General features: G+C 32.5%; 2 protein-coding genes across 3 annotated transcripts; one reads left to right on the plus strand and one right to left on the minus strand.

The window, feature by feature from the left end:
* Positions 1 to 3704: 3704 nt before the first annotated feature.
* Positions 3705 to 31071, minus strand: LOC126735694 (ADP-ribosylation factor GTPase-activating protein 2). 2 transcript variants are annotated; one of them, XM_050439757.1, is made up of 10 exons: positions 30848 to 31070; positions 22178 to 22369; positions 21868 to 21996; positions 21556 to 21675; positions 21365 to 21478; positions 20835 to 21028; positions 20465 to 20600; positions 11567 to 11932; positions 4319 to 4501; positions 3705 to 3906 (listed from the first exon to the last, which is right to left on the minus strand). In XM_050439757.1, the coding sequence occupies exons 1-10, from the start codon at positions 30917 to 30919 to the stop codon at positions 3889 to 3891; spliced, it is 1524 nt and encodes a 507-aa protein (XP_050295714.1). In that variant the 5' UTR covers positions 30920 to 31070; the 3' UTR covers positions 3705 to 3888. The 2 variants fall into 2 exon arrangements, with proteins under 2 accessions (XP_050295714.1, XP_050295715.1); XM_050439758.1 differs by lacking the exon at positions 21556 to 21675 and having other exon boundaries at positions 30848 to 31071.
* An 8105-nt stretch (positions 31072 to 39176) lies between these two features.
* LOC126735695 (splicing factor 3A subunit 2) lies at positions 39177 to 58709 on the plus strand. Its single transcript, XM_050439759.1, has 5 exons — positions 39177 to 39329; positions 48102 to 48342; positions 51310 to 51490; positions 51752 to 51879; positions 58380 to 58709. The coding sequence occupies exons 2-5, from the start codon at positions 48106 to 48108 to the stop codon at positions 58647 to 58649; spliced, it is 816 nt and encodes a 271-aa protein (XP_050295716.1). The 5' UTR covers positions 39177 to 39329; positions 48102 to 48105; the 3' UTR covers positions 58650 to 58709.
* Positions 58710 to 66437: the final 7728 nt, after the last annotated feature.

The following is a 66437-nucleotide window of genomic DNA, read 5'->3' on the forward strand; positions in this document are numbered from 1 at the left end:
AACATTGCAGAGGTACTAATCAATAGCAGAAGAAAAGTTACCCTATAGGTGTGTTATTGTGATTTGTGCACCTTTCTATTATACTATTTTTGTTTGAATCACTATGTTGCATTAACTGTTTTCTTGTACTTCAGCAATCATTTTCATTAGGAAGTATATAGGAAAACATTAGGGTAGAATATTTATTTAATTTTCTAAAAGAAAGTAGAATTTTGTTAAAGTTTTGTAAGCAAACTGTTAGTGGATTTTGCTAAATGTATAATTAGTATTTTTGCTAAATGTTTGAACACCTGAGTCTAGGAATAAAAGTTATAACTAGATATAAGAATGTGTTATTATCCGCAAGAATTTTCTAAAGTCTGACCAACAAACAAAATAAATAAGACTTTAAACAACTACATAGTGAATAATTGTATAGTAATCTATGAAGAATGAAGCGCCGAAATATAATTTCGATCGAACTTCCTAAAGTTCGTTTGATCGATAAATAAATTGAATATGGGAGAATGTTCCACAATCAGACAAAGCATGTAATTTTGAAATTCCCGCCGCAAGTTTGACGTTTTTCGTTCGGATAGTGCGGTTATACACGCCGATGTGGTAAGCAAAGTTTGAACGCTGTTCTCTTGGTTTTGTGCATTTTTTAATAAAAAATCGTTTTTCAAGGTAAGTTTTTTCTATCGTTGATATGATATTATATGCTCTAATTTTTCTTCTGAAACTAGTATTACAAAAACAACCTTTACATCAGATTTTGGGCTATTTGGTCGACATTTTATAAGCAAGTTTACTTTTGTAGGCTATGTATGAAGGTCACAGTTAAATTTAATTTTGTATTGTAGGTTGTGTTCCACCTTCAGACAGCATGTTTGTTCCACATATAATACAATATAATATAATACAAATGTTTGTTCCAATTATAACACGACGCTTGTTTGGAGTGTTGTCAAAAAAGTAATTGTTTTTGTAAAAATTTAATTTATGTTTCAGGAAAAATGGCTCGAGGACGTCAGCGAAAAAGCGACAAAGGGCAATTTGATGAACAATCCGTGAGAGCTGCTGTTAGAGCAATCACCGAAGAGAAGATATCTTTAAGACAAGCAGCTGAAAGATACAATTTAAAATTTCAAACGGTTTATGAATATGTAAAAAGGCAAAAGCAGAATCCCACCAAACAGATTAAAATGGCTCCAAATTATGCTTGTAGAAAAGTTTTTTTCTGAAAATCAAGAAAAAGTCCTAGCCGATTACGTATTAACTTACTCAAAAATGTGTTACGAAGAAATGGTCATTAATATCAGAAAACTGGCTTATGAAATGGCAACTATTAATAATTGTAAAATTCCGGAAAATTGGCAAACAAACAAGGAAGCTGGACGCGAATGGTTCCTTGGATTTATGTCCAGACATGCAGAATTAAGTCTTCGCCAGCCGGAAGGATGTAGCCTCTCCAGAGCGACATCATTCAACAAACACAATGTTTTTTTTGGACTTTTTTTCAAAAATTTGGAAAAAGTGTTTCAGAACCATGGACATTTTTACAGCGGTACAAGAATTTATAATTTAGATGAAACTGCCACCACAACCGTCCAAAAACCGAAAAAGATTGTTGCTCAGAGAGGGATCAAGCAGGTCTCTTCCTGCACGAGCGCCGAACGAGGTTTACTGGTCACCACTTACTTGTTGTATTATATCAGCATCCGGGAATACAATACCACCAGTCATGATTTTTCCACGAAAACAGTTTAATCCTCGAATGACTTATGGAGCACCGCATGGTACTTTGGGATTAGTTTCCGATTCTGGATGGATGACTGGTGAATTGTTTCCAAGCGTTGTAAGGCACTTCATTAAACATACGTCCAGCACAAAAGAAAACCCTTCTCTCCTAATTTTTGACAATCACAAGAGTCAACGATAGAAGGAATAAATCTAGCACAGGAAAATGTAGTGATCATTTTGACCTTACCGCCACATACTTCCAAGCTGCAACCATTAGATGTCTCGGTGTTTTTTTCGTTTAAATTATTCTACAATACTGCCTTACAAACATAGCTTTTAGATGGGATATCTGTTTCTATTTTTGATATCGCTGGCTGTGTTGCGGATGCATTTGAAAAATCGATGACTCCCGCTAATATCAAATCCGGATTTCGAAAAACTGGGATTTATCCCTTCGATAAATTTATATTTACAGATGACGACTTTGCAATTAGCAGCGTAACTGATAGGAATGTGGATCAAAACAATGAAGAAGCTCAACGACTTATGGATCCAAATCAACCATCAACATCAAAATGCATTGAAGAAAATATATCAGATATATGTCAGACTCCTTAGTTTCAGTATCAGTTAGTTTAAACACAACACCTACACAAAATCACAAAGAAACTTTCGTCCACAACAATTTAAAGGATACCCAAAAGCTGAAGAACGAAAAAATCAGAGAAAGAAGAGAGAAAAAGCTAAAAGGATTATCGGCACGGACACTCCAGAAAAGATCGCCCTAGAAGCTAAACAAATGGAGCGAGAAAGAAAAAAAAGTGTTAAGAAGAATAAGATCGTGAAAAGAAAAGTAATCGATGAACACTCAACAGACGAAGAAAATGAAGATGCGGCGATGCTTGTAACCGAAAGTTCTGATGATGATATTGATTTTGTAGGAGAAATCGATCCACCACTACTTCTAGATAAGCTTAATAAAGAGCCAGAAGTTGGCGATTTTATTTTGATAGAATTTATGGACAAAAAGAAAAAATTTATTACATAGCTGAAGTGTTCTGTAAAAAGGATAAGGAATGCAAGGTCAAATTTTTAAGAAAGACCGTTAAGTATAATAACAGCTTCATTTACCACGAAATAGAAGACGTCTCATTGGTGGTATGTTTGGAAAACATTAAGAGGGTGTTACCAAAACCAGCACATGTAGGAACAACAAAGCGGCAACAATCTTATTTAAAATTTGAAGTAAATTTTCCAGCTTTAGAAGTTCGTTCAAACATTATAACCTTTTGTCTTATTGTGGAACATGCAGTGTCTGGATGTGGAACATGTGTGTTCCACTAACAGACAACTGTCCTTCCTTTGTTAAACAAACTTTTTTTAAATTAGTTTTTGGTTTATGATGTTTGTTCTACCATAAAAACTTATGTTTAGCCTTAATTTATTTTAGTGATAATCATATTTTGGTTGGTTCAATAAACAAGGTCAATACTTAGCAAAATCTATTTTGTGTCTGATTTTGGAACACTCTCCCCTACCGAAAAATTACTATTTGATGACAACTATGCATTATTATTATTTTTTGATGTTCAAACCCTTCTTGGGAGACCACATCAAACCTTCATAATTTTTTTGGACTAAATATAAGAATATTCAAATCATGGTTTTAAACATTTCTGTTATAAATCAATTGAGGCAAGCAACTGTCAACTACATGCTATTTATTCTCAAAATAATCTCTTTACACCCTAGTTATAATATAATTTGAAGACCTAATATTGTTTTGTTTTCCTGTCGGATGTTTCGTGAACTGCAATCTGTACAATGCCGTTTAGTAAATAATTTTTCTATTGTAATATTCGTTATAATTCATTAGCTTTCTAACACTTTTTAACAAATTCAGTTTACGATAATACAAAAGTTTAATATATACAAATAATACCAACTAAATACAAATAATTCGGTAAAAGTAAAGACATCTATATATTTAAATTTTGCTTTATTTTTTAACAGCGATAAAGAAGTTAGTTTAATAAGTAATACATAAGCATAATAATATAGTCCTGCCTTACATTCTATTTTTTTTTTGGGAAATAAACATTTTACCTCTCATAACTGCTTTAGATGTAATCAACTAACGGCCATGATAAGCCGAATGAGTTTCTGCTAATATCCATATTTATCCTAAAAAGAAAAAAAAAGATGATTCTGAGAATTTTCAAAGGCACTTCAGATTTAGAAATGAGTTAAACAGGGACATAAAAATAATATTAATTTCGTCTTTACCACCCATTGAATAGACGACTTTACATGAAGTTCTTATTTTATAAATAAATTTGCACCAATTCTTAAAAAAATTTCGTATTTAAAGAAAAACGTGAACGTCCGTCTATATTGATCCAGACCCCAACTCCAAATGTAATTATCATCACATGAACTACCACTATCCCATAACAAAAAAAAAACTAAATCGTAAAGCATTTAATTTACGTTCATATTTAAATACGAAAAAAACAGTATTGGTTCAACGCAGTTAAGGATAAAAAAATACTATCTCAAATATGATACAAATTCAATAATATTCACAAAAAACTACCTGTATCGAAGTCACAATCCCACTAGCTAAAGATCCAATTTTGCCAGCTACACGTGTAACCCCTTGACGAACGCTTTCTTTAACATCTTCTAAATCATAAGCAGGTAAATGGGCCGCTGCACCGCCTCCTCTAGGTTCTTCGTTTCTTCCGAAAAATTCCGCTGAAGAGATACTATTTGAGCCCTATAAAAGACGTGTAAAAGTAAATACTTTCGATATCAAATGTTTTAACATCAATATTTTATATTATAATTCAATCAATCAATTTTTTGGGTTTACGTGAAGGTTTTCTTGAAAGCTTAACCATCAATGAAAAATATGTCATCATTGGTGACTTTAATGTTAGATTTAATTTTGACTGCAGTCAGTCTCATAGGGTTGTTGCCCTCTTTTCTAGTTTTGGACTACATCCTGCAGTAAATGGTGCTACAAGGAAGGTTAATTGTCTGGACAATGTCTTCACAAATATTTCCAGAATGATAATATGAAAATATGTAACGTCTTTGCCAGATCATTTGGGAATTGCTTTTCAATTCGGGGTGGGTCGTCACAGAGTGAGTAATACTACTTGTATCTGTTCTTGACCCATCACGGATTGGGGCTTATTTAATTTTTACCGTATGGTTAAGGGTTTTACCTGGGAAAATATAGTCATTGACAACAATGTGAACGAAAATGGTTTGACGATTCTCTCGGAGATACGAGGGGCATGCTTTGTTTTTTGAGACAGGTTAACACACTTCGCCCAAACTAAGTTATTTCTGAAACTGTTCGCACTTACCGAAGTAGATACCGTAGGAAAAGCCGAGTTAAAAAGATTGATTCAAATGATAAATTTATTAATCAGGCAAGTAATCGTTCCCAAGCTATCTGGAAAGTGATAAAATCGCTTAACTCTAATGTTAAAGAAACCGAGCCTGGCCAAATCAATGCCTGCCTCTTTAATGAATCATTTGTAAATGTCCCTACTAAACTGAAAGAGTTGCTCCCCGGGGCTCATAACAATCCTTCGGATTATTTGACAGGCAGTTGTAGACCAGGCTTTTCTTTTACTGAGGTAAGCCATGATCAAGTTTCGTCAGATGATTGATGGTCTAAAAAATAGTAAAAGTACGGATCGTTTTGATGTAAGCACTAGTCTTATAAAAGCCATAAAAAAATTATTATAGTACCATTAACCAATTTAATCAATTTGACAAGTTCATCAGGAGTTTTTCCTAATGAACTAAAAAGAGGCCTATTTCGCTAATTCCTATATTTGAAAAGATCTTAGAATCTTTGCTTAAAAGACAGAAGGGTATTTTGAACTTAATCCATTGTTCTATAAAAACAGCACGGCTTTAGGAAATCGCATTCAACCAGCTTGGCAGTTATGAATTTTTGTGAGAAGGTGTTTGCTGATGCTGGTGAAGCAAATATTTCTCGCATATCTCAAGAGACATGTGCCAACTTGAAAGACTGGACTGTTTCAAACAGATTATGTTTAAACCAAACCAAAACCCAGCAGATTATTTTAATTTGTAATTTTTCTGGCGCTGTCTCAATTGGCACACTTAGGATTGCTTATTTCAGCTATTTTTATTCTATAATGACATATTGTCTTATTAGTTCGGGACACTCGGTACACATGTCTAAGATATTTGCATTGCAAAGAAGATGTGCTCGTTTGGGCTACAGAGAGTAAGTAAATCCCACTTCACGAAATTGAAAAGTCTCACTCTATAGGTAGAAAAGTTTATAAAGAACCGGCTGCTCAATATGCGCACAAACCCATTTTTCAACACAAAATCGATAGAAAATCTGGTGGCAGAGAAAAAAGACGACCGCAATATATTTTCTCTCGCTTCTTATTAAAGAAACCGAAAGAACAAAGCAGCCGCCGTACTTCGTTTCTTTGTACCTGCCCGGGATTTAAAGCCTATGACGTAGCGTGAAGGCCTACTCAGTGTCGTCTCGTACGGGAAGTGAGTTAATCGTGTTATAAGGCATTTAAAATCTGTTGTGTGTTTTTTTAAAATATAATAGTGAAATAGACTATAGTTTTTTTAATTAGACTATCCGATTTTTATTGTAAAAGGTAAGTAAAATTGGTTTAAATTATTCAAAAAAATTAAAATTAATTACTTTTAAAAATTATATTATTTAAAATATACTTTGATTTTAAGTGACAAAATAATAGGTATTTAACTTGTAGGTATATATGTACAGCCTGTGTATATAAAAGTGTGCATGTGTATATAAATTTTTTTACTTTCTAATTTTTTTTAGATGTCACCTAAGAAAGTAGGCAAACAAGGACAAATAATTCACAGCCAAGGGAGAGAGATTATTTCTAACGTGGCAGCTTTTATGAAAAAAGAAGCAGAGCAAGGAATTACTGTTCCTTTGAAAAATATTAGGTAAGTGAACAATATAAATTCATATTTTATTATAGGATGTTTTCAAATTTTAATTTTTATTGTATTGATAACTTACAATAATAGTATATAATTATTTTAGACAACGTACATTAGAGTTATATGAAATAGTGTCTGAAAATAAAGAAAAGTATCCTGTAAAAACCAAGTTGGACGACTTAATGGAAAAGCATGGACACATTGTGTTACGTTTGCCTCCATACCACCCAGAGCTTAATCCGATAGAAAAACTTTGGGCAACTGTTAAGAATTGGGTGGCAAGCAGAAATTCCACTTTTAAATTGGCGGATGTCGAAACTTTGACAAGGCAGAAATTTGCGGAAATTTCGAATGATGAGTGGATAAATATTTGCAACCATATAGACAACATAGAAAAACAATATTTCGAAAGTCATCACCTTTTTGATGAAGCATTGGATTCTTTAAAATTTACAGTAAATACAGGCTCATCTGATGAAGAGATCGAATGGTCTTCATCGGATGAATCTGATTTAGGCTGTAATACACTATCTGATAGTGAATAAAAATATATAATATGTAAAATAATGAAATAAAACTTTAAGCTTATACCAATTTGTTTCTTTACACAAGTCGTTTAAAATTCCTAATCCTTAAAAAAAATTCGAATAAAGAATAATTTTCAGCTACCTATTGGAAGTCCTGTTTTAAAAATAATTAGCGAACTGCATCCTGCTGTAAGTAAAACTATTTTTTATTACATTTTTTATGGGCACATCACAATGCTAAAAAATATAATTTTACTTTATCTACATTTTTTTAAACGAATCTCGGAGCAATTAAATTCAAATATATGCATTCTTAGTTGGTATTTCAACTAAATCAAACGCACTTATAATATCGCTAGCTATACCTACTAAAAATCTAGGGCTATTTAAACTCTAGTACAAATAAATATTAATAATTTCAACAAGTGTGCCGCTTCCACTGTCTTCAGACGTCGACATAGTCATCTGACCCGATCGATAGAATAACGAGATGCGCGGATTTTGCCGCCTGTTGATGTCACCGGTTCTTTATACACTTTTCTAACTATACCCTGTGCATTTATTTTAGTGTGCCTATTATACGTTAGGGAAAATACTGAGTATGCGACATATTATGCTGATACCTACTGGCACTTTACCAGAAATAATGACTCCTTAATTTCATCATCGACTCTCCACATCAAGAACTGGTGTTTCGCACTACAGAGTGGAATTTTTTAATGCCCTGCCAGCCTCTGTAAGGGTTCTGCCACTTTGTACAATCAAAAATAAAATTAAAGATTTCCTAAATAATAACCCTTTTCACTCATTTGAGGAATTTGTTTACTCCACTGTGGCTTTTTAGGAGTATTGTGTTTTTATGTATATGTTGTGTTTCTATTTAAGTTGCTTGTATTTGTTAATAATTGTGGATTTTCTTATCTTATACAGTGTGTCCAAGATAAGGATGTCTATCATGGGGATCTTGGAAAACAAAAGAAATACTAACATGGTTAAATTAGAGAAAAGTTGAGCATTTTTCTAATAATATGACGTTTAGAAAGTTTTAAAATTCCGGAAGTAAAAGTAGTTCCGGAGATATGCGTAAAAAACCGAAATTTGCCGATTTCGTTTTTTTCTGACGTTATTTAAAAAAATATGGAAAAACTTTAATATTTTGCTGTATAATAGGTGGTGAAATAATGGCACTGAGAAAATGTCAAAATAATTTTATTGAAATGTTATATCCTATGTTACAGCAACGCTTTATTGGCGTTGTATGTATCTAAATGACTATTTAAAGAGAAAACATCCCAGTTCAAAGGGGAGTACATTTTGGGACGATTGGCTTCGAATCTTAAGCAGTATGGTGCTTTCAGAAAATAATGTAGTATTAGTCGTAACTGAAAATCCAAAAATATCTGTTAAAAAAATTGACAATACCACTGGAATATCGAAATGGAATTGACAATACCACTGGATTATCTGTCAAGGCCTTAGACCAAGTAACCAGGAAAGGTAAAAAGCATTTTATGAATTGTACACCAGGAAGTGTCAGGAAGATGAAATATTTCCCCATAGGATTATCTAATCGCACGAGAGTATGGTTCCAAATAATGGAATTTTTAACTGTGGAAATATCCATTATTGGTCAAGGGACAATCCCTCAACAAACCGAATGACTAGATATCAGCACCGTTTTGGTTTTAATATGTGGGTTGGAATTTTTGGAATAGATTTAATAGGAAGTATTATCGCAACTTATTGGAACGCGATTTGAAAGAATCCGGGGACAACTTACCGCTTGTAAGAGTTAGAAACTGTCGATTTCAGCAGGATGGTGCGCGATTCTCTATCAAACGGATTTCCCGGAAAATTGATAGGTACACACAGATTCAACAGTTCCGTGGCCCCCTTGTTCGCTGGACATAACTCCGCTCGATTTTTTTTCTCTGTGGGTCTTGCAAAAACTGTGTTTACAACCGTGTTTTTGAATCTGAGGATCAGCTTAGGAGAATCATTTTTGAAGCGTTCAAGAGCATTACATCTGAATAAGTGTTTTAAATTCGACACTTAGATGGCGTTATCTGTGTTTCAAGAATAATGGTAATTTGTTTGAACATTATCTACAATCTAAATTATTTTTTTTGGATTTATAGTAAGTAGTTCTTAACTAATTTATTTAATTAACTAACACATGACGTACCTACGTATATGAATAAATAATATTTTGAAACAAGAGGCCTACTACTCCATACTCAGCGCCATCATTTCGCCGCCTACTACACCAAATCATTAGAAATTTAATAAAAATCCATTTTTTCCAATTTAAATATTGCAGAATCATATTGTCATATATCGTTGTATTCGTAATAAAATATGCTATTTAATACAGGATATACTTTTTTTACGCACCATAAAAAAATTAAGTCGATGATGATTCCTCCGAAACGAAATACGGAACGTACATACGGAAAAATCTTTCAACGCTATTTTGTAGAGCTTAAAAAGTGGCCATAAAAAAGTGTCTTTTGTTTTCCCATATCTGTTTAAGAAATGTAAGAAAAAAATAAAAATGGAATCGGCAAATTTCGGTTTTTTCGGTGATGTGTTCACCAAAGCTACTCGGAATTTTAAAATCCTTCTAAAGGTCATATTGTTACGCTTAAAAATGCGCAATTTTTCTCTAATTTAACCACCTTCGTATCTCTTTTATTTTCCAAGACTCCTATGATAGACATTATCTTATAGTTATAGTACTTATAGTTACTGGATGAGTTTTTATTATTGCAATTTTAATTGTACTACTTTTGTTTTCTGTATTTTGACTTGAGTAAGAGTTTATACTTTTTGGCATGAATAAATAAATAATAATTTAATTTTTTATATTAGTCGAGACGATATATCGTAAAATAATTGCTAATTGAAAGTTGTTTTCAACATCTATAGTTTCATTGGCAATTACAGCTATATAATTTGTTTTTTTTTTAATTTCTTTAGCCACTTCTTCGTGGTAAACATCAATCATACAACTTAATAGTTCATTTTGAATAGTGTTAAAAGTCCTCTTTATCTAATTGAGAACCAAAATTTATCCTCATCATCACGGCATCGCAAGGCTAATTCTGATGCACCATAAGATCTAATACAGTTTATAATAATGTTCAAATGTTTAAAAATGTTGTGCATATTAACATTTTCTCTATAAGTCGAACTCAGTCATTAAGAAAATTAAGAGAAAAATATTTTTAATTACTAAGAAATATTATTAAAACTAAAAATACGTAAAGTTTCACTTTTTACGCACTAGTGTCTAAAAAAGTCTTTTTAAAGTAAAAGTTGTTTAAGTGCCTAAAGTAATTCGTTTTTTTTTTGATTTTTATGTTTTCTTCGGTAGTAGAAAAAATTTTGTATGTTACACGTGTGTAAAATCTCCTTGTTATATAAATAACTATTATATGGAACTTGCTATTTTCCTGAGTTTTTGTTATTTTAAATGAATACTACCAAAGAAAATACCTAGGAAACAACAAAATACAATTTTTTTATCACATCCACAAATCCAGTTATTTTAAAAACATAAAATACGGTTAAATTTTCTTGTATGGTCTTTAAAGTTGTGTGTGAGGTGGCGAGCTGGATGTAGAAGCGTTTTTCCAATATCCAAATCTAAATGAGGCCGTCCAAGTTCTTTGATTTGAATTTTCTCCTTCAACAAGTGTGTAGAAAAAGGTTTTGCCAGTAAATTGTTTACTTTTACTATTCATTTTGTCTAAGTCTAAAACGTTTTATAAACATAAAAAAATGCGGTTTAAATTTGAATATTAACCATCCGACATTTTACTGCGAAGTAACGAACCTAAAATTCAACTAAAACGTTAAATAAGTGCTAAAAAAATTGATCTGAACCACCCTCCCTTATGCTCGGTTACAACGTATTTTATCGTATTAAAAACGCATCGACGGTGTAGCCTCGAGTAACCCTTTTCAATGCGTTGGCATATTAGCAACGAAGCCGTTTTGCAATGTGTTCGGTCGCGGCTTGAATCATTTAGTTTTTCGACACAATGAAAATTAAATAAATTATGTAGCTCGACATTGTTTTTTCAGTTGTTTGGTTAGGTATTGTAGTTATTATTGAATGTAAAACAAATTTTAAAACTAATAAGAATTTTAAAATATAACGATTATTATATTCCGTGCAATGCTCGTTGGCCCGTTAGGACGAGCCGCCACTGTTGTAGTCTATTGGTAACTAATTGGTCAGTAATTGAACGCGATACCCGACAATTTTTATTTACTTAATAGAACGTAAATCAATTGTAAACTGACTAGAATATGCATACCTGAAATCTATTTAGACTGGCCTTCGTTTCAGCGTCGGCATCATTATCACCAAAGAACTGGCTCGAAGAAATGGCCTTTGCATTACCGAATTTTCTCTGTGCTTCATCTGAACTTAGATCTGGTTGGCTTTTTGGCATACGACCGCGTGATTTTTCTATGACAGTCTCAACACCATTATCGTTTGAATGCACAGAGCGTCGCTCGGGTTGGTCATCGACCACAACCCAGCTGTCTTTACTGCTAACAGACGATGAGGCGTATACACCGGTGCCATTAATATAGTCGTCAAAATAGTCTGGACTGTCGTTTAACGTTAATCTTCCTAAGGCGTCAAGTGTTTTGGAGGAACTTGAAGCAGGCTTTTCCTAGAAACATAAAGGCTATGTAGTGTATTCGGTCACTATATGTCTGTAACTTGAACTTAATCATGTGTTAAATCAGGTATTAATCTAGAATTAAAAATAATAAGTATATGTAACTTATGTGTTCTAACAAAATCTATACAGGAAATATTTCATCTAAAAAAGGTTTTATGCAGTTATGTAGCAGCTATTTGTTCCACATATGTAATTAAATACCATATTTTGCTATCTAACAAACTTTATTAATAGAGAATCAAGATGTGTAGGTTAGTTTTTATTACAAAAAAAAGTACAGTTTTCTTTATTAGTCATTACACTTTGTATTTTCAATACCACTTTCACCATAGAAACGACTCTAACAATAAGTTGATGTTGCCTCCAGCTGATTTGTAGAAAAGCATTATGTATATCAACTATACAGACAGACAGACAGACATTATTTAACTATATTAAATATTGAAAAAATAAACTGTTAATAACCACACTTAAAAAAACAATTTTTTTTTTAATGTTGAAGTCCATTCGTATATTGTACGATGAGAAATATGAAATGCACGCAATTTCCCTCCACTCACTAATATATTTATAAATGTGTTGTTATGTAAATAAGTTGATAATTTATTTGTAGTAATTTTAGTAATTGTAAACTTGTTCTAGTATATCATAAAATCATCCATTTCTGATCTATCATGTAACTTCGTTTATTATATCCTTGTACTCATATATTCGTTTATTAGTGAGTGGAGGGAGACTGTGTGGATTACATTATCCTCTCTTTAACTGATTTAATTTGGCACTAACAATTATGCTGTTGCCTTTTTAATCATCCAATTCACTTGATACGGACAACCCGACATATTTCACCATTTAAAAATACAATTTCTGTGATGGCTTACTGAAGCTCATACCAAATAAACATACAAGTTTTTTTTTCAACATATAAGCATAAAATTTAAACTTGGTTTATATATAATTTAAAAAAGGTAAAGCACAAAGCGTAATTGGTTTCATTACATCTAATATTAACTTAATTATTCCAAAGTGACTTCCATCTATGTAAAGTCGAAATTATACCCATTTGTAATGACGTAATTTTTGTTTATCTTTGTTTAGCATATTCCAAACAGCGGCGACAACAAACTTTTGAAAAAAAATTGGTGTCTGATGATTATTCATCTTTTATATACTAGGTTATGTGCAATATCCGTCACTGTCAATCAAAAATATTGGTTTGTCAACTTGTTCTTGAAAGTTATTTCGAAAACTGTTAGATAATGCCTAAAAAAAGATATAATAGGTATAATGAACAATCGCAGCTAATGATTTTAAATATATTGGCTTTTTTCAACTGGAAAATGAAAAAGTCCGAAACGGAATTGCACTTCAAATTGAGAATGTGATACAGCGAGCCGCAGATGCAACAAAATTGAGCACAACAACGATCGCAAATATAAAGAAGAATGGGATAAAATCAGATCAGGATTACGCAGCCCATATATCTTCCAAGCAAAAGACAGCAAAAACCAAAATTACAACATATTTGAAACATAGAATTCGGGACACAATTTATTCTATGTACGCCAGAAAAGAATATGTAATATTGGCAACAATAAGAGAAAAGTTCAGGGAAGAAATTGAATATTTTGAGTTTTCCATTGACTCCTTAAGAAGATGGATCAATAGTATAGGCTTCAAGTGGAAAAAATCAAATAACAGAAAATATTTGATGGACTTGCCAAATATTGTTCATAAAAGAATAAATTTTTTAAGGGAGTATATCAAAAATAGAAATGTAGGTCCGGAAGGTTTTACTCCAGTTTTCATTGACGAGACGAGGATTTTTAGCAAGGGATCATTTCGTAGTAGCTGGCAAGATGACACCAAGCACACGGATTCAAGGAAAAACAGTGAAGGTAAAAATTATCTGGTTATCTTTTTATATATTTTTTTGAATAAAAACTATTGCCCTCTAACTTCATAATTTCATCTGTTTCATAGTTTCATATAATTTCTCTCTAAGACAATATGAGGGAATTTAACTCCATACACTACTCGTATGTGCATGGAACATTACTTATTATTTATATTAAATTTATGTTCTGGAAGAATGATTTCTAAAAGAAGAGAATTGAATTATCTTTTATTTTTAAGGTCATCGTTATATCGTGGTCCACGCCGGAACCAAAGATGGCTTCATCAGGGGTGCAAATTTGATATTCAAGAGTGGATTAAAGACGGGAGATTCTCATGACAATATCAACAGGAAAAACTTCGAAAACTGGTTTAAAACTCAGCTGGTTCCAAATCTTCCCCTAAAGTCATTTATAATCATGGACAATGCAAGTTACCATTCTAGTTTATTAGAAGAAATCCCGAGAAAATCTTGGACAAAGCAGAGACTGGCCCAATGGTTGAAGAAAAAGAATATTGGCTTTCCAGAAAAAGCCATGAAAGATAAAATATGGAGTATTGCACGCAGAAACTCCCCTAGTGAAAAAAGTACTTCCTTGATGAATATGTTAAACCTTTAGGACACAAAATTTTGCGACTGCCACCATATCATTGCCAGTTTAATGCAATTGAAATGGTATGGTCGGAATGTAAACGAAAATATGATCGTTCTGACTACATGGGAAAGGGTAATAAATGAAATTTCTATAGATTATTGGCAAAAATATGTTTTTCATACAGAAAAGGTAATTGAAAAGGCTTGGGAGGCAATACAAGTGTGTGATGCCTATGACATTCTGCCACTTGTGATTACGACTGACGAAGACGACGATGACGAAGACAATCTCTGATTGCAGTTCTGACTCTGACAATACTGACGAGATTGATTAAGCTTTTTTTGTTCTAGCAAATTTTATTTTATGATCGTCGTTTAAGTATTCAATCATATCGTTGCAATTTCATTAACTTGGTAATGCAATATGGCGTGTTTTTTTTGAGTTTGTATGTTTTATTTTTTGGAATGGTATTTTCATTTTAATGTGTTAACATATTCCTTCAAGCAGCATTTTTTTTCATGAACAAGTAAATTAAATTGTCAGTATTTAAATTTGTCCCAGTGAGTTAAAATAATTTTATACCATTATTCACAATTTTTGTAAGCTCGGTTTTGTTACCTCTACTGCTCGTGCCGAATTCTACTTTTCAAGTATGTGGTAGATTTGGTTTTTGCGGTCTTTTGCTTGGAAAATATATGAGCAGCGTAATCCTGATCTGATTTTATCCCATTCTTCTTTATATTTGCGATCGTTGTTGTGCTCAATTTTGATGCATCTGCGGCTCGCTCTATCACATTCTCAATTTGAAGTGCAATTTCGTTTCGGACTTGTTGTTTATGTCCCATTATTTATGATTAATTATAATAATATTTGTTAATTGTTAAGTTTGTTAATAATACAATAAATACTACAAGATTTTTTTAAATTTTTTGGGAATGAAAGTATATACACGAATATAAAAATATAATAATATGCTGCTAAAATAAATCATTTGTTAATTTCTGAACGTATAAAAATACATAGCAGACTATTAATTTCTGAAGGCGATGGTAAAGTTTCTAACCTAATATTGATTGGCAAAAATATCTACGCCATACGTTTTTTCTCCCCTGGATGACGTAACTACAAATGGGTATAATTTCGACTTTACAAGCACTAAATAGGAACAAAAATACTCACCATTGCTGATATCATTTACGAGACTTCAACAAAAATGTCTTTGATAACAAAGAGAAATGAAATTGGAAAAATCACCAGTGAACAGTGTGTATTGACAGTAAAGCAATTAAATCGGCACAGCCGCACGGTACGCTCAGCACCGGCCGACCGGCCGGCAACCACCGCCCATTGAATCCGCATTATAGATATGCGTATGGCTCTTTATTTTACTCATAGATTATCTAAACTAAGATTTAGGAGAAAATGCTGATAAAAAGGTACATATTTAAGTAAATTCATAGATAGGTACCTAATTAAAAAAGATGTTCTCAAAACTTATGTCACGATCTTTTGGATCATATAAAAATGTATCTACTCCTGATGCTTTCGATCAGAAGCTCGCGAGACATCATATAAATAAACAACCGTCCACTATTGCTAATCAGGTACTAAACTAGTCGCAGACCATCGGATTTCCGGGCAGTTTTTGCCTCTTCGAGAATACGAAACGCGGCGGAGCCGATTAATGATGCCGATTTAATGAGCCCCCTGCTTAATAGAGAATATTTACATAAAAAAAGATGATTTAACAAAGAAAAAAGGTGACCTATTCCGTAATGCCCGTAGGTTGTGTCGCGAGGGTGATTCTAAATGTGTGTGTGTGCAAGCCTGTTAGTGTGTTTGCAAAGAAAAATGAAAACTCTGATGTAGTCAAAATAAGAGATGTAAATGATGTCGAAGGATTTCTTTCGCAACAGCCTCTCAGTTTCGTAATGTGGTAATCTTATGTGGTTTGTATGCCTTAACTATAGTCAGTGACCCTACTTATTCCTTCTAGAAAAGAGCTATGTAACATGCAGTAACATTGAGCAATTAGGTTTTTTCAAAATAGTTTTCAGGATTTTAATATTATCCACATAAATATTTATGGCATTACGATTAATCTTCATACACTGGTTGTTTTTTTGCAATCACTTGGGGTGGTTTTTGATTTGATAGTGTTTTCGGAGTCTCATGATTTTAATAACTTAAATCAATATTATACTGATGGATATGCAATTTTCGAGCGAGTCCTTCTTGAGTTTAGAAATAATTAAAGTAAATAACACAAACTTTTTGTGTAATTTAAATTCTATAACTATAGGGATTATCGCTAATTATAGATTGTCATCTCTCTCTCAAGATATTTTTGTGACAGCGTTAAATGAAATATTAGAAAATAATCTTAAACAATACTCTTGTGAAATGTTAGAAGAAATTTTTCAAAACATAAATCTTGATATCATGGATCAAAATTCTAAAACAGTAAATATATCAGCACTCTACATACTTTTGGCTACAAAAATGACTAGTTTCTGGAGAAAAAACTCGCTTTAAAAATAAATAATGAAAACCTTAATACCATAAATGCAGTTATATTAAAGTTTAGTATATCAGATCTAGAAATAAGACCCATTGATAAAGAAAAACACCATCATAATTTACGATAAAGCAGTGTAAATAAACGAAAACTAATCATAGTGAAACACAGTGAAATTAATTAACAAGCCAAAGAATGAAATCAAAAGTACGACGTATAAAGCCTTGGATTGGATGTATAATATCAACAAGGCAAAAAGATAAACTAAAACAACAATAAACTCTGGATTAAGAGTTTGATGATATTTCACTTATTAATCATAAAAGTCGTTTGCTGAAAACTCCTATAATCCTAAAAAGGTTTAGCAAACTGTAAGGGAGATGATAAACCAAGGGCCACCTAAAAGACATTTGATGCACTAATGGTGAAGACCTTTTGAATCCACTTGAGATGGCTAATGATTTTAACACAATTTTCAGTGCTATAGGTGATAAGTTAGCTAATAAAATTGATGTTTCGAATGTTGGGGTGAATGATAGATAATGTACAAAATAGAACTTCCATGTTTCTTAGCCCAATTACAGAAAATAAATTAATAACTTAAATAATTTTTTTTAAATGGATCAGTGGGAGAAGAGGATGAAATTTCTGTAGATAGTGTGAAATGCAACCATATAATATGCAACCATAATTAAATGTCTTAGGCATCTTCTATATAATATAGATGATCACAAGCAAATTGTGAAAATGAAAAATTTTGTTCGGAAGAGGCAAAAAGTTCAGTTTGGTGTTCCACAGGGAACTATGCTTAGCCTGAATATGTTCCTTACTTATGTCAACACATTAACAAGTGTTATCACAAAAGGCAAAATCGTTTGCTTTGTAGATGATATGGTACTATTAGTCACAAATCGAACATGGAATGGTGCCTTTGGGGAGTGTAAGGAGGAACTGTCAAGGGTTAAATTTGATCCTACGAGCCCTAACAACTATATATTGGAATAAGTAGTCATTTTACGAATAAAATTCCAGTTTACCGTAATTCTTATTATATTTTTTTTATTTAAAAATAATAAATTAATAAAAATTTTTATGTTTTAGAGAATTATTTTTAAGGTTTAATAAAATTTGGATGTTAAATAATATTTATTTAATTGTTTGATAATCAAAAAATGTTGACAAGTAAATGTTGGAACATGGGTTGCTTTTGCTCAAATTTTTCCAGTTTTATTAGCATGACGCGAAGATGGCTTTGAATAAACAAAAGTAAGTAGTGCGTTGTCAACAATAAAAATTTTGATGCGTCACTTGACCATTAATAATCAATTACTGTCATTTTTATTATACGAGTAAAATACAATAATGGCTCGTGATCGAATGGATCGAATACTGATCTAAAAGTGCGAGAAATTATTATCCGGCAGTACCATAAAGGAAAAACAATGCGTGTTCGCGGCAAAAGTTCAGGACGTCCAAAAGTTGTTTCTCAAAGAAATGTAAGCAACTTGATTAAAATTTGTAAGTCGGGAAGAAAAAATACTCTACGAGAAATAACTGCAAGGTGGAATAGAGAAAGTGGGATGTTTCCAGAAAATGCTGCCGCAAATATATCCACAAGAGCGGTCTTAGTTTTTAGTTAGCTTTTACCAAGTGCAGCAAATTTATATCTATCTGGAGATTTTATCTTTCAACAGGACGGTGCCTCATGTCATACTATTAAATCTATCAAAAAATGGATGGGGGAACATAATATGAAAGTTTTGTCACACCCCTCTAGCAGCCTGGATCTCAATCCAATCGAAATACTTTGGCACAAAATGAAGCAACGCCTAAGAAATAGTCCGCAACGTACTTTGCCACAATTACGTGCTAAACTACAGGAAATATGGGATAGTTTCACCCCTGAATTTTGTGAAGGTCTAGTTGGTACAATGGCTCATAGAGTTCAGGCTGTTATTCAAGCTAAGGGCGACGTTACGCCTTACTAATTTGTATTTTCCTTTTTTAAAACTCACTTGTTCCAATATTTAGTTGTCAGCATTTTTCAATTATTTACCAAGTAATTAAATACTAAATAACTTAAAATATATAAATTAATTATAAAAACAATATTAAACATCATAAAAAAGCTTGTTCTTTTCATATTTATGATTAAAAAAAAATTAATAAAATATTTTCGCTAAATGGGCATTTTATTTGAAAATAACTGCTTGTTCCAACATATAGTTATTAGGGCTCGTATAATCTGTTAACACTAAACACAGAAAAAACTATCTTTGTCACCTTTGGTATGTCTTGTAGGAATTTGCCTGATAAACAAAGTCTTGTTTTGCATAAATAATCAAAAGAAAATATAATGTAAAATATTTAGGGATATATTTTGATCAATGCATGGTAAAGTTATATCAATTTAAAAAAAAAAGGGAAATTCATATTCTTTATTAAGGAAGTTTTATAATTATATAGTTAATTTTGACTTATGGTATAACAATTTGGGGTACTGCTTGTAAGTTTTTTCTATTGCCGCTTTTTAATACGATAATAAAAGTTAGTTATATAGTTTATAGCTCCTTTTAGTATGGTAGAAAATGCTTAAAATGTCTTGGTGCACACACAGACTTTAAGTCTATAGTGCCCCGGAATTTTGAATATATACTTATTCTGAAAGTTATTTTTGAGAAATAAATCTTTGGTTGTTTGTTAGTTATAAATTTCTAGTTGCATTGTAATGAAAATATACAGGTACAAAAAATTCGGTGCAACTATTTGAAGAGCGTATTGCCCGAGTTAAACTTTCTTTTCCTAGAAACATATCTTAAAATGCCTCCCATCAGAGCTACAGCCCGCGCAAATTGCTTGAAGAAAATCGATTATTTGGAACCATAACTACAATTCTGAATTAATGTTTGTGATAAATTGCATGTCCTCGTTTTTTGGGTGCTCTTTTTATTTTCCGTCTCAAAGATGGTATAAATTCAATTTTAGGGGAGAATTCAAGAGAGCTTACCCTTCTGATGGCCTGTATCTTATGTTTATATACTATTTTTGTATCTTGCTTTTTTCGATATAGTTAAACATCATTAAACCCAATTAAACTATTAAATTAGAAAAAACGAAGTCGGCTGTAACTGTTTTAATTTTTTGTCAAATCAAATTAGTTTAATACCAAAAATACAAAAAACGATAATTTTAGATTTCTTCATGGTTAATCAGATGGTCCTACATTTTCAAATTTCATATTGGAAACATAAGATATGGGCGATCAAAAACGTAAGACCTGAATCCTTTCCTAAAATTGGGTTAACACCATTTTTGGAACGAAAAATGTTAGGATGACACAAAACAATGGAGAAATAAAATTTAATAAAAATAAGTTTATAAAATAGTTTGAGTACTGAATGCGTTTTCACATATCAATAAAAACAGAAGAATTCTAGAAAGAATTTAAAAAAAGATCCAAATCTCCACAAAAAAATAAATATTTTTTAATCTGAAATTAAAAACGATTACCTGTTCTATAACTTGCATATCACTGAAAGCAGAATGCGAGACACCACCTCTAGAACCTCTGGAAACGCCCATTCCTAATCTTTCCACTTGCGCCACTTTGTCTCCGGTCATTTTCCGTTCCGTTTCTTCTCTCTCCCTATATAAACCGAACAAAAATTGTTTAAAAATCAACTGAAGAAACTTAAAAAATTAATGCTATCTAAAAATCTTTTAAGGTTTTAAGGTAAATAATGGTATTGATTCCAAGAAAAATTATTTTAGTTTTCACGAATCTAATAAATTACATTACAAAAAAATCTAATTCAGTAAGTAGTCAAGCTAATTTGATGGTTAAAAAGTCTATTTGTTGCCTTTAAATAATAATACGTACTTGTATGCAAGGCGAATTGCAGCTTCGGCTCTTTCGGAATCTTCGACAGCTCGTTTGTTTGCAATTTCCATTTCCAACTTCGACTTTTCTTCTTCTTCTGCGGCCTGTTCAGCTTTTCTTTCAAGTTCGGCAAAATTAGTTTTAACTTTCGTTGCCCCTAGTCCTCCTCCTAAACCAGTGCGTTTCGCTCCGAGCTGTAAAAAAATAATTGTTTATTATGTAAGTAGCTGAAATCAAATTTTAAAAAATGTCAATTAAATTTCTCAAAGAGAAATAGTTATAAATAATGTTAATAATTATAAAATAGGGAATTTATTATAATAATATTTTAAAACGTAATTATTATTAGAATAATGTTTTTGTTAAAATCATAATTCCCAAAATGTACCATCAGATTTAAATCAATTTAACTACCGTATTCTGAATCATCTTTTGACTTATTTTTTATTTTTAGTAAGTTAACCAGATCTAAGTTCTATAAAATTAAAATAACACAAAAAAAGGAAAGTAAAGATACTGATGTGCCTTACCATGCTTTTTTTGGCTGCTGGTTTTCTAGTACCCAGTGTTGATTTTCTTAGCTCTGTACCAGCAGAACTACCCAACGAACTGGGTTTTTCTTGTGTATTTGGAACGACCTCAGCCTATACACAAAGAAGTATTATTACAATAGGAAATGATTCTTATTAATATGAGTTAAAATAAAACACAAAAAAATTACTTTTGTTTTAGGTGAATCGCAGCTTAAATTGCTGCTTCCAAATAATTCATGTTCTGTAAAAAAGTCTGGCTGTTCTGCTTTGACCGCAGTTGACTCCTCCTTTTCTTGTGAGAAGTGAAGCTAAAAAGAAAAGAGAGACTTGCAGAAAAAGCGATTGGTCAATATTTTTAATTGCTGCTGCACACTTATTAGAGGCAACTACCTAATTTAGGAATACAAAATAGCAGAAAATGACATATAAAAAAACTATTACAAGCTTCAAAATAAATCAGTATCGCATTTTATATCAACAAAAAAGTTGGGAAATTTTACCTGATCATTAGTTTTTAGTGAATTAACGGCAGCTTGGCTAAGTTTCTCTCTGTACAATTGAGCAGCTCTTGAGTTGTATTTTTTTTGGGCATCATTTGTATTGCAATTATGAATAATAAAAAACTGCATCTAAAAAAAAATTAAAATAGACTATATGTTATTTATAATAACAACTGATAAATTCTTAGACTTTTAAAATGTCATTAGTATTACAAAAACGGCTATAGATTTATATAAATGTATAATTAAACAATGGATATTATTCAATCCAATAAAAATAAAACATGTAAAACTAATTTCAATTACTTACAGCTGCAGCATTACCACCGCACTGCATTTGACGAATTTGCAACTGAGTCCAGTTAGTATCCAGTTGAGTTGATCTCACAAAACTTAAATGCACTCCCAAACTTCTATGCACTGCTGAACAATCAAGGCAAAGAAATACTCCATAAGTAACACTAGACCATGTCGGATTATTTGCCCCACAGTCAAAGCAAACCTATTTTAAGATAAAAAAAACTATATATATGTAACAGTACAACTATCAAACTTTTAGAAAAGTGTACTTTAAGATATAGTCGAATTATTAGAAGCTAAAACATATTTAAATATATTTATATGATGCTATATAAATTAGCCATTAATAAATAAAATTCAACTATTCAATTTATGGGATGAATCATATTATATTATCATGTAAAATGTAAAATTAATATCACAAATTATTCAGTGATGACTAAATCGTTTTATAATATAAATCTTAAACTTAAGGCTTTCTTTTAATTGACAAAATGTTAATACCACTTCAAACTTTTTGTTTTTATTTTACTTTTAAATTAAATAATTACAGAGACGACTGCAAGAAGATTTACGTTATAAAATGCTCAAACCTGATTTAATATACAGTTTACCTATTTTTAATATTTGTTCCAAGCACATAAAAAATAAAAAACACGATCAAATTGTTTTTTTCATGATTACATGAAACAAATTTAACATTTTCTATTTATATTTCATATATATTATACAGGGTTACTGGTAATTCGATACATTCCTTTGGAGATGTGATAGGGGAGGGGGTAAGAAGTAAATTGAACCCTAATATGTATTATGCAAAAGTTGATAGTTTTCGACATATTTAATTTTTTCTGTTTTTCTTCAAAATGTAGACCTTAGTGGTTTAAAAGGCGGTTTCCAGAAAATCCGCTGTATATTTTTTTAACTTTTTAGGCAAAATACATGCTCAACACAATAGTGTTACGTTTGTAATGGCAAAAGTCCCGCAAATAGTTGTAACCATAGGTAAATTCTCGATGCAAAGTGTAATTTTTTTTTCTTAAATAAAATACTACACTTTCTAGTGGATATTTTTTGAAAAAAAATTATGCTACATTCTTCAAAATTTCCTTAAAACTTCCTTATTACCTAAGCTAGCTCACAGGATACAAATGCTTAAAAGTTAGGTGACATGGTTTTGTATTTTTATTATAAATTGTAAAGTAACGCATTTATCAGTATTTACCTTCACAAATCTTGTTCAAAATGAGAGCCTCTATTGCGAATACAGGCTCGGCAGCGCCTTCTCATTTCAGTCTTTGTTGTTCTAGTTGTTATGGTATTCCTGATCTGCTGGGCAGCGTTGGTTATTCTTTGGATAAGATCTTCCCGGGTAATTATTGGGGTTGCATAAACCAGTGCTTTCATTTGACCCCATATGCTATAATCAAGCGGGGTTAAGTCAGGGCTTCGTGCTGGCCAAGCTACTGGACCTGACCTACCAATCCAACGATTCGGGAAACGTTCATCCAGGAACTGCCGAAACTGACCGCCGAAAATGAGCTGGACAGCCGTCATGTTGAAATATCATTCGTCCTCTAACGGCGAGAGGAATATCGTCAAAAAGATCTTGTAGGTCATGTCGTAAAAAATTTTCATAAATATCCCCGTTTAAATGGTCTGGGAAAAAATGTGGTCCTATTACATCCCGGCCAATAAGTCCCATCCACACTTTTACAGAAAACTTTCTTTGAAAACTTTTCTCTTGTTAAACGGGGATTTTTTCGGCCCAAAAAATGAAGGTTATGAAAATTTGTAATGCCCTCATGACTAAACTTTGACTCGTCCGTCCACAAAATGTCGGTTAAAAAAGTTCTATTGTCTGCATCAGAATTTATAATAAATCTGCAGAATTCTACCCTTCTTATCGGGTCCCCTTCTTCCAATCCTTGGACAGGCGTATAATGGTAAGGATGGCTTCCCATTTGCCGAATCGTGGACCAAACTTTCCATTGCGATGATCCTGTTTGCTGCGCTACGGCATTAGTGGATGTGGTTGGATCGTCTTCAAAATGTCTTAATATTTCCTCCCCATCTTCTGCTCGATATACGCGAGGAGCGCCAGCGTCACCTCTTCTTGGTTTTACGGATCCAGTTTCAGCGATAGCTCGGTAGGTCGAAGCGAAAACACGGACATTTGGAATGCGGCGGTTCGGAAAGCGACGTTGGTATTCTCGGCGAGACTCCGCGGCATTACCATTGCAAAACCCATAAACAAACATAATATCTGCATATTCAGCGTTAGTAAACGTGGCCATAGCGCAGAAACCAATAGAATACCTTCTTTGAAAACACGAGAAAAATAAACTCGAAACTCGTAATTTAACTACTTTCCATAACAATTATTGCTGTCAGACTATCTACACATCAAATTTTTAACAATAAAATAAAAAAAAACAAATTGTTGCTATAGTACTTAAATAGCATAGAAGTAAATACCACTTGGCATTTTTCAAGTGCGTTCTTACTATTAATAATAAAAATACAAAATTCTGTTAAAATTTTTGGTAGCATTTATAGCCTATGAGTTAGCTTAGATAATAAGAAAGTTTTACGTAAATTTTGAAGAATGTAGCATAATTTTTTTTCAAAAAATATCCACTAGAAAGTGTAGTATTTTATTTAAGAAAAAAAAATTACACTTTGCATCGAGAATTTACCTATGGTTACAACTATTTGCGGGACGTTTGCCATTACAAACGTAACACTATTGTGTTCAGCATGTATTTTGCCTAAAAAGTTAAAAAATTATACAGCGGATTTTCTGGAAACTGCCTTTTAAACCACTAAGGTCTACATTTTGAAGAAAAACAGAAAAAATTAAATATGTCGAAAACTATCAACTTTTGCATAATACATATTAGGGTTCAATTTACTTCTTACCCCCTCCCCTATCACATCTCCAAAGGAATGTATCGAATTACCAGTAACCCTGTATAAGTATTTCATATTAATAATAATAATAATAATAATAATAATAATAATAATAATAATAATAAACGTCTTTTATTATTCAAATTCATTACAAACTTGATACAAGAAAAAAAACAAAGTACCTGAACCTGGCGCAGTCTAGCTTTATATAGCTACTCCACTGAACCAGATCAGGGTGTATTTGAAGTATATAAACCAACATTATAACATGTTATATGTAAAGAAATATTCCCAATTATAATGTAACACAAAAAAAGTTTTCTTCTTCTATAAAAAACAGCAAATTTGATACATATTAAACAGTAAGAGAATTGTTTTGAACATTCATAAGAACAATTTTATATTTCCTCCTAAATTTATCTGCATGAAGGTCAACAAATTCTGCAGGTATTTTATTGTAGCACTGAACAGCATTGTAAGAAAACGATCGCTAAAACATAGCACTCCTATGGACCGGCATGGTTAACTTATTTCTAGCTCTAACATTTACCCTGTGTACATTTGCTCTAAACAACAATCTATTCCTTATAGTCGCAGGTGCCATTGGGCTGCTAATGATTTTTATCAAAAAAGTGGAAAAATGAAGAATTCTACGATTGTCCATTTTAAGCCAGTTAATCGTTTTAAAATATTGCGAAATATGATCATACTTACGTAAGCCATAAACCAATCTGATACAGGCATTTTGAATTTTTTGTATGCGCATTTTACAATCATTATCTAAGCAAAAACCATAAACATAATCACAGTAGTTAAAATAAGAGAGCACCATGGCCTCACATAGGCTGCGTTTAAGACTTAAATTAAGAATATCTCTCTACAATACCTTAACATTTTTGGTGAAATCTGATCCACACCAGTCGCATTAGACTTAATACTATTTAAAATTCTACTTACATCTTCAACAGTTGCAAGACTAAGTGTGAAATGCAGGCTATTATCAAATACACCATTATTATAACACTGAATTTGTTCATCACAATTCGCAGAATTTTGAAGAAATTGAGAAAAAAAGATGTTAATTTGATTTGGATCAGACAGGTGTTCCGGAATATTGGTATTATTTTTATCTCTACAAATGTTAAACTTTTTTAATGACGACCAAAACTGACGCTAATTTTTTTCGTTACACAACAGATTTAGATGCTTCTTTTTTTCTCTTCTAATTGTAGCCAGGAGCCAAGGAGCTTTAGGTTTAGTAATTTTTGCTTTTTTAAAAGGAGCATGTTTATTAAAAAGTGTTTGAATTAAATTATTAAAAATTACTAGCTTACTATCGATATTATTTTGATATAAAATGCTATCCCATGGTAGTAAATATAAATCCTGCAAAAAAAGTTGGTTATTAAAATTTTTAAAGCACCTGTACTCAATTAGTTTAGAAACTATGGGTACCCTGTTTAAATTTAGCTCACAGAAAACCAAGTTGTGATCTGAGATGTTGTCTGCACAAATGACCCCTTTATTATGTATCAGAGACACATTAGACACAAATAAATTCTATTTCAAATTATTTTATTTTTACATTATGCTTCAAAATATGTAAAAACATGTAGGGTATCACATTTAAAATTACAAAACTACAGGCAAAAAATGTAACTTAATGTAAAACAGTCAATAACAGCTTAACTACATACTAAATTTCATTTGTGTTGCTTGAAAAATAAAGAAGTTCTTGAGTGTGCTTTTTATTGTTATACCTGCTAAACTAATGGGTTTAATAATAATAAAGCCAGCAACTAGAATATTAATATATTTTTTTTTTCAAATTAATAAATGGCGTAATTGACGCTCCCAATGCTTTATGACTTTTAAATTTTAATGTCCCCTAGATCTGCTCATAACTAAAGAACTCATGCTCTCTCTATCACATAAATAAATATAGTTTCTAAACCCCAATTTCTAGAATGCAGAGGTCATTAAAAGTGTAATGACCATGATTTCCATTTATCTTTTAGCACTCTTAAGAACATATTTAAACATCTTTGTTTGTACGGTTTTGTATATTCTATATGTATATTGTGTATTTTAAAATTCCTCTTTGCTGTTTTTAGTAGATATTTTGTATTTATAAAAAACAGTAACCCTTTTTTTAAACACAAATTATGATCATATAGGACGGTGCTTCTCAAGTCCGAAGAGGTGGCGAGCTGCCAAATTTTATGCTGTTACCGAGCATTTTGACCATCACCTGATAATTTGGACTCTTATGTTTTTGGTTCTTGCATTGCAACTTAACTAGAACTGATAATTGTCAATGGTTCTTAACGAAGCTCTGATTAAAATGCCATACCTTGCTCAATAGAAACATTTTTTTAAGCAAATGGTTGGAAAAGTCAAATGTTTCTCCTAATTCTAACAAAAAGGTCAGTTTACATTTCAAAATATCCAGCCAATTTTGCACTGTAATTAACCAAGCTACAGTTTCAAATAAGTTTTTTTAAATTAAACAAGCTACTGTAAGATTCAGTTTCCTGATGAATTTATTTAATATTATGAAAGGAAAATGGTTTAAAAGTTAACAGCATTCTTTAATGTCAGATAAAAATTACCAGCCAAGATTTTTGAGGTATATGTATTTAGTGTATGTAATTTTCAAAGTAAAATATTTCATGTTATAGATCACCCTCAATTAGTTTACACTGTTTTTACTACAAGTTTAATTTAAAACTTAATAATTAAAAAAAAATAACAAAAAATAAAAGATATATTAATAAAAAACCAAAAAAATAGAAATCCTACTAATGGTCACCAGGTACATGAGCATTACAAATATACTAATTAAATGACTGATAATAATACATATAATGTTATGATTATTATATTATATTGATATGATATTATTTATTAGGGTCTATCTACATATCTATAATATATCTATCAATAGGGTATAAATAACCCTATTGATAGGAATATGTAGAAGGTTCTATGAATACAGACTATAGAATATTGGCTAGTGTTTTACCATCCAACATGCCATTCACAAGTATAACACAACATAAACAGTATGTGAAATCTTTCTCTGCAAGTACTAAGAGAAGCAAATTAAACTGTTGTTTCCAGCACACTGTAATCATGGTTCTCCATTCTAATGCCCTACTCTCTACTTCACATACTCTCAGAAATGAATGCTTAACATGTTCTAAAGAAACTGTGTGATTTTGGAAATATGGTAACTACACAACTGAGCAATATTCCAAGGCAGGTCTTACTAATTAACAGTAGACTAATCTGGTAGCCCTTACAGAAAAATCGTGGCAATTTCTTAGAACAAACCCAAGTATCTTTGATATGGAATTGATGTAATCAACAAAAGTTTTCTGCTATCTAAAAGGACACCCAAATCCTTCATAGTGGTGATACACTGAATATCTGTACCATTGATAGAATAGGAAGATGGGAATCTGTTCACTTTGGATGCACTAATAAATATGCACTTCAGATGATTTTTCATACACCAAGCACACAGTCTATCAAGACCTTGTTGCTGGAGTTCCTGGTCTAATGGAGTCCTAATAGACCTCCAAAACTTCAAATCATTTTAGACATTTACTGTTCTTAACACAAAAAGTAATATATACAAATAAAATAACATGTTCAGTAGTTGTTACAGTATTTTTTACTTTTACTGTACTGCAGCATATTGGCAAAAATATTATGGTATGTGGTGCTATAAAAGAATTAATTATGAAAATATTATTTCCTGGACAGATTAACCATGTATCTGATGGAGAATAAATTGATATTAATTAGGAAAATAATTAGAGCTCCCTAGCATGGTTTTCAGTAGGTCGACAAATTCTGCCATGCATTTTCTTTATAATTAAATTATTGAGCATGTTAACCACATTGACCATGTGGCATGAGGCTTGTTTAACCGTTTGCACAGGAGGGCTCCAGAGCGGAGCCTAGGATCAAAGTCAATTTATTCTATTCAAGAATGTATGAACTTGATGCTTGATGCTGCTATATTGTCAATTACTTTATCTTAGTTATTTAACTTTTAACAGTCTGTTAAATGACAACTAGCTGATTCAATCCTGATTATCCCATCCAGAGTTAAGCACATTTTAAATCAAATCAAAATTTGCATTACTGTGAAAATTGGTGAAAATGAAACAAAAATAAGTTTTAGGAAATTAAAGTTGATATTGGGGTCTCCAAAATTTTAACTGTTTGTAAATTGTGATTATTTTATTTAGTATTTGTGAAATTGTATCTTGGGTGTTATTTTTTTTAATATTTTAGACAAGGGTTTTAATTTGCAATGTAAAACTTTAATAATTTGTAAGTGAAATAATTTTTTAATATGTATTTATCTACTTGTAACAATTGTAAGAAATTTTTTTTTCATAAGCATGAATAAACTTTACTTTACTTTACTTTATAATTATAAACAATTTCTTGGTGCAAACAAAGCCTAAGTAAAAAACTAACTTCTTGACCCATAGCAATAGGTGAAGAACAATAAAATAACATAAAATAATTTAAAATGATGTCACACAGAAATTAAGTACATAAAAAATAAGAATACATTAAATTTAAAAGGAATTAGAGACAATAAAATTTACTGATAAAAAATATTTCCAAAATATAATAAACAAAGAAATAATATAATATGCCAAATACAGCTCTAAAACAAAGCATTTCTGTACAGTGTCATCATAAAACTTAAGAATGGAATAAGAAGCCCACCCAATCAAAAGCTTCTTTAGCTGGAACTTAAATTATTTTAATGAAGCAATATGTTGAATTTATGGTCCTAAATATCTGTTGAGAGAAGTAACTTTGTGAATATAGAGGCAGAAGAAAGTAAGAATGCCTTCCCTATTAAAACAAAGGACAACAAGATTCTAAGTTTACACTCACAGATATATTGGACAACACATTTTTGCCATAAAGTCTTCAAGATGGAAGTTTATCTGCTTTATCATAAAAGTAGATTCAATATTCTTTTAGCTATCTGTTAAATATATGGCCCTCAAATTTAATGTCAGTTTTTGACAACTACTCCTATAAACTGGGTGCACCTCTATTCAATAATTAGCAATAAATAGTTTATCTAGGTCACACTTGATATTTAAGGCAAGTTTTAAACATTCAATCCGATTAAAAGCAGTTATTTACTCTGCAGATCCTCAGGTATGAAAGAGGGAGTGTTTGAGCCACTCTAAAGATAAGTAGTATCATGTGAAAACAATTTCTCTTAATTAAACTTTCTATTTTAATGAAAACAGATCTAACCTTTCTCAACCACTTTATTTTTTATTTTTTGGGAGATAGGACAAAACTAGGAATCTGATAAGTATTTCCAGCAATTTCTCATAGTTCCTTTGACAGCATTTTTTTCCTGCATGCCATATTATGACTAATAATTTCATAGCTAGATATAGCCAAGAGCCATTCTTAGAGGGATGATAAGGATTATTTCATAACAATTTCATTAATTATGTTTAAGTAAGATTGGCATATGGGTAGCTTTAATATGGATTAGCCAGAAAAAGTATTAAATCCATGAGAGCTCAATTAAACTATTAGCAGACTGTTTAAAGGAATATTTTTTAATATATTATAATATATTTCTTAACTCTTATAAAATAGTTAAACAGAAACGTCGTAAAGATCATCAGTTTATTACTGTGACGTGTCTAGAAAATACCAGCAAATTGTAGTAATTTGGATTTGTAAATATAAAATTTCTATTTACCTTATTGGATTGAATGGCCCTTAATCTATGAAAAACAGATTCGATGTCTTCTTTAGAAAGCTGAGTAGTCATTTTATCTAATTGTGTAATTTGATTCCTTAATGTGTTTCCACTACGATAAAATTAAAACAGTCTACAATAATTAAAGGATAAATTATAAAAAATAACGCAAAACAATTCGCAATTCCAATCTTCTTGGATTAAAAACAAACGTCAACTCATCAGAATGGTGACGTGTGAAGTTTATTGATAAGTCTTGCGATGAGCTTTTCACGAATACTGTTCTAAAGGCCCGGACATACTTCAGCGTTTTTACTGTTCGTTTAGATGTGAATTAAAACACTTAATACACAAAAATAGTGAACATATTCATTTATTAGACTGACGAAATGATTTTTACATTTTTATTTATTTTGTTTACGAAATAAAAATTCTCAGTCTACAGATGCATTCGGTATAGAATAGAATAAACTGTATTAGCAAAATATGTGTTATACAATCAATAACTTACAGTACATATTTTTAAAAAGAAATTAGATAAATGAATATTTAAACTCATCACAACAAATTTAACACTAAAAAGCGGATAAGCTGTACTCTTATGGTATAGCTTTTGAAACATGTAACCACGTATTATTTTGTAAATGAAAACAAGTGTGTTATATACAATTTGTTGGTTCACAATTAGTAAATTAGTTTCTGTTAACATACTTTATGTTTATTATTTAGTTTTATCTAATATACAGGGTGACCACGATAACTTTGGCAAAAATTGTAGGGTAGGTAGAAACGCCATAGGCAAGTATTTTGAGCATAGAAACCCATGTCCGGAAAAGCCCCCATTCGGAGATGGGGCTGTTTTAAAATTGGACCCTTTGCGGCAGGTGGGTAGGCAACCCGACGTACACGAAAAGTTTTTTTTTTACTTTTTCTGAATACCATGTATAGTTTGTCAAATGTCAGGTTGACTTTGAAATCGCCTATTTGGCGGTTAAGGAAGTAATCACGATTTATATCCGCACAGACCGCACTAATCGGATCAAATGTTGTGAATTGAGCGGTTGTTTTAAAATTGAAATTTTTGCGCCAGATGGGAAAGCAAGGCAATCCTGGCAACCTATCGTACACGAGCCACAAATTAAACGCTTTAGTTTAAAAACCAAAACATGTAATAATTGCAATAAAGCTCTCCACAAAAAATACCGGAGATAACTCATAAAACTAAAATTATTAAAGTAAAATAGTCTTAAATTAACAGGATTAAAATAACCTGAAGAAAATAAAACAAAAACAAAGTGATGGACAGGGGCACTACAACAGATGCTTGAAGTGCTGTCCGTTCTCCTGGATGCATTTATCGATCCGTTGGTGCCATGAAGTTCGCATTCGAGCGAAAACACCCCGCTGCTCTCGAATGAACTCTGCGGCCATTACGATTCGCGCAATTAAGTGGTGTTTGATACACCATTTGTTCCATGGTGCCCCGCAGAAAGAAATCTGGTGCCGTAAGATCAGGAGACCTCGGTGGCCACGTCCACACCACGTCCTATCTAACAATTGGGGAAAATGTCATCTAAATAATCCCGGATCGGCCTTGGCCAGTGCGCAGGACAACCATCGTGCTGCCACCACACGTTATTAATAATCTGTAGGGGCAAATCTTCAAAATATTCCTGTAACTGGCCTTGGAGAAATGTCAAATAATTTTCTGCATTCAAGCGGGCGGGTAGAACATATGGACCAAGCAAGTGGTCGCCGACAATGCCAGCCCAAACATCAACAAAAAAGTCCTTTTGATATCCTCGGACATGCATGGCATGCGGGTTCTCTTTCGACCAGAAGTGGTTGTTGTGGGCGTTGAACATACCTTCTCTAGAAAAGCCCTTTTCGTGGGTGGAACAAACATACCGCAGGAAATCAGAATTTTCTCCAATGCGTTGGTTTAACCACTGGCAGTAGTGAAGGCGCCGAGGGGGATCGTCAGGAAAAAGATGTTGAACTTTCTTCAATTTAAATGGGTGTAAATTGTTGTCGTGAAAGATATTCCATACCGTCCCGTGGCTGCAACCCACTTCGGAAGCGACCTGACGAATGCTCTTTTGGGGATTGTCGGCAATACGTGCCATTACAGCATCTTCAAGTCCATCATGTGCTAGACTCAGTCGTCCTCGCTCCTGCTGTACCTAGTTAACAGTCCCGTATAAACGACTTACAATAAATTTATACTTTGGCAATAAAAAATACTTTTAAAGAACAAGACTTACTTGAAATGATCCCGTTTCCCGTTGTGTGCGGTCGACATTTACAAACACGCTGCGGTGTACCTGGTCACGCTGTGGAAATCGCTGAGCGTACAAGCGCTGAGCCGCCAATGCATTGCTGCCTGTAGCTCCATAAACTAGATGCACATCAACAAGCTCGCGGAAAGTTAGCCGGTTCATCGTCTACTTTTTCTCATACAAACGTGCAAGAAACAGATTTTTTTTCCTGTCAGTCAGGTTGAAGTTTCCGTCAAAAATTTATCGTTGTCATTGCCAAAAAAAATACATGGTATTCAGAAAAAGTAAAAAAAACTTCTCGTGTACGTTGGGTTGCCTACCCACCGGCCACGAAGGGTCCAATTTTGAAACAGGACAATTTTTTCCGGACATGGGTTCCTATGCTTAAAATACAAGCAAATGCACGTGTTTAGCCACATAAGTTTTATAAATCGTTAACTTAGTGTTTTTAATCTTTACCTACTCTGAACATTCAGTTTACTTTGTTGCCATTTTATTTGTAATATATGTAGCATGATTGTTCTATACAGGGTGTTACAAATATCGGGGCAAATATTTTGAGCGCGTATTGTTTGAGTTAAAATAAGACTTTTTTTTCCTATAAACATGTGTTCTAAAATGCATCCCCGCAGAGCTACAGCCGACGCAAATTTACAAGTTGAATTGTTTTGAGTTCTCTTGACATTTTCCATTCCAAAAATAGTGTAAAACCAATTTTAGGAAAGGATTCAGGACCCTTGTGATGGCCTTTATCTTATGTTTCCAATAAGAAATTTGAAAACGTAGAACATCATCTAATTAGGCATGGAAAAAATCTAAAATTATCGTTGTTTGCATTTTTTGGATAAAAATAATTTGATTTGACAAAAAATAAAACAGTTACAGCCCATGAAAACTAAAAAATAAAATAGTCGCATACTTTGTTTTTTCTAATTTAATAGTTTAATCGGGTTTAATAAAGCTCCCGTTTCGTTTATCAGGGATTTTCTTGAACACGCTTAATTATATCGAAAAAATCCAAGAGACAATTTTTTTTAAATTTTTTAATGGCTAACTAGATGGTGTTGCTAGATTTTTAAGTTTCTTATAGGAAGCATGAGATACGGGCCATCGGAAGGGTCAGCTCCCCTGAATCCTTCCCTAAAATTGGATTGACGTCATTTTTGGGAAGGAAAATAAAAAAAGCACCTAAAAAACGGAGATATGCAAATTTTCAGCAGAATTGATGCATAATTTGCGCGGGCTGTAGCTCTGAGGTGGTGCATTTTAGAACACATATTTATAGGAAAAAAAGTCTTATTTTAACTCGAACAATATGCTCTTAAAATATTTGCACTGAATTTTGTAACACCCTGTATATGACTACCCCTTAGTATTTAATTTTATCTATCTTTTTAACACCTTATTTGCAAAAATAACATTATACACATTTTCTATATTTATATACATACTATTATTACATAATCACTTTTCAAAATTTTGTAATTCACTATTTAGTTTCAATTATTAGATTATTATCTGTTCCAATAGTATAGATTAAATTGCCATCGGCAAATAACTGAATTTTATATTTTTTGCATATTTTTACGATATCATTTAGGTAAATCACAAATAGGTTTGACCTGAGTGAACTGCTCTGGAGCACACCGAATACTGAAGCTTTATATCCAGAAACTTTTATATTAAAATTCGTTGATTGCACTTTGCCAAAACCATGTCGAAAAACATTTCATCTATCAATTATTTATTTTCTAACGCATTTTCTACCCAAATAAAACTGATTATAATGCACTTTCACGTGATTTATGTTTTCTGAAAACTGCCTGGTAGCTGCTTAAAAGTTTATTTTCTTCTATATAATGTGAACACTTGTTTGTTAGTAGTTGTTTCAAGCAGCTTTTCATAGACTGGAACTACATTGATAAGGAAAAATTCTTCACGTTTAACATTATTTGTTTTTTTTCTCTATAGAGGTAGCCATTTAAAATGTCTAGGAATCTGGGAATGATCCAAACCGTAAACACTTATTTATTAGATACAAAATATTATTTATAAAATAACTTCAAAATAACTCACTAATAACTTTAAATGCTAATTTAAATTTCATAAAGTTTACAGATTTCCAGAATTTGAAGTTTGTTTGGTTTTTTATTGTATCTTCATACCTTTTGCTTCTCTATATACTATACTATTCTCTATCTTGTGCATTCTACATATACTTGGGGTCACGTTTTGCTTCATCTATAAAGTAGTATTTTTTTTTTCTTGTTATATTTGCGACAATACCATTTTCTTTGTATTTTAAAGCTTTCCCAATTTTGTTTTGACATATATTTAGTGTTGTCAGTATCATGTGATAGTCTTCTATTTTTGACACGGTGAAAATTTTATGTTCAATGGCCTTATGGTTTGTCAGAAATAAATCCAATACAGATGCTGAATCTTTGGGTACCCTTGTAAATACATTAATTTGTTGATGCAGGCCTTGAAAGAGGATGATATTCTTGAGTTTTGTAGAATAAAATGAATTTTTGAAAACTCTTTATTGAAATATTACCTTATATTATTAATCGACAATAATAAGGATTCCATTTCGTTCAAGCTTTTCAGACAAAAATGTCTCAAAGAAATCAACAAAATCTGATTGATGGAAAATGATATAAGTCAAATAAATAATATTTTATTAAATTTTGGGTGAAGGAAATACCTGCTATCCATGTATTGACTTTATGAGTTTTAATTAATTAACAGTTTTTCTTTTACATATGTATATTATCACTCCGCCTGTATGAGTACTATGTGGATATGAACATATATTACTATAAAAATTTAGATCTATTTCCATGTGTCGCTCTATCTCATATATGTGGTTCTCCTCACTATCTCTATATATGTGGTTCTGAGATGCAGACAATTCATGGTTGATGATAGTTTTTTTTACACCATATTATATCATAATTTTTGAGATTTTCCTTTCAGGTTCCTGTATTAAGTACTCATTTCCAAACTGCTGTTTAACTTTTTGTGGAATGTTACAAATATTTGAACGGTTTTCACATCCTATGATGATACCTTCATTTCAAACTTGACTTCAGAAATCTCCATTTGTGTAATTGATTGGATTTAGTTTTTGGGTTAAATGATGAATACTTGTTCTTTCTTTTGCTTTAAAACTTGTCTATAGGATTTTCATGAGTCGCACCTGCCTGTCGAGTTGATCTTGCACGTATAGCTCTAGCTATAAGTGAAGGTGAGGCCTTATATTTGTATCGATAAAAGTCCGCCGAGTCAGTCGAGTTAGGTCCGCCACCTTCCTTCTATGTGGTTAACTGTCCAAACCTCTAATTATCGCTGGAACTCGCAGAGGTTCTGTACTATGCAGACGCATCTGGTTGGGCGATGTAAAGAAAGACATTCATGTACTGTCATCAGCAAAGTTGAAAATTGGATTAAAAGTCTTGTCGAGAAGGTCGTTAATATACATATAATAAGAAGACGGTAAAAAATTTCATGCTCTCTGAGAGACAACAGCGTTAATTTAATAGGAGGAAACTTTTAAGCCAAGCAGCGAGAGTTGGTCGCAAACCATAAAAATACTGTTTGTTTAAGAGGTGTTTATGTCAGACCCTATAAAATGCCTTTTGCAATATCCACAGTTATCAAACCTACATTTCTTCGTCTGTTTTTTCTATTTCTCTTATATATATTACATTATACTTAATTCTCGATAGAGTTGGTCCAAACATGTGTGACATAGATCAACAGATCTATTAGTCAGTAGACCTTTATTTGCTAAAACCTTACTGACGGTCGCTAATGATGTTGGTGGAGTCCAGGTATTTCAGAATTTGCTGACCGACTATGGTTTCTGTATTATCTTGAAAAGGCCGCGACTAAAGCAATTGGATAATAATTGATGGCCACCGTCTTTTTACTTTTTTTGGATATCCATTGAATCTCCAGGGCAGAGATCTCTCCTGTATGAAGGAGAAAATAGTTTTCACATAGGTGGTGTCAGCACTACCGCGCACTTTTTTAATACTAGTAGCGTTAATCCATCAGAGCCAATGGCCTTGTTTGTGTTCAAGCCTTTGAAAACTTTTTCAAGATCTCTATGACGGAAGACTGGCACCGAAGAAGCCTTTCTCGGATAATTCGGTGATGTTTTGCCCTGTGGGTCTATGGCCGAGATTATTGCAAACATCTGACTCAGGAAGTCTGCCTTTTCCATTGCGGTCACTACAATAAAACCATTTTCCTAGTCAATGGCAAAATGTAGATCTACAGAAACCAGTAGGTCAACTGCTTTTTCTACGGACCAGAAAGATGTTGATTAATTGAGAATTTTTCTCTTCAATCTCTAATTATATTTTTCTTTGCAGGTATCGATCGTTTGCTTGCATGCAACTTGGCGCCATTTGCGATAAGCAGCATTTCTTGTCAGCAATTTTATTGTTAACTGCCTTGGTGCAACTTTTATCTAACCGGTTCTGAAGAACTTTTCAAGGTATTCGGAGTATAAGCCTCCTGCCAAAATTACCTCTGAAATCTCGCTCTCTAGTTGGCTATATTGCCAAACTCTACGCGGCATGGGTTTATCGTATCCATCATGAATAAATATTAATCTTAAATAAAAATGTCTTTGAATAAATGTTACCAAAACAAAAAACAATGAGCGGGAAATCAGCACAACACGCAACGCAACCAACGAACGCACTCCTAGCGGACAAGTGCATCCTCATGATGACGATTTCAAAAGGCGAAATAAGTTTTGTGAACGCTTGCAAAACATGTGCAAGGGAGGAGTTTTGTTTACACATATATTTTATATAAAAAAATTAAAATTCAGCTATATATTACATGTGTTACGTTGTTATGTAACAATGGCGATTCAACTTATTGGTGTTAGATTTTGGATTAAAACTATAAAGTCACATCACACATGAATCACTCTTAATAAATTGTGTTGTCTTGTTTGGGTTATTGGCTTCTGCTTCTAATCGGTGCAATTAGCCAGCTCATTCGGTTGATTCGGGAAAAGCCTGTACCCTGTTCCGCGAATCGAAAATTTCACAATAATTAATTACGACCTTCACAATGGTAAATTTGTCAATTTTGCACATTGTCGCCTACCCCACTATGCATCCGGCATCATCCGGCCTGGCTACCACCGTGAATAAGTTCAGCCACTAACGGGAAAGGGTGTAGGAAAGAGATACAAGGAATTGGAAAGGACAAACTACCACGTTTTGACTGGGTAAAAGAAGGCGCTTTATAAGTTCTTAAAAAAAATCAATTCAATTTAGATATACACGTTTAATTTTATATTTCACAATTTTCGTCAATCACCTCCTCACATCCATTTTGATATATCAAACGGGAATCCCCATAGAGTGATACATTATTGTATGTAGCATTAAAATGTTTATTCAACAGTACCAAAAAATCTTAAATCGGTTAATGAATGAGTGAATAGCGATCAAAAATGTCTGGGAGTAATGTATGTTTTATCGACCTTAAACTTTTGTGTTTCAAATGGCTGCACTCAATGTAATCATTAACTTTATTTTATTTTAAAGGGCATTCAAACACCTATCTAAACAAACCAAAAAAAAAACAAAATCGCTTGACGTGTAAGCGAATAGTAAGCAAAAATGTGGTAATAAAAGACATTTTATCAACTTAAACTTTGGTAAATCAAATGGTTACCTCCATCTTACTTCACCAAAAAAATGATGCAAGTTGAAGCGATTTATCAATAAAAACTTTAGAAAGTATATTAGAGCCTGTGATATTTATTATTTATTTAAAATTATATCTGGTGTATCGGAAAAACTTCCACAGCCATAATTTAAAAAAAAATCAAGCCTTTAAGATTCCAGTAATGAGAACAAAATCATTTATTTATTATCTGTATGTTACTTTCATAGTTGTTGTTTTGCGTTATAGGTATAATGCATTCGATAACGGCGCTAATTTGTCGTTCGTCTTTTGTCGCTGTGTACCCGGCCTAAGACAAATAAATATAAAAAGTATCATAGCTGTCATATTTTGCGTCACGTGTCATTTCTCATTCGGATCGAATTTGGTTGACTGTTTTGATTTTTTTTATTTTAGACTTGAGTTTCTGATTCCGGTAATGGTAATGGGCTTGGGGCAAGTACTTCTAGTGCAGTAAACTTGGGGTAGTAAATACAATCAATGTGAGTATGTTAATTTGTACCTATTCATTATTTCCATGTTATTAGTATTGTTACTACATACATACATGTTACTAAAATGCAAAATGTATGTTAAGCTTGTCTCTAATTGGGTGCTAATAGGTTAATCATTGAAATAATGCCTGTTTCCTGTTCCTTTTTTTTTGGGGTGATATCGAAAACAGTCTTGCAAGGCTTAAGGCTTGGTATGCAGGGCCGTTCCTAGGGTATCTGCCACCCGGGTGCGAAAAAAATTTTGCCGCCCCTCCTTTACCCCACCGAATCTGGCCTTTGATAAACATTTGTAAATAAATAACTTGAAATAATTTGAAATAAATAACTTGAATAAATTGAAATAATAAACAACATTTTAGAAACATAAACACTTTATTTTATATTAAATCATAATTTTATTTAAAATTTATTTGTAATGTAATGTATTTACAAATAAGTTGTAATTAAATACATACATACATATTATTTACATAGGCAACATGCACTTTATAATATGTATATGTATACATAAAGGGGCAGGTAGCTAACATATCCAATGATTATACAAAGTTTGCTTTTCTCACTTTTTTTAAAGCAAATATTTTAACAATGTTAGACACAGTTTTCTGCAATTTTTTTTCTAATTAAATAAAATAAAAACCCACTATTTTCCTCTTTCCCACAGATTCAAAGGAAGTTCAGCATATTCTATCAGCCTTGCCAAATAAATACTCTGCTGGTCTTGATGAAATACCAATAAACATACTCAAAAAAGTTAGTCACCATATAGATGTGCCTCTAGCTCACATAATAAATGCCTGTCTGCACATGGGAATCTTTCCATCTAAACTAAAAAAGGCGAAAGTTCTTCCAATTTTTAAAAATAAGGGTGATGAGCAGGATGTAGAAAACTATCGACCAATATCTCTCCTTTCTTCAATATCAAAAATCTTTGAGCGAGTCATTTATATCCGTATTATGAACTTTTTAAAAAGGCAAACTATTCTTTCAGATAGCCAGTTTGGTTTTAGGCCCAATCATTCAACCCAGTTGGCAGTTTACAAGCTTATATCCTTTGTGATTGAAAATGTTGACAAAAAAGAAAAAGTTGCCGGACTCTTTTTCGATTTATCGAAAGCATTCGACACAATCAACCATGGTCTACTGCTGTCAATCCTTGAAAATTGTGGACTGAGGGGAAACTGTGCCAGACTTATAGCCTCTTATTTAGATCAGAGAGAACAAACAGTTTGCCTTGGCTCTGGTAATGGTACATATGTTTACTCAGCGTCATCCTTGGTGGTACAGGGAGTGCCTCAGGGTTCAATCCTAGGCCCAGTACTATTCATATTATATGTAAATGGTCTCAGTGAGTGTTTTCCAAGGTGTTTTATCAACCAATATGCTGATGACACTTCCATAATCTTGTCAGAACATCTGATTGAAGAACTATCTGTCAGAGCTTCTCAGGTGGTAGAGAGGATGCAGGAGTGGTGTGACAATCATGCTCTGAAGCTAAATGCTGATAAAACCGGGCTAGTGACATTCTCCAAAACTTTACCTCAAAATTCCCTACTTGTAAAGTTTGAAAAAAAGTCTCTTCAAGAGGTAGCTTCCTTAAAATTCCTTGGTATACAAATTGACTCCTGTCTTACATGGGTCCCACACATAGACACTCTTGGCAAAAAACTAAATAGTTTCTGCGCGTTAATAAGGCGTCTATGAGAAGAGCTTGCCCTAAATTGTCTGAAGCAAATTTACTATGCTTCAGTCCAATCTCTAATCACTTATAGTGTAATGTTTTGGGGATCTTCAACTGACGCCGTGTCAGTCTTTATAGCACATAAACGGATCATAAGATGCATGCTCAGACTCACACCACAAATGTCTTGTAGGACTTATTTTACTAAGCTTGGTCTACTCACTGTTCCAGCTCTGTACATTCTTATGCTAGCTATTTTTGCAAAGAAACACCTGCATCTTTTTCAAACTAATGAAGATCATTATGCTGAGGGTATGTCTATTGTGACAAGGGGGAGAGCTGAACTGAGTGTCCCAACTCATCACTCTGCCTTTTTTCAAAGATCTCCTGCCTTTGCTGCTATTAAAACATATAATAGATTACCTCTCGCCCTAAGGCAAGAGAAAAATATCATGAAGTTTAGGAAAGACACTGCAAGGTATCTGTTGGGCAAGTGTATCTATAGTTTCGATTTACAATTTTAAATGTGTATTATGATTAATATTAAGGGTTTGTTTATTAATTTATTTACTTTCATAATGTATCATACTTGAGATATATGTGGTAAGGTAATGCACCCAATATTATGTCCAACATTATCTTTTTGTTCTTACTATTTTTACTAGCAGTATGTACTGTGTAGATGTTATCAAATTTTAATTTTGTTCGTTTTGTGACGTTGCTATTGTCTATTTAAATTAGATCTTGAAAGCAATAAAGAAATTATTATTATTAATTATTGATAAGTCAGAAAGCCTCTCTTGACCCATTGTGGATTGTAAATAATTTTTTATTATTTTGAGTTTAGAAAAGCTTCTTTCTCCACTAGCTACTGTGACAGGTAATGTTAAGAAAATTCTAATGGAAATTACTAAATTGGGAAAAACATAGATGAGGTTATTTACAAATAGGTAGGTAAGAACATTTAAGGCATTCATTTCAGGGGAAATATAGGGTGCAACATTATCAATTTCATCAGATAAATCTTGAGCTAAAATATCTTTTTCATTTTTTGCTGGATCATATAAAATTTTCTCAAGAGCTTCACATTTTGCAAATCTAATTGATTTTTCTGTTTGGAGAAAGCTATGTAGGTTGTTAAGAACATTAAACAACATATGTTGCTTCATTTGCTCCAATCTTTTTTCCAATTTTAATAATGTAGTATCTAATATAACAAAATAAAAATTAATTTTAAACTGATCAACTGGATTTTTAGGGGCCTTGTCTACACACTCATAGTCAAATAAATGCTTTTTTGTTCGGAGTCTAACAATATTAATCGGAGGAAATGACGGGTCACAATCAATATCTTCGGCCATTTTTTTGGCCTCCTCTAAAATGTCGGTGTCAAAGTCAAAGTCAAAAATAGCTTTATTGTTACATAGCATCATCTGTTGTTAACAAAGCATTATATAAAATCTTAAAGATAGTTGACAACATAATCTTTTACAAAAATATAAAAATTTTAACAATTCTTACATACATAGAATATAGAACACACCCAAAGAAAGGGCAGTAAGAATTCACATTACGCTGCGCAAAACTCTTCACTGTCAAAAAATTGTATTTAAAAACTCGTCTACAGAATAAAATGCTTTAGTAAGCAAGAGTTTCTTAATATTTTTCCTAAAACGTTTTTCACAATTTATTAGCCTTATATAAAGGGGTAGGTGTTTAAAAAGCCTTCTGCCCCCGTACACAAAAGAGGACTTAATCTGCTCACTTTTTGGGATAGGCAGAGTTAAATAGAAGGTTGTTCGGAGATTGTAACCCAAGGTGAAACCTTCATCTGACCTAATACAAGATATATATGTTTTAGTCTGTTTTAAGATTAAAATAATATTAGGTAGGGCAACATCGGATTCCTGCATCACTTTACTTGCAATATTAATTTTTGTTAACACATTATACCATATAATAATGGAACAAATAAATTTAAAAGACTTAGTAATGAATTAGCCATAGTTTTGGTATCGGAGTCCCTGTTATTATCAAAGTAAAGTGCAAATAAAGCATCATATATTTTTCCTAAATTATGTCTAAGAACTTTCAGAGCATCTATTCTGCTTTCCCATCTAGTACTAGAAAGAGGTTTTAGTGTTAACGTTGTGATTTCATCTTTTAAAACTTGCCAACCTTTAGTTGATGTGGAGATTATGGAGAAGTTCCTGCACAATAGCAAAGAAACTTGTAATTTCTAAAGATGCTTTTGCAGCGTCATTAACAACTAAATTTAAGCTATGGGCTGCACAAGGCACATAAAAAGCTCTAGGGTTCAATTCAAAAATTTTTTTTTGTAAACCATTATTGCAACCCTTCATATTCGCTTCATTATCATATCCCTGACCCCTTAAATTGCCTAAACAAATGTTGTGAGTCTCCAAAAAATCTAATAAAACATTAGTTAAGCCTTGTCCTGTCGAATCTGATATTGAAATGAATCCCAAAAAATGCTCTCTAATTTCGATTTGCTTTGATCTATTATTTAATAAAACAAACCTTATTACAATAGTTAGTTGGTCTTGATGACTCACGTCAGGAGTCGTATCCAAAATAATTGAAAAATATTTACTAGCATTTAACATAGATATAATGTCATGTCTTATTTGCTCACCCAGAAGGAAAATTAATTCATTTTAAATATGAATAATGCCTAACTACCTAAATAATGAGGCATATTTGATGGAGTTCTTTTAATCCTGTTAATGTGATCTCATATTGTTTCATTAAAATTGGCAATTGTTTCGATTAATTTTAAAAAGTTTCCGTTTTGTTGCTCGTATATCTTGTTATTTTCACCTCTAAAACTGAAATTTTGACCAGCTAAAAACTTGACAACATAAATTATAATTTTCAAAACAGAAACCCATCTATCTTTTTCCATGTTTATTAATTTCTCGTTTAGTGAATCAGTTGTCGTTTTAGAAGAAATTGATTGTTTTAAATCAAGCTAAGATTATGTATTACAAATATGCCCCTTTGACTTTTCATGTCTTTCTATAAGTTGACTTAAATGTCTCCAATCATTATAAGCCTCAACCAAACCACTACCACCAGAAAAAGTTTTAAATATTTTGCAAGGAAAACAATATACACAATCTTTTGATTTAGAATATATTAGCCAAACCCTCGGAATTATTTCTCCATTACACATTTTTTTTTATAATAAATAGATAAGAATCCTCTATTGTCTTTATTTAAAGGAAACGTCATATCAGCCTCCGTTAGTTGCGTAGGCCCTAACTCTATCAAAGTTAACTCTATCAAAGTTTAATTTTATCCAATAAAACATTTGGCCAATAGCCAGGATCCTTATAGACATTAATATTTTCAAAGCTTACTTCAGATCCTTGTTCTGCTAATAAAACATCACCACTATAGTTTTGGTATTCGATGAGTTCTCCTTCTCTTCTCCGCTATTGACCATTATACATATAGTCTCCGTCACATTTACATCTTGGGCTTGGGAACTTGATGGTTTGTCATGTGATCTTGTTGGGATTAAAAACGCTTGGAGTGAACTGCAAGCCTTTTTAGTTAATTCTTGTTTTTCACGCTTTCGTTTTCTGTACTGTGCTCCAGAAAGCTTTTTTCGATTATCAGACATATATAATAAAACAAATCCAAAATTAAAATAAATCCAAGTTATCCTATATTTTGCCTGAATGATTAAAGAGATATATTTTTAATGTTTCAAATAAAAAAAAATAAATATTAAGATTAAATGCTACTTTTTTATTAAGCAAATAACTAATATTTGAAAGGTGAGTAGCCAAACGGAATTAGTGGATGAGTGCGACTACTGGCTATTCATAACGCATATAATTTTTTCCTCAAATTCAAAATTAAAAAATTGGCAAATAACTTATACTACTCAAGTAAAATAAACCAATCAAGAAATAAGTCTCGAGAGTCTTGGAAAATTGTTAATGACTTACGAGGCGAACGTGGGAACCCTTCTGTTTCTAATAGCACGGTGTCGGCCGAAACACTCAATCATTTTTTTCAGGGTGTTGCTTTGGGTCTATCAATATTATTGCCGCAGTCTGTTAGAGATCCGCGCTCATACTTACACAACATTAAGGTGCCTGAAACATTTTTCTTTAGACCAACAGATTCTAGTGAAATAATGGCAGCTCTATCCTCAATGAAAAATAAAAACTCCTCTGGATGGGATGGGCTGTCACTAAAGGTCCTAATAGCGTTACCGCTACCAACCCTTGATTCTTTGGCTGAGGTGATAAATGTTTCACTTTCAAGTGGGTCCTTTCCACATTTCCTCAAGGATGCCTTGATTATACCATTATTTAAGGGTGGAAACTATGATGACCCATCAAATTTCAGACCCATAGCCCTGCTTCCCATGCTTGGCAAGCTTGTAGAGAGATTGGTAAAAACTAGGATGATGGAATTTCTGAAACGGCTCAATGTTCTTAACCATCAGCAATTTGGATTCCGGACGAAACTGGGTACATCTGATGCTATTTTCAATTTTTTGGAGAGTCTGTACATGGGGTTGAACGCTGGGAGAGTACGGAGGCGGTGTTCTGTGACTTACCTAAGGCGTTTGACTGTGTAAATCACAGAATACTGCTGCAGAAGCTAAAAACCTATGGATTCAGAGGAGTTGCTCTCGACTGGTTTCATTTTTACCTATCTGGAAGAATCACAAAGGGTATTCTTTGACAATGATATGTCATCTCGTCTGGATATGGATGCGGGTGTACCTCAGGGTTCTGTTCTTGGACCAATATTGTTCCTGCTATATGTCAATGATATCTCTCAAATTCCAATTAGGGGCAAATTTACTATCTTTGTGGATGATACAATATTACTTTGGCATGACACTGACACCAAGAGGTTAAAGAATATCATTGATGAAGATTTAATTCTTGTAAAGTCATGGTGTGAATCTAATAGATTAACTTTTAATATTTCTAAAACTAATATTTTAACTTTTAAATGTAACCTTGGAACTGTCACTTTGCAAAATGCAACAATAAGTCCTTCTGAAACATGCAAATTTTTGGGCCTGACGATTGATAAGCAATTAAAATTTGAAAATCATATCTCCTCTTTAATAGGGAAGTTATCATCTAACTGTTATGCTATTAGAGTAATAACACATTCTCTGGGACTTGATGTGACTAAAATTGCCTACCATGCTCTTATTGAGTCTTATCTGAGATATGGTATTGTGTTTTGGGGTGTGTGCACATCAGTATTTGTTCAGCTCTCTATTTATTTTGCAAAAAAGAGCCATACAGTACATGTGTGCAGCTCCCTTTCGTAGCCCCTGTAAACCATTATTTTTAAAACACTCTGTACTGACATTGCCATGCCTATTTATTTTAGAGACTGTTTGTTTTATCCACAAAAAATATTGCCATCAGCTTGGCCCCCCATCCTCGGGTTACAATCTCCGAACAACCTTCTCTTTACCTCTGCCTATCCTAAAAAGTGAGCAGATTAAGTCCTCTTTTGTGTACGGGGGCAGAAGGCTTTTTAACCACCTACCCCTTTATATAAGGCTAATAAATTGTGAAAAACGTTTTAGGCAAAATATAAAGAAACTTGTGCTTGCTAAAGCATTTTATTCTCTAGACGAGTTTTTAAATACAATTTTTTGACAGTGAAGAGTTTTGCGCAGCGTAATGTGACTTCTTACTACCTTTTCTTTCGGTGTGTTCTGTATTCTATGTATGTAAGAATTGTTAAAAATTTTTATATTTTTGTAAAAGATTATGTTGTCAACTATCTTTAAGGTTTTATATTTATTGTTAATATCTGGACAAGAAATTACGGGCATTATATCCATTAAATAACAGCGAGCTCGGACTATAAATAGAATGCTGGCAACCGACATATTCTATGTTCTCGATTTTGGTTGCCGGATATAGATTGGACGCTATCAATAATCAAACTCTGCACACACATTCTATTTTGACCCTTCTGTATATAAATGAAATATAGCAAATGTAATTAAATAAAAGATAATTGAAAGGAGAAAACATTTTTACATATGATACCATTTTATAAATTAAAAAAGAATCATTAATGGAAATTATATATATCTTTATGATTATTTATCTTATGATGTTATTTATCTTATGATGATTTACTAGAGATTGAACAATTCTAATGTTATTAAAAATATAATGATACTCGAATATGTGGAATTTAAAATTGATAAACTTTTAGCAATTTAAACTTTTATATACAAACCAGGTAATAGTATAACAAAACTACAAAGCTACAGTAAATCATTAGCATACCTAGTAAACATTTATTTTACCGGTTTTACAGAAGTTTTGGTTTAGTTTCAATTAAGGATTTATTATGATAAATTTACATGTTGTATGCTTCTTTTAGGACTTTAATATGAAACAATAGAACTATTTTTATCTGTAAATTTACATATAATCATACACATTTTTAATATACTTACTTTTCCAAATATAAGATCACAAAATCACACTTAAATATTTTAAAACATTACCAGGTATAGAAATTAGGTATAAGGTATAAAATTCAATAGTATATTATAAAATGTCCCCCTACTATTTCATCAGATTAAGGTTTTTATATATTTAAAAATGCCTAGTGAAATGAAACCATCTTAGCTATTTGATTGCTTTTTTTTTTAAGATTATATATTAAAAAGTATGTAAAATTCAAAAACTGAAAAACATGTCTAATTTCATTAATGTTCTTGAAATATATTGAATGACCAAAATTTTTAACTTAATTTGAAATTCTACCTAGGTTTTTTTGTAACCGTACCGCTTTAGTTTTGTCTCTGGTGCTTCCACCAGCATGCTCTTTATTTTTTACTTTACAATAGTTTTAGTTTATTACATTATATAAGAAAACATTAAATTCTTCATTTTAGAAATATAAAATGGGTTCAGTTTTATAAATAAAAAAATGTCAGTTTTATAAGAGCCTATTTATTGCCTTCAGCTAAGATTAAGCCTATCAATCTAAATATTTGAAAATATTTGAAACTCATTAACTTTAAATCTTTTATTTTCAAGCATCATGGATTTTCAAAACAGAGCAGGAGGAAAAACAGGTGGGGGTGGAGTGGCATCATGGTCAGAGTCAAATCGAGATAGAAGGGAAAGGCTAAGACAGTTGGCGTTAGAGACAATTGATTTGCAAAAGGACCCATATTTTATGAAAAATCATTTGGGTTCATATGAGTGCAAACTTTGTTTAACACTTCACAATAATGAAGGAAGTTATTTGGCACACACCCAAGGAAAAAAACATCAGGTAACAAATTCTTTATTTGTTTCAACACACATAGCAGAGCCAATTTACAAAAGTTATTTTAATAATAAGATTTATATTAGGAATAAGACATATTTAGAGACAATAAATGTGCAAAGATTAGAGAATAACACTTAATGTAATGAGATTAACTTTAAAATTAAACAATATAAAATAGGAAAATTTGAATTTGGATGAAATATCAGTCATTCAAGTTAATGTTTGATAAAGAAACTTTATAGTATGTGGGAAGTAAAACCCATAATTAGCAGAATAAAACATTAGAAAAAACAGGGAGTTAACTTTTGTTTGACACTAAAGAAAAGTGATGATTTTTTTCTCAAAACATTCTCAATGCCAACAACAATAGATAGTATATTCATCTTTTCTTGAAATTGATCTTTGGACATTTGTCTGACAGTTATCTAATGGAGTATTTATTATCTTACAAAATAATAACATTAAGCATACTTCTTGAGCTTTTAAAGTTCAGTCTTTTCTTGTTACCTAAAAGGAGAGTGATAGGATAGAGATTCGGTTCAATAGATAAAACCCTAGTTCTTGAATATATATAAAGTTTTTTTGAAGTCTCAAACTTCTCCATTTACACTAAAATAAAGTTAGTTAAAAAATGATAGAAAGTTAGTTGCCTTGTTAAATTTTTATTAATAGTGTGTTGCTTGGTCTATATCATTCAAAAGTTTAACCTTTGGTGGTAATGATATTCTTGAAGACTAACCTTTAATTATCAGTCATTCAGTGTCCCACCATCAAAAATCTTTTATACAATGCGGTTCTTAATTGTTCTCCCCCCCCTCTTATCTTTTTAATTCCTTTATACTTTTTGGTCCTAGCTCATTTTGCAAAATTTCAAAATGGAGGCGGGATGCCACTTACCAAATACAACTTACAAAATGATTTCTATGATGTTGCTAACTGGTGTGACATTCATAACTTAAAATTAAATTCTGAAGTGTATGTACTACAAGAAATTTAGTGTTTATCCTCCTAGAAGTTGCGACAATGAACACTTATTAACGGTGTTTGACAGGCTCTCTTTAGAAGAGAATTAGCATATTTTTGTTAACTACTTATAAAATATGGCAAAATAATATTGATTGTCCTGAGATTCTTCATCAACTCTTCTTTGCCATTAACAACTTAAATTCTCGTAATTCCAGAATGGTTTATTCAGTGTATCCTCGTACACATCTTTATAAAAACTTACCGATATATAAACTCTGCTTTATATCGATATTGACTCAACTAGCCTCAATTAATTTAGGAAACTCATCACAAATAAACTGAATCAACATAACTTCCTGATTTTCTTACGTTTTTTGAGTGGCTTTATGTTTTTTATTTTTGTTTTAATTTTAAACACTAGTCTTGAAATTTTAATCATTGTTACCTTATTATTTTAATATTTGTGTTTTGTAGATATCTGATATAACTTAGTTTGTACATTTTACTTTAGTTTGAATTGTTTTTCCCCTATTAGCTTAGTATATTTTGTTTCTTTATTTTAGGTTGGTATCTCTTAGTGGCTTTTGGCTGTTGGTACTGTAATAAATAATTAAATAAATTGTAATGTATACTTGCTGAGTTGAGATGTTGGTTTGGCAGTCTGATGTCAGTATCAATAACAGTATTAAAGTTCCTGAATATTCAGTTTGTACCTTTCTCTCGTTAATCAATATATTTTAATTTTTTAAGCCAGTTTTTCGGAAATATGAGTAAATATGAGTAATAAGTTTAATGATTTCAAAATTTTAGTTAGTAAATTAAAATTTAACGAATTGCAATCGTTTATCCAATGGCAATTGGATAAACGCCAACATAAACAAATTAAACCAATTTAAGTTCAGTTTAGGGTTTGTATGTAGCGCTCTCCTTCAAAAAAAATGTTTGAACGTACGAAATGCAGGTATCTCCAATAAAGACGAAAAAGGCAAAGGCATACAGTGTAAACTAATAAACGTATAATAAACAACCTTACAGTAAATTTGTATGTAATTAAGCACACACATTCTCACATATGTTCTGCTCACAGCTCTTTTCTCTTATTTTGTTTTTTGATATTCGATTTGTAAATCTGGCAACCATGTGAAAGTTATGGCCAAAATGGTTGCTTGAGCGATGAATGGACCGTGGCCTCTTTTTACAATTGTTATATTGATCTTTTAGAAAATGTCCAACACAAATTTGTAACATATCTATTACTTAAGTTTAGATTTTCATATGTAAATGTACCCAGATATATCTGTCTGCAGCTTGTTGGTTTAGAGTCTAGTAGTCTAGTGTTTAAAGCAACGAAAGGAAAAACCTATGGCTCTCTACCTCTTTGAATTCTTAAATGGCTTTATTGATTGTCTGTCACTTTTATCTGGTATTCTCTTCAATGTATGTTCTAGATCAATACGTTCACGGCGCCTCTTTAATGAGAATTATCACAGAACCAATTATGGCCAGCAAAGCTTTCTTAATGGGCTTATGAAAAATTATTTGAAATTTAATAGAATCTATTTATTTGGTGATAGTTTAATTAGTTTTAAGAGAAAAATTAAAATTTGCTAATTATTAAACCTTTTGATTTGCTCTTGTGTACTTTCTAGGTTAGGAATTTACCATTTGGAGTTTTATTAGTGTACTTATACAATAAATACATTAATAAATCTTAAAATTTCGATCTAATAATTTTTCTGTACGACTTACGTATTAGCGAAAAAATCACATTCAGAATTCCCCAACAAATCAATAAGGGATCGTTGTGACAAATGATAAAAAATAAAGTTTTTTTTTTTAAATTTTAAATCCCAAATTGAATGTACTAGCATTTTAAAAATTTATTTTTTATTTATTATAGTAGCATAGTTCCCAATTAAATTGCTAACCATATTTCTTAATCTTGATCGAGATGTTTATATGTACCTATATTTCTGTACTACTAACAAAAATATATTCTTTAAGGCCAATTTGGCAAGAAGAGCAGCCAAGGAAGCAAAAGATGCTCCATCAATGCTGCAACCTGAAAAACCTAAAGTTGAGCCTAAAAAGTTTGTGAAAATTGGTAGACCCGGCTATAGAGTTACTAAGCAAAGAGACCCCGAGACTGGTCAGCAGAGTTTGCTCTTTCAAATTGATTATCCAGGTAAGAATTTAACCCAAAACTTTTTAATGAAAATTTTTTTTCTGAAGGTTCTTGTGTAGACCATGAAATTCAAATTTCATACCTGTGTGTGGATTGCGCCCTGGCAAGTTCTTGGCTAGTCTGGTATTTATTTATTTTATCAATTAAAAAATTGTTACCACAAAAAAATATTACTAGCTACATAGAAAGTTTATAAACATAGTAATTTAGTTTTAAATCATGTTTATTTTCTTGATTTGTAACTATTACTTATTTTTTTAGAAATTTCTGATCATGTTCTACCAAGACACAGATTCATGTCCGCCTATGAGCAAAAGATTGAACCTCCAGATCGTAAATGGCAGTACCTCCTTTTTGCGGCAGAGCCCTATGAAACTATTGCGTTTAAGGTAAGTTTTTAATTTCACTTAATGAATACTGATAATTAACAGATTTCAAGTAATAGAAGTCAAGTAAAATGTGTAGACCAAAATTTTATCCATGTATTATCTTCATTTATATAATAGTAGATTTGCAAAGTAAATCTAGCATTTGACAAATGAGCAGGTAGATGTTTTTACTGTGTGGTTTTACAATAATAGTTTTTAACGTCGTAAATAACGGTTCTAATGCTTACATGTAAATACAGCCGTTCGAGTTATTGGGTAGTTTTTCAATGGATTGTGAAATCTTGATAGTGTGAAAGGTTTTACAAAAATATAAATACATTAAAAACTCACGTAACGCTGTTATTAATTTTAGAAAACTAAAGCTCATTTTTTTTAGTAAGTAATTATCCAACAATTATTTCATAAGAAAGAGAACGAAAAGAAAATTTTTTATATGATATTAATGTTTGTAGATGAATTTTAACTATGAAAATTTTAATATGCAAGTGCGTTGCCTTGTTTTTATTTAAAAATATGGTATAATTCAATATTGGGTAGATAAGAAGAAAATAGTTGATCAATTTCAGATTCAAGATCATGTATGGCTGAAAAAGTGTCATTTAATTTCGACTACTCGCTAAAGCGTTTAGAGTTTTTGAATTTTCGTTTTCTTCAAGAAATCAGTTGGCATTAGATTACGCAATTTTGTCATAATTTAATTGAACTTGTATCTTTTCAGTTTTCGAGATCTCATTAGTTTGAGATGCCTATATTATTTCAGCATTGGCAGTGATACAATCCTGGGTCGATTCATGTAACCATACATAATATTTATAACCTTCACTTTTGTACAGAATTGATAGTTTTAGACCCTTAATAAAAAGTTTTCGCCATAAAAATTCATTTGCTAAAATACAATCTGACGATTCTATTGAAACCTTATTTTTACCCTTCATTTTATAACTCATAATTAACGATTCTCAGATTGAGATAAAAATATTCGAACAAACTGCTTTGTAAATCAAGGTATTTTTAAAAAAATATTTAAACAAAACCGAATCATCTATTTAAAAAGTTTTTTAAGTATCGGGTGTACAACTAAGAGAGGTCGCCGGCCATATCTCAGTAACTAGTCATCCCACAGCGTAGGGAAAAAAATATTTCTCATAAAAGCGGCAAAGAGAAATCGTTGGAAATTATTTATAAGTTCGTACGATGACCGCTAGGGGGCGTAATACAACATTGAAATAGAAAAAAATGGTTTTATTGAAAATATTTAAAGTGAATCCTAGTGAAGAATGATGCCATTTTGAAGTGGGGGAAGGGTTGAATATTTATATGTAAAATTGTTGATAACTTTTGGTTGGCGTAACCAATTTTAACGAGTTTGCTTTTGTTTTCAAGGGTAATTATCAGGCTTTTATGTGGTATAATTACTTATCCGACTTAGTTGTTTTGTTGAGCGCATGAGGGCGGTTTGTGTTATTTTGGACTTTTCAGCGATTTTCTGGCAAATATTAAATACAACGATGTAATTATTTTCATTTAGTCTAAAAGAGCTGGAAAAACATAAAAACTGGCACAAAGCGCAACTCGATATCTTATTTTATTCCGAAATTATTAATTAAAATGTTTTTGAACAATAAAAAAAACTCCAGAACTCAAATTTTTGTAATAAATAAATTGTTTTATATTTTTAATGGTGTCCTAGATGCTCAAAATATTTTCCTTCATTTTCAATACATAGTCGAAGTCGTTGTGTCGTTGACAGAACCGCTGTCTGGATTTCTGCTGTGGGTAAGGAATTTATTGCATTGCGTATTCGGTCCTGCATGCACATATCGTTCTGTGTTGTGGGTGAGGTGGCAAAAACTAAATCTTTAATCCTTCCCCACAGATAAAAATCTAGGACAGTCAGATCTGGAGATCGAGCAGGCCAAGTAAATATACTTCCTCTTCCTATCCACAAACGATACTGCCTGGTTAAGTATTGACGAACTGCAAAATGTGCAGGGCAACCATCATGTTGGAAAATTATTTGCCCTCTTGTTTTCAAATGAACATCTTCCAGTAACCCCGGGAGATCATTTTGCAAAAAATTTAAATACACATTACCTGAGATCCAACGGGGATTTTCTTCTGCCCAATAATGCAAATTATGCAGGTTTAGACCACCATCACTGCTAAATGATGCCTCGTCCGTCCATAATATCTTCGAGATAAATCGGGTATCTTCTCTAACAATGTTCAACAGCCAATGACAGAAATTAAGACTGTTATCAAAGTCTTTTTCGAGAACCGCCTGGTGCAGAACCACGGAATATGGATGAAGTCTAAATTAAAAACAAATATAAGATATTAGGATCCTTATTGGTATTATAACAAATAAAAATAGGAACCTGTGCTCTTTCAGAATATTTTCTACTGTACCGTGGGATATTCCCAATTCCCTAGAAATATTTCGGATGCTTATGTGAGGGTTTATTTCAATATATGCCAAAACATTTATAACGTTTGCCTCTATGCGCCCTCGCCTTCGTCTTCGATGAATATTGCCGCGAATACTTCCAGTATTTCTTAGCCTGGTAGCTAAACCAGTAAAGACTTTATGATTATAGTGTCTTCTGTCAGGATATCTTTGGACATATATACGGGCTGCAATGCGTGCGTTTTGCGTTAACTCAAAATACACTGCTAACATATCAAAAGCTATGTCGTTTGGAATTACGTTTGGCATTTTTAAAAACTTAAATGATTTCAAAAACTGTCTTCGACGTTACATTTGACATCGTTCATAAACGTTTTATCATGGCCCCGAAAATATTTATCAAATTCATTTGTTTCCAAAGCTTACTACTAACCCGTGACGCAATAATGCCAGCGCGGCGACGGATTTCATTCTTCAAAAATATTTTAATTTATAATTTTGGAATAAAATAAGATATCAAGTTGCGGTTTGCGCCAGTTTTTATCTTTTTCATGCTCTTTTAGCCTAAATGTAAAAAATTACATCGTCGTATTTAATATTTGCCAGAAAATCGCTGAAAAACTCCAAATTAAAACAAACCGCCCTCTAGCGCTCAACAAAACAACTAGGTAATTACACCACATAAAAGGCTAATAATTACCCAATAAAACAAAAGTAAGCTTGTTAAAATTCGTTATGCCAATCAAAAGTTATCAAGAATTTTAGATATAAATATTCAACCCTTCCCCCACCTATTATTTGACAGATTAGAAAAAAAAGTTTGAAATAAAAAATGTTAAGAATTTATCATACTTTGAAATGGCATCATTCTTAAGGATTCATTTTGAATATTTTCAATAAAACCAATTTTTTCTATTTCAATGTTGTATTACACCCCCTAGCGGTCATCGTACGAACTTGTAAATAATTTCCAGCAATTTCTCCTTGTCGCTTTTATCAGAAATAGTTTTTTCCCTACGCTGTGCGATGATTAGTTACTCAGATATGACCGGCGACCTCTCTTACTTGTACACCCGGTACATACAATTTGTTGATATACTATAACTACTGGCGATGTGTATAAGTTTTAAACTAACAATAAAATATTAGAGTTAAAATACAAGTATTAATACAATATTCAATTGTATTAATTTATTTTGGAATATCGTCCTCCTGTAAATGTTGCCAAAATGATAGGTTTTGTCTGAAAATTATAGGCAGGAGATTCGTAAATATTTTGTTTTTTCTTTCTAAACTTATAAAGATTGTTTTGTTAAGAACAAATTCCATTTGCCATATAAATAAGAATAATAAAATACCTTTAAATGATTTTTATTAGTTTTGTAAAATTGAACACTTGCAATTACTGCCTTGAACTAATTTCTATTAAATTTTCACATATATCACTGTCGGTTAAAACTTTCTGCTATATCGGCGTTAAGAACAAATGAACTTTATGAGAAAAGGAGATTGTGTTTGATGAAGTTAGGAACTTCAATCAAAATTTTCGGTTAAAAATAATACTCTCCCTGGTTATCTTAGTATACAGATCGTGTTTTCGTTCGTTACTTATAGGAAATCGCATAGAGGCGAAATTTTGCAACGTCGCGCGTGTACGAGTGCCTGCGACAGAGCACCGCCCCGAGGACGGGATTAGGAAACATCTGACTTTTGTGGGAGCTGGTCATTTGGCGACAAAATGTCCCAAAATATTACGCGAAAATCCAGGCATTTTTAAAATATTTATTCTAATGCGGGTTTTACAGACATGACAATGTGTAAAACCCGCATAGAATTGTAATCTTAAAATGTTTAATATGCTGTGTTTTGCATAATGAAAATTAAAGCGTTATTCTAATAAAAAATAAAATATCAACTCTGATAAAAATATAATAAAAAATCAGAAATAAAACTAATAAACAAACTTAACAACATATCATTTTTTAAATAAAAGGCTCAAATAAACCGCCTTCTTTCTCTAAACAAAAACTTAACCTATCGTAAAAGCTATTTCGCACCTCCAAAAGAGTTTCAGGTAAAATGGAATTGGCACCTTCGAGAATTTTATTTCGCAACTCCTCTAAATTTGTTGGCCTACTAAATTCATGCTTGTAAATGGTCTTCTTAAGGTAACCCCACAGATAAAAGTCATTTGGAGACAAATCTGGAGATCTAGGAGGCCATTTAATATCGCCAGTCCTACTAATAAGGCGGTTAGGAAAAGTATTTGTTAAAAATTCTTTTACCCTAGCCGCGTTATGAGCAGGACAGCCATCTTGCTGAAAATAAACCGATCCCAGGTCTACATCAGGTAGGATTTGAATGGCAGGAAGAACTTGGTTTTTCAGCAACTCAAGGTACTTTTGGGCGTTTAAAGTGCCATCAATAAAAAATGGCCCTATAACATTTTCGCCCAAAATACCTGCCCAAACATTCAATTTCTGATACTGGGTACGAAACTGAAAACTTCTGTGCTCGTTTTCCTGAGACCAATAACGAACAATGGAAGGATTGTGTTTGCCATGTAATGGAAAAGAAGATTCATCAAAAAACAAAATATTTTTTAAAAAATATTCGTTTTCATTTGCCTTTTCCATCATGGTTTTACAAAATTCCATTCTTCGCCCCTGGTCTTCAGGAAATGTTTCCTGAGTTTTTGAATACTTGAAACATTTGTACCCATATTTTTTCCAGATACGAGCAACAGTGTTGAATCAAGTTCTAGGGTACTGCAAACCATTTCTTCTCGCCGTTCTATATCCTGGACCACTTCAACAGGTGGTTGACGTTTTGTGTGGCATTTTTTACAATCTTGAAGACAAAAAGATGTCTCAAAATTTGTAACCACATTTAAAACTGTTTTTGCACAAGGAATCGGTCTATTCTCAAATTTCACTGAAAACAAATCTCTACATTGTACTGCCGAATTGCCTCCATAAAACCATTTAATTAGTTGAACTGTTTCGGAAGGGGTATAAACAACCATAGTGAAAAAAACACGAAAATAACGCTCAAAAATTATTAATGCAACGTGCAGTAACACATCAAAGTGAGGTCTGCTGATTCCCGGTTCAAAAAATAAAAACGACAAATTCCGCCGCCTGCAAGCCGCAACCAAGCGGTGTTGCCATTATTTTGGGTAATACGTAGCTCACGATAACACGATCTGTATGTACATTTTAATCATAAGGGAGTTTTGTTGCTCCCGGGATCCATCTAATTAGATGTGATTTGAGCCACTCCTTATTAAATGTAAGAAAAATATATTAAAAGTCAAAATTTCTTGTTGTAAAAATCAAGGAACTAAATATACTTAACCAGGACACCACGTTTGTGGTGGTTAAATTAAATCGTTTACAAATGATAATATTATCTTTTGTCTAAAACTTGTAATATTTAGACATTATTAGTTTTTTTTTAAATTATTTTGGGTACTTTTGGGTCATTACTTTAATTTGGTGGCCAAACACAATGTATTTTTGTTTTATCTCTTTTAAGTGTAAATCTTAATTTTCTTTTGTTAATAGTGTATTAGTAAATAAGCTATCTATGGTGCTTCAGTGGTTAAGTATGAATAGCTACTGCAGCTAGACTTCGCCACTGCTTGCACCTATACCATTAAAATATTAAATTAATGTTTTCTACTACTTACTTATGTATTTTGTGGTATCTAATAAAAGACGATTTATTATTATTATTATTAAATCGGTTAAGTGCTAAAGAAAACTATATTTATTATTATATAAATCTATAAATGATAAGCCTTTTAGAGTTTTATCTAATAAACAATAAAAGGTAAAGGAAGTTTAGAGATGCAAGTATTATACCAACCAAAAAAAAAACAATAGAAAAAGAGAAGAAAATCTGATAAGAATGAAAATTATTTTAAAAAGTCATTAGATCTAATTTTAAAGATAAACTGACTGTAATCCTTCATTATTATAATTTTTGAAATGCAATTTTTATTCGTTAATTAAAATTAATTTATTCCAAAAATGTGTATCTTTATTTTATGAACAGTTATTAATTAGTGCCAATTTATTGTGAATTTTAGGTTCCAAGCAGAGAAGTTGAGAAGACAGACACCAAATTTTGGACCCATTGGAATCGAGACACGAAACAATTTTTCCTGCAATTCGCTTTTAAGCTGGAAAATAAAAAACAGCCCACAATACTTACTGGTCGGCCTCCGATGATGGGTGGAGTTCCACCTCCACCTCCAATGTTACCAGTACCGCCGCCGCCAAGACCTCCGATGTTTAACCCTATGCCTCCGCCGCCGCCTATGATGAGGGGTGTAATGCCAGTACCTCCACCTCATTAGATTTAAGGATTACAACTTTGTATTTGTGGTATCAAAGGCAGTGTTTTATAAAAAACTTTCATAATTTAGGATTTTTACTTAACCCTAGCCTAAACCCGCGGATTGGCTCTCATAGAAACGATTATAGACTTCGTGTAAGTAGTATCGAATGACGCCGCAAAGCAAAGGACACTACGAGAATGACCATATCATTGTTTAAACATATCGTTTTATAACATTTCTGGGGAAAAAACACATAAGTGTGCTCATTTTTGTATTAATTTGTAACGCAGTTTAGGCGTGACACGCCGGACATACTTTCACATTTATATACAGGGTGTCCGAGACAAAACAGTCCACTCGCAAAATCTTAATAATTAAAAATAATTTGTTTAGTCAAAAACGGCCGGACACGTCAAATTTAATATTAAGGGTAACATTTATTGACAGAAAGTGCGTTTCTCTGACGTCACCCCCAAAGCCCTCATGTCAAGTTTTTAAAATGGGAATAAGGGTAATTTTATTCTCTACATAGTTTACTGCTACTTTTACTTTTGATTTTACACATGTGAGAACATTAATTGTTCTCAAGACATATAAATAAATATGGATAAAAAAATAAACCTTATTTTAATAAAAAGTATCTAACACCTATTTTATTAAATGGTAAAAATGTTCTCCGTTGACCTCCATACAAAAATTAAATTGTTCAAAACGCCTGCGCATATTAGCGAAAATATGTTATTAACTGAATTCGTTATCAATTCTATTTCGAAGATCTTTAAGGGAATCATATTTGTATATTTGTGGCGAAGACTTTGGTTTTTAGATGAACCCCTAAAAAAAATCCAAAAGGTGTAAGGTTGGGAGATCGAGCAGGCCATTCTATGGTACCTCTCCGCCCAATCCATCGTCCAGGAAATACGTCATTCAAAAAATTATGAACAGCAGCAGCATAATGTGGTGGCGCCCCATCTTGGTAAAGCAAATATTGTTCAAGTAACTTAGTTACTCGCAGACATTGTACAGCAAATTTACTCGCATCATTAATCAAGACGATCAAAATCATCTTCATTTGGCTCATGTATATACTAGTTTGATTTTGCGTGCATATTTGTCTAATTTTAAAAATTTGTGAAGGGTACTTTAGCCACTGTGGTAGCAATTTTTTGAGCAGATGTATTAGGTTCTATCTCAACAAGACCCAACACTGCAATTTCTAGCGCTTTAATGTTCACTGGATGCTGAACTTAATTTTTTCTCTTTTGTACTGACATACATTACATAAGGATGATTCATCCTTTTATCCGCCAGGTTACCATTAAAAGCAGGTGTTGTTGCTCTAGCGGGCTTATTTTGTTGATAATAAAGACCCGAAAATAAATAAAAAATAGCTAAACCGACGAAAGCATTAAAATATACAGGTATTTACTGCATATTTTGACGTTTTTGTCAAAATAACTTCGGAATTTTCGAATTTTCGGAATGTATTTTTTTTCTTGATTAGAGATAATACCTAGATAATTAAGAAAAAAAGAAAATTTAAGCAGGCAACACAATTGCAAGTCTTTAACTTTTGGAGAATGTCAGCCACATTTATTCATATTTCAATTGAGAACAAATTGATAAAATACAAAAATAAAAATACAAGTTCTACCTATTTTTGGGTATTCAAATCTCTAACAATGGACCTCTATCTCCCTATAAATGGTCTGGCTAATATAAGTATTTCATTTTAACAATACACTCAGTAGAGTGAACATTTAAAGAAAACCTGCCCCATGGAAATTTGCTTCATCTTGTCCTTTGCGTACTATTTTGTAATATATCAACATTTTTTATCAACTCATAATCCTTCATAATACCAAGCGTCTACTAACCAAAAATAAAACGCAACGATCGAACAGCAGAAGAAGCCTCCGTTTGATGTAGCGATCGCGAGGTTTTTAAAGCTTTATCGAGGAATCTGTGATCGAACAACCTGTATTCAGGATGATCAATATTGCGGGGTCATAACTACTTCTGCCTTAATCTAAAATGTATTGGATAAGGTGGGAGACATTGGTAAAGTCGTAAAATCCAATGAGCGATTCCCCAACAAATAGTCTCTATGCGGAGAGTTGCAAGGCAAAATATGGCAACGAACGCGTACATATTTATGCTGTGTATTGCATATTGAAAACTAACGTGTTATTCTAATAAAAATAAAATATACTCTCATAAAAGCAGAAAAAATTAAATACTATACAAAGTTAAAAATAACAAATAATACAAAGTTAAAATTAACAAATAACTTTGCAAAAATTAATTCTTTAAATTAAAGGCTTAAACAGACCTCTTTCTTTGACTAAACAATAAGTTAACCTGTCCTAAAACCCATTTCGTACTTCCAAAAGGTTTTTGGTGAATGTGCACTTTTCTTCCAACAATTTTCTTTCGCAACTCGTTTAAATTTGTAGGGCTACTAAATTCGCGTTTATCTTAAGGAGACCATTTACAAACGCGATAAGACTCAAAAATAAAAGTAATTAAGGGACAAATCTGGAGATCTAGGTCATTTCCCAACTAGCATTTATAGTGGGCAGGAACGATATTGCGACTCTAAAAGAAACTATAGAGGGGACGGCGACATCCCATATTTGTAAGATGCTACGAGGCTGCGACTAAAATGGGGAATGATTTTGGGTAGCTGGGTAGTGTTTTGGGTAGTTTTTGCCACTAAGGCATTTACTCTGTTGTGCTACTATAAAGTAGATAATTTCGACGAACGAACGAATTATACACAGCCATTTTACTTATATTATGATTTTTTCATAATATTGATTTGAGTTTTTCTTAGGAATATGAAAGTAAATTTATTGACGCAATTGAGTTTACTGGTTAAAACTATAGGTTTATATGAAAATAATTTGAAGCGCCGCACCAACTATCTGAATTAACCTTTTTATTTATGTTAAAAAATTATATATTATTACGAAATTTTTTTCAAATTTTTTTAATCATTGCTTGGTATCTTGCAAAAGTATTTTTTGGTCAAAAATGGTTAACATATATAAGGTTTTAATGCATATTTTGAGAAAAAATGCATAATTTTTTAGTTAATCTTGGAGACTACCTCGTAAGCTTTCAAAAAACATGGCCGATACCATGAAAATTACTAAAAAGTTCCATACGGTACTATAAAGTGGTAAAAATTATGAATAATTAGGCCGAAACTACCCATTTGAAACCTTAAAGTATATAATTCAATAAAGTAACAATCGTAACTACCCAGAAGTGACTATATCGAAACAGGAACTGTATTGCCAAGGGTTTTTAGTGACTATAAAGTAACACTCTTCTATAAAGTTCCCCGTGCAACCAAAACGCCACCTTTCAGAAGCGCCCGCCTCGATATCGTGGAGACGCGCCGCGCCGCGTAATACCTTGACCACTATAACATCCTTATTATATATTATGTACCTAGCTACCCAGCTAGTTTTTATTGTTTATTTGAAATGTTTTAAATGTTCTTTGTGATTTTTTTAAATTTATTTTTTATGCCAAAGAGCAACAGTTTATTTTACTTTTTTTAAAGAATAATTATTGTTTTAGTTCCTGTTTAGTGTTAAGTGTTTATTTAGGGTAATCATAATAATAAATAAATATATATTATTATGAAAATGTAAATACGTTAATTATTCTGCTAGTTTTTGTACAATTTTATTAGTATTCTGTAGTTAAAGTTGATTCGTAGGGTTTCTTTAGGGTTCTACTTACGTTTGGTTTATTATTTTCATCTATAGTGTTTAGTTTTTAGGTAGTTCATCTTGTGTGAGAGCCCCATTTTGGCCCCAATTTAGGTTATTTAGGTTATATTATTGTAAATCCCTGTAGTTCTAATTTTCTAGAATTTGTATACTTGCTTGCTTTGACTGTCAGTATTCTCGTAAAATTATTGGTCTCTTTGGGCAAAAACAATGAAGATAATTCTAAATATTTCGAAACTGTTCCATCGGGTTTTAAAAAGGACGCGCTTCGTGACAAATCATTCAGTTTTAATTGTTTAGTCAGTTTTTACCTTGGAAACAATTAAACGACAGTCAAAGCGAGTTAGGTTAGTGTTTTTTTGACGTTGACAATAAAAGTGTGTTCCCGAATTTCGTTACAATTGGTGTCAGAAGTAAAGGATATTTGGAAGCTCATTTTAGTGGATGCATTTAACAAGAAGTCAGGCCAAGATGGAGACCGAGAAATTGATGGAGCTGCTATTAAGGAAGTTTGACGAGCAAAAAGTAGAACAAGAAGAACGAGACCGTAAACAGAAGGTAGAACAAGAAGAACGAGACCGTAAACAGAAGGAAGAACAAGAAGAACGAGACCGTGAACAGAAGGTAGAACAAGAAGAACGAGACCGTAAACAAAAGGAAGAACAAGAAGAACGAGACCGCAAACAAGAAGAGCGAGACAAGAAACAGGAAGATTTACTAAAGACAATTAAATCTGACCTGAAGAAGGAAAATGAAGACCTGATAAGGACCATGAAAGATGACCTAAAGAAAGAAAATGAAGACCTGATTCGAACCATGAAAGATGACTTACTTCATTTAAAAAATAATCTTAAAAAAGAGCAGGAGGAACGAGACAGAAAACAAGAGGAACGAGTTTTACAACTTAAAGAAGATCTGGAGAAGAATCAGAAACAATTAATGACTAACTTTGAAGTAACAGTAGAAGAAGAATTGGGACAAGTACAAAAAAAGATCCAAGAACTAGAAATGAAAGTAAAATGGACTGCTCTTCATCCCGATCCTGGAATGCAAACAATGATGAAAGTAAACCCACCAAAATTCGACGGCAAAGAAGCTTGGAGTACCTATTTGAATCAATTTGACGCCGCTGCTAGGGGAAATCGCTGGGATAACGAAGAAAAGGCAATCAATCTTAAACTAAGCCTTAGAGGAGAAGCTACAGTAATATTAAGAATGGTGCCATCTGAGGATCAGCTCAATTTCGACGTACTGGTGCGTACCTTAGAGAGGAGATACGGTGAAGCCCATCTACAACAAGTGTACCAGGCTCAATTGAAATCTAGAAGACAACAACCCGAGGAAGGACTCCAACAGTTTGAGGCCGATGTTGCTCGATTAGTAAATCTGGCTTACCCTTCAGCCCCAGCAGAGTTCCGAGAACAAATTTCTATAAATTGTTTTATTGGCGGAGTTCGAGATCCAGATACTAACCACGCTCTAAGGATGGCTCATCATAAAAGTATATCAGAAGCTTTGGCCCATGGACTAGAGTATGAGGCAGCTTTTCAAGCAACTAGAAGACAGACACGAATAAGACAAATCAGAACTTCGGAAAGTGATCTCGAAGACCGCCTAAAGAAGATTGAATCATTATTAGCGAGGAAACCTAAAAGACCATTGCAATGCTGGAATTGCAATGAGGAGGGGCACCTTAAACGTCAATGCCCCAAGCCTTTAAGAGATCCAAGGAACCAGGAAAACCTCAACTTCAAGCTGGCTGGATGCTACCAAGCCCCACGTATAAGACTAAACCGGCTGCCACATCCTGGAGAGAGCTTGGTAGTACCGGGAAAAATATGCGGCCGTGAATGTGAGATGGTAGTGGATACAGGATCAAGTCATACTATCGTGAAGCCGAACATCGTAGCACACTGTAAGCTCTCAGCACCACCCAATTTAATTCTGGAGTCTGCAAATGGAAAAAGGATCCCGATTCTTGGATTGCATGAAGCTACAGTTACAATTGGCTTAACAACATTCCAACAGTCAGTACTAGTGGCAGAAATCATGGATGATGTCATATTAGGATTAGATGTTATGAATGCTCAGCAGTTTAAAATGGATGTATATAACCGGATATTGACGACGAGAAATGAAGAGATTTTTATGCACCACCTATATGAAGATAAAGTAAATACCAGAGTCGTTAAGGTATTCAAGGATGTTACTATACCAGGTAATTCAGAGGTGGTGGTTTATGCTACAACTGGAGGAAAAGAGGGAGAAACTGTTTTGATTGAGCCCATGGAAAACTGCAAACTATATGGTCAAGGAATTTTTCCAGCCAAGACATTAACTACGCAGAAGAAATCTACTATTTTGGTTCGAATGGTAAATTTAAAAGGATATGATCAACACCTGAAACAAGGAGAGAACATTGGCGTATGCTCTGAAGTAGTGGCAGTCATGAAAAATGCTGATAGAAGTCGTTATTCAAACAGACCTTTTCCTGTATGTTTACAAAACCTATTTGAAGAATCTTCTGCCAATTTAACCATGGACCAGTGTAGTAAATTGCGACGTCTTCTTGAAGAAAATCAAGATGTGTTTTCCTTGCACGATAAAGACCTGGGAAGAACTGATTTGGTGCAGCATCGAATTAACACTGGAGACAATGCTCCGATTAAACAAGCACCTCGAAGAATTCCGATAGCTAAACAAGGAGAAGTTTCCTCAATGCTTCAAGAAATGAGGACACAAGGAGTGATAGAGCCTTCTCAGAGTCCTTGGACATCTCCAGTTGTGCTAGTGAAGAAAAAGGATGGATCCACTAGATTTTGTGTAGACTATCGGCGACTGAATGATATTACCAAGAAAGACAGTTATCCCCTACCAAGAATTGACGACACCCTGGACACGCTATCAGGTTCACAATGGTTCTCAACACTCGATCTAAAGAGTGGATATTGGCAGGTAAAGATGCACCCAGAAGATAAGGAAAAGACCGCATTCTCGACTGGAACAGGACTTTGGCAGTTTACAGTAATGCCCTTTGAACTCTGCAATGCTCCAGCTACCTTTGAGAGACTTATGGACACAGTTTTACGTGGAATGACTTGGGAATCATGTTTAGTTTATCTGGATGACGTTATCATACTGGGGAAAACATTTGAAGATCATTTGAAGAATATTCAAAAGGTATTTGTTAAACTGCGAGAGGCCAACCTGAAGCTAAGTCCTAAAAAATGTTGCTTATTTCAAAAAGAAGTTTGATACCTTGGCCATGTAATATCAGAAAAAGGTGTCAAGACTGATCCAGCTAAAGTAGAGGCGATCGAAAAATGGCCACGACCCACTGACAAACACCAGTTAAGAAGCTTTCTGGGCCTTTGTACCTATTACAGAAGATTTGTAAGAAATTTCGCTAATCTTGCAAAGCCTCTACATAAGCTCACGGAGGACAAAGTGGTATTTAGTTGGTCAATAGACTGTGAAGAAGCATTTCAACAGTTAAAGAGAGCACTATGCACATCTCCAATTTTAGCATATCCGATTCCTGGACAAACTTTTATTTTGGATACCGATGCGAGTAATGTTGGAATTGGGGCCGTTCTATCACAAAAATATGAAGATGGCGAGCAAGTGATAGCTTATTTCAGTAAAACGTTATCAAAACCAGAAAGAAACTATTGTGTCACTAGACGAGAGCTATTGTCAGCAGTAAAAGCTATTGAACATTTCCATAAATATTTGTATGGTCAACGATTTATCCTTAGAACCGACCATGCTTCGTTGAAATGGCTGTTTCAGTTTAAAAACCCCGAAGGACAAATAGCAAGGTGGCTTCAACGATTACAAGAGTATGACTTTACAATAGAACATAGGAAAGGCGCATATCACCAAAATGCCGATGCTTTATCGAGAAGACCCTGTATTGAAACATGTCAACATTGTTTTAAAAAGGAATCAAAACAGCATCCAGAGATATTTACTTGTAATCGTATTGGCCTTCACAGTTCTAAAGAGTGGGATGTAGCTAGTTTAATCCAAGATCAGTGTGATGACCCAGTATTTGGTC

The sequence above is a fragment of the Anthonomus grandis genome, chromosome 4 (assembly GCF_022605725.1).
Source record: "Anthonomus grandis grandis chromosome 4, icAntGran1.3, whole genome shotgun sequence".
Taxonomy (NCBI): Eukaryota; Metazoa; Arthropoda; class Insecta; order Coleoptera; family Curculionidae; genus Anthonomus; species Anthonomus grandis.

Coding starts and splice junctions, on each gene's coding strand:
- LOC126735694 (XM_050439757.1), bottom strand. CDS start 30,919: ATGACTACTCAGCTTTCTAAAGAAGACATCGAATCTGTTTTTCATAGA. Junction 21,997..22,177: donor GCGGTGGTAATGCTGCAGCT/GTAAGTAATTGA, acceptor ATTTTTTTTTAG/ATGCAGTTTTTTATTATTCA. Junction 21,676..21,867: donor CACTAAAAACTAATGATCAG/GTAAAATTTCCC, acceptor TTTTCTTTTTAG/CTTCACTTCTCACAAGAAAA.
- LOC126735695 (XM_050439759.1), top strand. CDS start 48,106: ATGGATTTTCAAAACAGAGCAGGAGGAAAAACAGGTGGGGGTGGAGTG. Junction 48,343..51,309: donor CCCAAGGAAAAAAACATCAG/GTAACAAATTCT, acceptor ATATTCTTTAAG/GCCAATTTGGCAAGAAGAGC. Junction 51,880..58,379: donor ATGAAACTATTGCGTTTAAG/GTAAGTTTTTAA, acceptor TGTGAATTTTAG/GTTCCAAGCAGAGAAGTTGA.